This window comes from Oncorhynchus kisutch, linkage group LG6 (genome assembly GCF_002021735.2).
Source record: "Oncorhynchus kisutch isolate 150728-3 linkage group LG6, Okis_V2, whole genome shotgun sequence".
NCBI classification, from domain to species: domain Eukaryota; kingdom Metazoa; phylum Chordata; class Actinopteri; order Salmoniformes; family Salmonidae; genus Oncorhynchus; species Oncorhynchus kisutch.
In genome coordinates, this window is record NC_034179.2 from 67,433,895 (window position 1) to 67,505,410 (window position 71,516).

At 43.3% G+C, this 71,516-nt stretch overlaps 4 protein-coding genes across 6 annotated transcripts in view; 3 read left to right on the forward strand and 1 right to left on the reverse strand.

Annotated features, from left to right (window-relative positions):
- LOC109893254 (uncharacterized) overlaps window positions 1-1,756 on the forward strand; it is a 5,114-nt gene extending 3,358 nt beyond the window's left edge. For both annotated transcript variants that reach the window (XM_020486383.2, XM_020486385.2), the window contains exon 9: window positions 173-1,756. In XM_020486383.2, coding sequence (XP_020341972.1) covers window positions 173-238 — 66 coding nt within the window. In that variant the 3' untranslated portion in view covers window positions 239-1,756. The remainder of the gene's footprint in view (window positions 1-172) is intronic.
- A 3,197-nt stretch (window positions 1,757-4,953) lies between these two features.
- LOC109893255 (nuclear receptor subfamily 1 group D member 1-like) lies at window positions 4,954-13,016 on the reverse strand. The gene is made up of 7 exons (XM_020486386.2): window positions 12,531-13,016; window positions 8,712-8,990; window positions 8,367-8,600; window positions 7,589-8,244; window positions 7,282-7,467; window positions 6,932-7,142; window positions 4,954-5,935 (listed from the first exon to the last, which is right to left on the reverse strand). The coding sequence occupies exons 1-7, from the start codon at window positions 12,589-12,591 to the stop codon at window positions 5,739-5,741; spliced, it is 1,824 nt and encodes a 607-aa protein (XP_020341975.1). The 5' UTR covers window positions 12,592-13,016; the 3' UTR covers window positions 4,954-5,738.
- An 18,246-nt stretch (window positions 13,017-31,262) lies between these two features.
- LOC109893257 (male-specific lethal 1-like 1) lies at window positions 31,263-42,361 on the forward strand. Of its 2 annotated transcripts, none has more exons than XM_020486388.2 (9): window positions 31,263-31,366; window positions 32,133-32,958; window positions 33,338-33,543; window positions 40,230-40,495; window positions 40,723-40,793; window positions 40,893-40,960; window positions 41,115-41,239; window positions 41,490-41,562; window positions 41,680-42,361. In XM_020486388.2, the coding sequence occupies exons 2-9, from the start codon at window positions 32,281-32,283 to the stop codon at window positions 41,768-41,770; spliced, it is 1,578 nt and encodes a 525-aa protein (XP_020341977.1). In that variant the 5' UTR covers window positions 31,263-31,366; window positions 32,133-32,280; the 3' UTR covers window positions 41,771-42,361. The 2 variants fall into 2 exon arrangements, with proteins under 2 accessions (XP_020341977.1, XP_020341976.1); XM_020486387.2 differs by having other exon boundaries at window positions 31,303-31,400.
- Window positions 42,362-42,736: 375 nt separating this feature from the next.
- On the forward strand, window positions 42,737-60,430 carry LOC109893258 (protein CASC3). The gene is made up of 13 exons (XM_020486389.2): window positions 42,737-42,941; window positions 48,602-48,626; window positions 48,766-48,821; window positions 49,754-49,960; window positions 50,128-50,273; window positions 50,450-50,623; window positions 51,074-51,948; window positions 52,556-52,617; window positions 52,761-52,869; window positions 54,267-54,383; window positions 55,737-55,939; window positions 56,137-56,327; window positions 57,838-60,430. Exons 1-12 carry the CDS (start codon window positions 42,744-42,746, stop codon window positions 56,296-56,298), a joined length of 2,334 nt encoding a protein of 777 aa, XP_020341978.2. The 5' UTR covers window positions 42,737-42,743; the 3' UTR covers window positions 56,299-56,327; window positions 57,838-60,430.
- Window positions 60,431-71,516: the final 11,086 nt, after the last annotated feature.

The following is a 71,516-nucleotide window of genomic DNA, read 5'->3' on the forward strand; positions in this document are numbered from 1 at the left end:
TCTTAAACATTAATTATTTTGTTCTTGAAGTTATTATTTACCCTCTGGGGTCAGTATTTTTTTGGAGATCCCCTTAAAATTGGAAATCCACAGCTACAAACAACCACATAAGTGATATTGATTTTTACATTCCATTCCGTTACAATGTGAGACATGTTGTTTGAATTTGCAGCCTCCCCAGAAGACCCTCTCTCTGACAGAGTGGCTGGAGTTCCTCTCCTCCAGTCCGAACGTCTGACCATCCTCTCTCTAGTCTACACAGAGGAAGTGGCTGTTTCTCTCCAGGATCACTAAATGGCGCTCTTGCCTCTGTAATATGTAAATATTAGGAATGTAACAATTTACTGATGCATCGGTCCTGGTTCAAATGTTTTAAGATACTAGTGCATGGGTCTGCAGGAGCCCAAACCAATCCAAATTAAGTGTGCGTCGGTCAGAACTGATTCAGATGTTACAATCGTCAGTTCACTGATGTTTTTCACTCATTGTTTTATTCCAAAAATACCTCTTATGTGTTATGACTGAGTTAATGCGTCCTCCTTTAGTTCAGTAGGCTATTGAACTTTTATGTATTTAACTGCGTATGACTGTCAGATAATTGTGAGCACAGTGCAGGTAGCGACAGCTGCATGCGCCAACTAGAGGTAGGCCTATCCCTGTTCTAATAGGCTGTTCGTACATCAGCGCGGCACCTTCAGCATTCAGATGCTTTGAAAATGGCTTTCACAATATCATCATAGGGTTTATTAGTTGAGTGACAACCAATGTAATTTGCTGGGACATTGTTACCAAATGCTATGTATAATAGTTTTTTTTTACTGGAGTTGTGTAGTCTACCGGATTGGACACACCTCGCATCGAACTGCTGATTGGAGTTTTCAATCATTCTGATTTTTAGATTGTTCAGGTCACCATAATAAATAGTTTGTGTAGTTTTTTTTTTTTTAAACAGTGTATTTGGTCATTTCTACATGAATGGGGTAATTTCATAAAGGACCTCAATCATTTTTGAGAGCTGCGCATGGTCACATACATTGGTCAGAGCAGGATAAGCTCCATAAAATTCCAAACGGTCTAAACCATTTGCTTTTGAAACTGTTAAAATCCAATGCTACATTATAGTAAATGCCATGCTAATTTGTGAAGATAAATATTGACATAGTACAAGCTCAACACGTTTTATCTGCAAAAATGACAAGTTAATGAGTGGGTGATGGTAATTGCAGATTTGTTTTTAAAAACTGGGGGGACAAAAAGCATAAATTGCCCTAATCTGATGATAGTGGGGTGGTAGATGCTCAGTCTGCCCTATGGCTCAGCTCATGTGCCTATATCATTGATATTGACACACAGAGGAGCTCTCAGCTTATAGAAGTAATCTCAGACAGATCCAGCTCAGATAGGCCCAGCTCCTGAGCTCTATAATCATTAGCAGATATTATTTAAAAATTAATGTGTTCATACAACGACAAAAAATACTAAATAGAAACGAATCGCATCTATTCATTCCCCTAATCAAACCTAATCATTTAAGACTTAAACATATCGTTCCTGTATCATATCATAGCCCATGTAGCTATCTAGATGCGTATCGAATCATTCATGAAGGGAGAGCTGCACATCCCTAGTAAATATCTCATGACTCTATCTAATGTTGCTCTGTTTTGTCTTCTAGCTGTATCTGTTGTCTTGTCTATGTATTGTTGTAACAATATTACGACTCATGTAAATAAATAACATACCATTTTGGTGAAAATGTTTTTGGTTTTCTTCATATTTAGACTTAAAGAAAAGGTGAAAAATAAATAAATCACATTGTGACGAATGAGGAGTGCAACTTTTTTTTCTTTATCAAAGTTTATGCTCTTCTAGTCATCAGCACCCCTATAACTACTAGAGTAGTAACTATGTACACTGTGTACATTATTTTGCTCCCCGTAGGCTGACAGCATGTGGTTAGATAATCTATGGGTTGACAGACAGAGCCTATGGCTCTGGATAAAGTCAACCCTGAAAGCTGTCAAAAGCCTGAAGAGAAATGGCCTGAGATCTGAGATGGGTCTTCAATGGCTTCCACAAGTAATGTTATATTTCTTTCCACCTGACTTTGTAACTTAACGTACAAGCTGTTGACAACCTGCTCTCGTATTCTTGAAAAGACATGCCCTTTGGTGGTTTGTCTGAGCTACTTGGCACTTCAACTTGAGAGCCTGCTCTCCCTCGTTTTTCACACTGTCACAGTTAACCTCCCTGCTTCATGCTTCGCTCCTCATTCCTCACCTGCTGACTATCAATTGGCTCCCTGGGATGCAGCAGGCGGGGCCAATGTCGGAGCTGTGAAAAGTTGGTTATGTGAATGGTTTGACCCACTTCTGATCCAAGTGTGCAGCAGCTTCTGCAGTTATTAGGTTACATTCTCCTCACTTTGGGGTTGGGCGGTTTGATAATCCTCTTCATAGATCAGATTCCACTCCACTGTGGACACAAGTGAAAGGGATCTTGTTTTTCTGTCTTCAATATGATACAGTAGTCTCACCAATCAGCATCAGTCGTACTTTGTTTTTGTCCCCAGTAATACCCGTGTCTAGTCACTGGGAGCTCCCTAGCTTTCCATAGGGCAGTCTTAAACAGACAATTACTTGTTTATGTTATAGAGGTTTTTAACAGTTATAGTGCATTCGGATATTATTCAGACCTCTTGACTTTTTCCAAATTGTTACGTTACAGCCTTATTCTAAAATGGATAAACAAACATGTTCTTAATAAATCTACACAATACCCCTTAATGACAAAGCAAAAACAGGTCTTTAAGCCATTTTTGCAAATATATAAAATTTAAAAAAGATACCTTACTTACATTAGTGTTCAGACCCTTTGCTATAAGACTCAAAATTGAGCTCAGGTGCATCCTGTTTCCATTGATCATCCTTGATGTTTCTACAACTTGATTGGAGTCCACCATTGGTATATTCAGTTGATTTGACATGATTTGGAAAGGAACATGCTTGTCTATATAAGGTCCCACAGTTGACAGTGCATGTCAGAGCATTTAAGGTCCCAAAGAACACAGTGGCCTACATCATTCTTAAATGGAAGAAATTTGGAACTCTTCCTAGAGCTGGCAGCCCGGCCAAACTGAGCAATCGGGGGAGAAGGGGCTTGGTCAGGGAGGTGTCCAAGAACCCGATGGTCACTCTGACAGAGCTCCGGAGTTCCTCTGTGGAGATGGGAGAACCTTCCAGAAGGACAACCATTTCTGCAGCACTCCACCAATGAGGCCTTTATGGTAGAGTGGCCAGACGGAAGCCAATCCTCAGTACAAGGCACACGACAGCCCACTTGGAGTTTGCCTAAAGGCACCCAAAGGACTCTGACCATGGAAAAAAGATTCTCTGGTCTGATGAAACCAATATTGAACTCTTTGGCCTGAATGCCAAGCGTCATGTCTGGAGGAAACGTGCCACCATCCCTATGGTGAAGCATGGTGGTGGCAGCATCATGCTGTGGGGATATTTTTCAGCTGCAGGGTCTGGGACACTTGTCAGGATCGAGGTAAAGATGAACAGAGCAAAGTACAGAGATCCTTGAATGAAAACCTGCTCTAGAGCGCTCAGGACCTCAGACTAGGGTGAATGTTCACTTCCCAACAGGACAATGCAGGAGTGGCTTCGGAACAAGTCCCAATGTCCTTGAGACCCAGTCAAAGCCCGCACTTGAACCTGATCTAACATCTCTGGAGAGACTTGAAAATAGCTGTGCAGCGATGCTCCCCATCCAACACGACAGAGCTTGATAGGATCTTCAGAGAAGAATGGGAGAATCTCCCCAAATACAGGTGTGCTTAGCTTGTAGCAACATACCAAAGAGACTGTAATTGCTGCCAAAGGTGCTTCAAGAAAGTACTGCGTAAAGTGTCTGAATTCTTATGTAAATGTGATATTTCCAGGTTTACAAATACATTTTAAAAATTGCAAAAAATCTCAACCTGTTTTTGCTTTGTCATTGTGGTATTGTATGTAGATTTCGATTAAGGCTGTAACAAAAATGTGTAAAAAGTCAAGGGATCTGAATACTTTCCAAATGCGCTGTATGTACAGTATATTACAAATTGCTCTCATTAATGAGAACCTTGTGTCCATGGAAATATTCTTACCCATACATAATTATTACATAATCCAGCTTCTAACCTACGATTTGTCTGCAGGACTGTAGCTCATTGACTTTTGCTAACCAAATTATTGTCTTTACATTCAGTATGTTTTTCATCCGAGCACTAGTGTCATACTCTTACTTGGTAACAATTACCGGGCAGATAGTGCTCAACAATTCTGCATTTTGGTTAGCTACAGTATATTTGAATATTGGCTACAATGCAGAACACTACTTTGTGGTTGTGGTCATGATGGGATGCGGAAACAAAACAGGAACATGAGAAATGTTTTGAGTGGAAAATGTACACCTGCTTTTAGTGTGTTTTGTGAAATAATTATAGACAAGACCTTGAGGTACAGCAATAATCTGTTACTATTGATGGGGTTACTGCTTTATCTTGGCCAGGTCACAGTTGTAAATGAGAACTTGTTCTCAACTGGCCTACCTGGTTATATAAAGGTGAAATAAAAAAATGACTGTCAGTATGTCCTTTCAAATAAATTCATCACAAGGTCAAAGTGCACTGGGTTACTCAAATTTGAAATGTATTCTATAATTAAGACTTAATCCAAGCAAATGTACAGCCTTGGTCATTGGTCAGTACGAACTGTTATTCCCACTTTAGTGTTGTGTCAGCATCCTCAGTGAGTGTTGTGACGTGGGTGACCTGTGGCTTACTGATTACATAGCACAGCCCACTAATAGCTAGGTGAGCTAGGTCTCTCCAACCCAGTCACAGACAGATGTAGAATAACAAAATCGGTACTACAGAAAAAGATCACACAAAGGAATTCAAATAAGTATTTTTTTTGTATAATGCCTTTATTACATAAAACATTTTTGAAATACAGTTCTGGATATTATTTTTCGTATGCATACACTCAATTTGTATTTTACACATTTGTACCCACACATGTATAACTATGAGCATTAGAGGATTTCATCTTAACAAAAAAATATATATATTATACACATTTTTCAAACATTTCAAGTAAGCATATTGACGTTTGTAGCTAGATATATACAGATTTGTACAAACTCAGTTTGGAATATGATTAAGTTTACAACACTGCACATATTTAACTAATCATTTACAGTCATGATAAAACAGAGCAGATGGCTTTAAAATGCATCTAACAGACTCTTGGAAGGAACCAGGCCTAGTTGGACATAGTAGTAAAGCCCAATTGCTGATTTTGGTTCAGCTCAACCGACAAATGGTCTCTGGCCCCCTCAGACCGGCTGGTGTAGAGGGGGCACTTGTTCTGGGAAGTTTTGAGCTGTGACCACCCCAACCCCCAAAAATAATTTATGTAGAGGGCTTTGTCTCCCTAATCTCCATAAGTCTATTGGCCTTACCCCTATCAGTTGTCAATCACTGTCTTTCGGTCATGTCATTGGCTGATGCGCACATCAGTCAACTCGGAGGCGGGTGTCCCTGAAGGGAGCAAGCGAGCAGACGGAATCAGATCCCCTGTCACCTCCCCCAACTTGCCCCGCCCCTTAGCCGCCCAACCACCACTGTTCGTGAGGTGGAGATGGGCGACGAGTCCAGACGGATTTTCTTGTCATCAGTGGTGACAGTCTTATACGTCGATGCGGAAGGACAGCAGCTTCTCTGAGTGCATGTTGTTGAGTGTGCGCAGGTCGGGCATCTTGAGCAGCAGCTTGGTGAAGCGAGAGGCGTCGCAGGGGTTGCTCTTGCTGACCAGGGCACGCAGCACTCTGATCAGAGACTCCTGAAGCAGCTCCACGGAGTTGAGGTTCTCGATGCCTGAGCGATCTGAAAGAGGACAGTGAAGAAAGAGAGCACCGTTAGACTACTTTACACTTTAGTATAGACCATTACTATGCCATAACAGTGAGTGATTTTTGAAGATTCAATGTTCCCCATCATTTTTTTCGGCGCTGAGCAAATTTCAGGTCTGTTGAGCGCAAACTTCAACATTGTGAAAATTCTGTGCAACTTCCAGCTCGCATTTACTGGGAACACTGAGGCTGTATCCGCTTTAAGTAACAGTGTCAGACAGTGGTCAAGTAGGCTACTGTGGCTTTTTGATCATAATGTAGGCCTACGAGAATGGACTCCCATCAAAAACAATGGAAAAAATACATTCCATAACATTTTAACATGGAAATGGCTGTTCTATCATTCAGCCTAAAGTAGCAGCCTATGTGTGGTGTTCAATGTAGGCCAACATGCATTGCTTGACTGAAAATGTTGTGGTGTTGTTTGATGAAACCACTTTCCAAAATATTACAGAGAATCAGACAAATGATGCTACTGCCTATAGGCTACTTAGCTTATTTAAGACTCTCTCAAAATACAACACTGCTCCTTTAAGACAAAAACAAGTTTTTTATCCAACTCCCTCTTTAAAGATGTCTAGAAATGTACATGGTTTGTGCTCTTGTAGGAAGCATTCCCTCCCCCATTGCTGAATACATATGATATATAACTGGGCTAATAACTCCTTAACTATCAAAGGATATGAACAAATGTACACACGTGGCTGCATGCAGCTCTTGCTTTGTCCTCAAAACAAGCGCATCTACTCTTGACCGCTCATGCTGTTAACACAGTCCAGTTCAAAGTGAATGGCACAGATCCATATATGGCAATCTCACGCTTCTCTGCGCGGGCTGTTATTTCTTCTGCGCGGCAGTCCCGTGGGAACATTGGTCATGGTGATTTACTGGCAGGACAAGTATAGTACTTGAGCTCTAACTGCTTAAATAGGTTGTTAAACTAAATAATAAGGCTTCTCGTTGTTCTTACCTGCAGACACTAGCACTACAGCGGTGAAGAGACCCAGCTCCTCGGCCGTGAGCTCTAGGGAGTTGAGCTTCTCGCTGAATTCAAACATGGTGTCTAGCAGGCCTCCCATGCCCATTCCCTTCAGTGCCTCCAGGCTGTAGGTGGTACCTGAGATGAAGGTGACAGTCTGCTCCTTCACGTTGAAGAGGGAGGCAAAGCGCACCATCAAGACCTGTAACAGAAGCAAGGGAAAAGTGAGTGGGTGTTGAGTCATTGTATCTTCTCAATACAGTACAGCTGTGAGTATTTTTGTTTATCACTGTATGAAGTTTCTTTGCATATCTGTTTGCACACATTTCACGGATGCCTACCTCAAAGGTGCCGGCCTTGAGCAGGGTGACTTGGTCGTTCTCGGAGAGTGCACTGAACCCTGGAATGTGCTTTGCGAACTCCACCACCTCACGCACAGCCGGCGTGAAGCTGAGCGAGAAGTCCTCCCAGATCTCCTGGGGGGTCTTGTTGGGTTCGGTTTGGGGGAACATGTTCATTGGACATGCCTGGAGGACCGAGGAGAACCGTAATCAGCATTTTCCTATATGCTATGACTACTTGCCACTATTATTGACAATCTTTGACATCAAGATCTTTTCTATGTTGCTGTTCTGTTCAGTGACTCACCAGCACAATGTCCTTGTGGTTTTTCCATGGGAAGTTCTGGCCCTGGGGGATGCTGCTAGTCTCAATGCTTTGGTGGCTCCCGAACAGGTTGCTGTTGTGGAACTGCTTGCCGTTGTTCTGGTGATGTCTGTCAGACATGGCCATGAAGCCATGGTTCTGGAGGGCCACATTGTTGTTTTGGTGGTAGATTGTGTTGATGCTGTTCTGGTGGTAGCCAGCAGAACAGTAGTTTGAGCCCCAGTTGTCCACCTCTCCGTTATGCAATCTCGCAGAATCGCCCAGCTTGTCGTGGGCGTAAACAAAGGTCTCACGGTGCGCCCGGGCAATGGCCGTTATGGTGCAGTCCACCCCAGGGCTGGGGCACAGGGGTGGAGAGCTGGCCAACAGTGGCGGGCTTTGGTTGGATGGTGGGGGCAGAGGGGAAGCAGGGGCTTGTACTGGAGGAGAGGAGGAAGGGGCAAAAGGCAGGGCCTGGGGCTGGAGTGCCACAGTCAGACCCGGGCAGGGAGAAGAGGAAGTGGGAGAAGGGGGAGAGTTGTGAGTCAGGCTGGCCAGCTGGAACTCGTTTTGCATGTTGTTCATGCTGTTCATGGTGCTCTGCATCTCTGCCAGCATGCGCTGCTTCTCACGCTTGGGTATTCTGCCAAAGCGAACAGCTGGGGAGAGAGAAAGAGACATGTTGAGTCAACAGCCCTAACAGGGATGAGAGTGTAGTAGAACTATTAAACCTTTTTTGTGGCTGCATGTGTCATGTTTTAGCATATGAAGCTGTACTTACCATCGCGGGACATGCCCACGGACAGACACTTTTTGAAGCGGCACTGCTGGCAGCGGTTGCGGTTAATCCTCATGATGGTGCAGGTCTCGTTCTTCAGGCACTTTTTGTACTGGATGTTCTGCTGGATACTGCGTCGGAAGAATCCCTTGCAGCCCTCACAGGCATGGACCCCATAGTGGAAGCCTGAGGCGACGTCTCCACACACTTTACACAGCAGCACCATCCCATTCAGTTCTGTTACAAACATAAAGAGGATTTAAAGTTGTAGTTCCAGGAATGACAGATAGGGGTGCACAATCTGGATTCATATAAAGTATTGGGGTTCTGGTATGGGGGTCTACTCACTGGTAAGGCTTGCCACGGACTTGCTGGGGGAGCAGCGAGAAATGCTGCTGTCATTACGACCCCTAAGCCTTGGGGACCCTCCGGAGCCGGAAGAGGAGTTGCCATCATCACCATTGGAGGAGCTGGAGCTGCCACTGCTGGAGTAGGCATTGGAGAAGCCCTGGGAGCCGTTGGGGGAGGGAGGGAAGGAGGCTCCGAAGGAGTTCTCGCTGTACATAGACACTGGGCTGGTGCGGTTCGGTGAGCAGCCACTGGAGCCGATGTAGGAGATTACGCCCCCTGGCGACAAAAGAAAGAGCGAGAGGACTGCTTGTTAGAATGGATGCGTGGTTTAAAAACAGTGAGATAATTTAATTGGTCACATTTAGTGCTCTGTTCTTTGACACTCTAACCATTGGACATCAGTCAACTGCCAGTGAGGACAGATGGAAACTAAAACAGAGGAGGTAAAGAGGAAGAGGGTTGGAGAGAGGACGCCCACTGGTTAGGATTGATATTGCGCCCATTCATGTTCATTGACAAAAAACGTGGGAGCGGCTGCAACTTTGTATAATTCTATACATTCCAAATGTTCCCGTAGCTACCCAGGACAATTATGGAAGGAAACCGTGGCAATGCTATGATAACCATAGCAACAGAGTGACTGCGGAGAGTCCAAGAAGACAAGTGGCTGGGAAAAAAACACTGCTTTCCAGGAAATGTTGGCAGGAAAGGCTGCTGGCTTTCCGTTTATTTTTCTAGTTCAGAGGTGGTCACCACACTTTCCAAAACAGAGGCCTTGACCACAGAGTACATTTTTATAGGAAGCCATAAGGGCAAGATTGTCCTGTGTGGGTTGTACCACGTGAGCAAGCATCACCTACAGAACATTCTTGACATTACGGAAGAAGCCATTGCAGCATGGAGAATGATCACGTTCTTTTTGGATCCTGCCCAATGGCACAGACAGTGCTATTGCTGTTGTGCAGTCTCATTTACCAGACATAGCCACCCACACGAGTGGATTTAGATACTCTTGCGCTCTCTCTCTCTCTCTCTCTCTCTCTCTCTCTCTCTTTGTTGGAACTCTCCTGACAACTTTTACTTGCCCTACTTCCCTTTCTCTCCAACTCTCCCTTTACACTCTCCTTGAAACTCTGTTATTCTCTCTCCACACCCCCTGCCCTCTGTACTCTTTTTTTGCTCATACTCTGTTTCTCTTCTCCCTCTCCCTCTCTCACTTTCATTCTCTTTCTCCCTCCTGCTTGTTCTAATCCAGCTGTCTCGGTTTCTCCCGCTGTGAAGGCTAATTCTCACAAGTTCCGTTCAAGGATCACGTTTCACCACAGCTGGCCACCCACACACCAACTCGTGCCCAGTCGCCGGGGGGTGCCATGCACATGGCTACCAGGAATGGCTAATCGCTTTTTAAATGCCAAATGGTGTGCCCCGCCCTTTTCCACACACAGCGTCCCTGCCGAAACCCCAACCTACAAAGCATGTGCCCAACACTTTCTGCACTTCCTGTTGACTCCAATTAACCTGTGCTCTAATACCAGATCAACTGTATTGTGTTGTTGTTAGGGGATAATGTGTTGTTGTTAGATTATGTGTTTTTTTGTGAGGAGATAATGTGTTGTTTTAAGGAGTCATTTGCAGGACATTTTATTGTGTTGTTGAGGCTTTAATTGATGATGCCCTTAAACTGTCTTTGTGATTTAATTTCCCTGCATTGATGGCAAGCTGCCCACCTACTGTATGTTTGGGTGGGGCCTATTGAAGGATGGGATCATTGTTTTGTGCTTAACAAAACCAAACTCTATACTTCTGTTCTGCGAGCCTGACATTTCAAACTGGATGAATTCCAATTTCCTGATTGAACAAACAGTGAGAGAATGTTTTGTCTGTTCTGTTCCTTTTGAGACATTCCAATCTCAGAATCCAGCCAGCCAGGCACCCCTGGAGGAGAAACATAATTCACTGTGGAATGGAACATAAGGTCTTATAGGGTCACTGGGTCAGGTGTCACCACAACACGTGCACTTCCTTGTCCTGCCTGGTGCTATAGTATTAATGCTCCTCCCTCTCTCTCTCCACTGCATGCTTTCACTCCCTTTGCTCTGTCTTCCACCTCCTGACTTTCTATCCCCAAATAATCTATTATCCACAATAACCAATCAGTGAGTGGAAGATAAGATTGCTTTTGTATAAAAATCAATAACTTGCCATGTTAAACCAACACTTGTAAAGTCAACGTGAAATGAAGAAAACACATCAATAGATATAGCTCTGAATATTGAACTAGTCTTAGTGAGTAAACATACATTCAGAGTGAGGTATTTGAAAGAAATGTAATAGTTCATCGAAAGCTATGCATGGGAGAGCCATGGAATGAAAACGGGTTGGACTGCAGACTTGCGTTGCTTGAGGAGCAGCACTAGTGTAGGCTGGCTGGAATACATTCTAGTCACGCCCTTACTCAACGTGCGCTCCTCCAACAGCAGGTTATTCAACGAGGCTGGCAAACTGACTGACTGTGCAATACACCCCCCATGGAACACGCCAACTGTTTCTAGTACAGCCTCACGTTCCCTCCCGCCTGGCGCTATCCACGTTCCCTCCCGCCTGGCGCTATCCATGGTACCTAATAGACAGTCAATTCCCACAATATACTCCTTAGATAATCTAATGTAATTTACAACATACTTGCTGAATATATCTGAAAAGCTTGGCATCTATCTATGTTTTCACTTTGCTATGTTGTAGCTGTACAATATAATTGTATGTATTGAAAATGTATTTTCTCTGAACCTATATTCAAATGAATGAACCTATAAATGCTTTATTAGACCTACTATCGCCTTGCCCTAATAATAATATAATAAAGGTCAACTCATTATTTTGGACATCTTAGATATCGAAAGGGAATGTCCCAATCGCCCTGCAAGTATTTGGTTATGCCTGTGTAATTATGTCAGCAACAATAAGTTATGATGCCTTACATAAATGTTCGTGTCCCACGTTTCAATCTAACACGTGACTGAATGATGTCCTGATCGAATCGCAATAATTACCCCCGCCAGCTATCCAATAGCAGTGCACACATGGCATCCAAGACCGCTTCACCCATGGGACTCTGACGAGAAATTATGCAATGAGCTTGCTCTCTATACCGATGGAGATTGGTGGAGAACGGTGAATGAAAACAAAACGCACATGGCTAGCTTGGCGGGCCATGTGAATTGGGAAAAAAACATGCGCGGATGTCTGCATCAAAGGGATGTCCGTCCACCTTACATGACCTACTTCCCCCCGAACTATTTTAGAGCACTGTGTCTCAAACCATGATGTTCTACCTACCACACGTACACCATCAAACAATGTATAGTACTTTAAATGTGTATTTAATTAAATGTACAGATAACTTATAGGCTATTACAAACTCCACGATACAACATTTCTTAATTTTGCTTTTACTGTGGCCAGTAATTCGACCTTGACAATGACAATTATGAAGAACGGTTGGGGTAAAATAGGCTACAGTAATGATAACACACAATCATCAGTGAATTCAAAATAAACACTATGAGGAATAGGCCTACTTCAAGCCTCATCAGCCATGGACTGAGGTTTGGCATGAGGAGAACTGTACAGAGACCCATTGAACTTTCCCCCATCTAGTGTTGCATCACAAGGATGATTCCATCAGCCACGTAAGTTCCATATACACAAAATGTAAAGTGCTTCAACAGACTGCCAACAAGCCAGGTAGCCAAAACAATATACGTAAAACACATAACCCCATTACACACGCACAACATGATAATCCTGAAGATGTACCTGTATTGTTGTTATTTGTGTCCATTGCTGTTGTTGCCATCCTGAGCTCCAAAACATTCATATAGATATCGGTGAAAATAGAAAACAGTTTAGGAAAGGATCAATTCCCTTCTGGCTAGGTTCTTGGCAAAAAGAAGGTCCTCTTCTCTGTTATAACGATGTCATTATGTTCCTCTTTATAATAAAAGCTCTATTTGAGTTCGAATACTCATTACAATACTTAAGAACCAAGGTTAATAAACTACCAAAGGATGCAGCTGCTATCGAGCAAGTTCCCGCGTAATGTGAAACACTTCTCTGTGAGCACTGCCAGCGAAAACAATTACGAAAAGCGTCTATGCTGTCTATGCTCTATCCGTGTAGGTCTGACCGCAGTTCCCAAGCTGGTCTGGTTTTTCTCAGTTTCCCTCGTCCTTAGGAAAGGAACGAGGACGCACTGCATGCCTGCTCTCACGGGGCTGAAAACGGGACCATGTGACCCCCGGGGAGTGCCTCGTGTCCCAGTGACACACTTTTTCTCCGAACACATCAAGCTTTTCTTTTAAACCCCCTGAGCACATGGAGATGGTAACTCCTACTAAAATGGCTACGAAAAATGTGCGGAAATAATATTTTAACGCTACCATTTTTAACTATAGGGGATAGGACAGACATATGCACAATATTTAATATAACCAAATGCGCAAAGCATTGGCACAAGTTCCATCTATCATTCAAATAGCGTCTAATTTGGATCTAATTGGACGTGTCTTTATATACTGGCTCACAAAGGGCGCCCCTTTTCATGTCTGGTGGGAATGTAGACGTGACCACAGACATTCACTTGATTACAATGAAAAGAATAATGAAACCTTTTGTGAAGCGAGGAACATTGCATTTCAAACATCGTAATATGATCAATAACAACGATTAGCTTTTATTCAGCTTTTCTGGCAGCATTGCACGCGATGGGAATGGGGTGATGGTGGTATAGAATACAAAAATAAAACTGTCCAAAAATAATTGCAGACAGTATCATAACACCTTACTTATTACCATTTTATAACCAGTGTTTTTGTAATAGGAAAACTCTGCAGGATCAAAAGGAACATGATATGCCTGCATATAATGTGCACCATTTCTGCCAGACTGTTTACAGCGCCCCACTCTATTATACTCTGTGTACATTGTCCTCATGCCCCCACATTGTGCTGCTGTGGGTACATGTAAAGATCACCTAGCCCAATTCTGCGACTTCCCCTGAAGATCTAATTTATTTCCCATTATACGCAGCTACAGTAGCACATTTGGTTCATTGGAAGTTGTGAGAACGTATGTTTGTGGTTTCCAATTGGTTCTGTGAACGAACCCATACGTTTCCTGCCTGGTAAAATTGAATGTTCAGTACATATTCTGTGAACTTATTTTTAGGTTGCAGGGAGGTTCTGAGAACGTTTTGCTCTGGCTTCTTGAAAGTTTGTCTGGGAGGTTTTATTAACGTCTGAGAAGGGAAATGATTGGTTATTTAGAGTTTTTTTAATAACTTCCTTAAAACTCTTTAGAACCCATAGCAGCCGTCAACTGCCTTTTTAAAAATTACTATTACAGACGCCAATGCCCTTGTTTTTCTAACAATAATACACTATATATACAAAAGTATGCGAACAACCCTTCAAATTGGTAGTTTCGGCTATTTCAGCCACACCTTTTGCTGACAGGTGTATAAAATCGAGCACACAGCCATGCAATCTTCATAGACAAACATTGGCAGTAGAATGCCCTTACTGAAGAGCTCAGTGACTCATAGGATGCCACCTTTCCAACAAGTAAATTTGTATAATTTCTGCACTGCTAGAGCTGCCCCGGTCAACCGTAAGTGCTGTTATTGTGAAGTGGAAACGTCTAGGAGCAACAACGGCTCAGCCAAAAAATGGTAGGCCACACAAGCTTACAGAATGGAACCGCCGAGTGCTGAAGCACGTAGCACGTAAAAATCGCCTGTCCTCGGGTGCAACACTCATTACCGAGTTGCAAGCTGCTTCTGGAAGCAACATCAGCACCGTTCCTTTTTTTAAATCAGGCACTTCATGAAATGGGTTTCCATGGCTGAGCAGCCGCGCACACAAGCCTAAGATCCCCATGCGTAATGCCAAGCCTCGGCTGGTGTGGTGTAAAGCTCGCCACCATTGGACTCCGTAGCAGTGGAAACTCGTTCTCTGGCCATCACACTTCACCATCTGGAAGTCTGATAGACGAATCTGAGTTTGGCGGATGCCAGGAGAACGCTACTTGCCCAAATGCATAGTGCCAACTGTAAGGTTTGGTGGAGGAGGAATAATGGTCTGGGGCTGTTTTTCATGGTTCAGGCTAGGCCCCTTCGTTCCAGTGGACATTTTAACTCTACAACATACAATGACATTCTAGACTATTCTGTGCTTCCAACTTTGTGGCAACAGTTTGGGGAAAGCCCTGCCCTGTTATGGCATTCCAATTTCTTATTTATTTAACTAGGGAAGTCAGTTAAGAACACATTTTTATTTATAATGATGGCCTACCCCGGCCAAACCCCAACCAAGATGATGCTGGGCCAATTGTGCACCGCCCTATGGGACTCCCAAGCACGGCCGGTTGTGATACAACCTGGAATCAAACCAGGGTCTGTAGTAACGCCTCTAGCATTGAGATGCAGTGCCTTAGACCGCTGCGCCAATCAGGAGCCCCCTACACTGCGCCAATGCCCCGTGCACTAAGTGAGGTCCATATAGAAATGGTTTGCTGAGATTGGTGTGGAAGAACTTGATTGGCCTGTACAAAGCCCTGACCTCAACCCCATTGGACACCTTTGGGTTGAATTAGAACGCAGACTGCGAGCCAGGCCTAATCGCCCAACATCAGCCCCCAACCTCACTAATGCTCTTGTGGCTGAATGGAAGCAAGTCCCCGGAGCAATGTTCCAACATCTAGGCTGAAATCAAGGATAGGCATTTGTTTTTATCTGTTGGGCTTAGGTTATATGTTTGCTAGGTGCAGATAAAGTGACCTTTTCCACATTTTGTTGCATTACGGACTTTTTCTAAAATGGATTAAATAGTGTTTTCCCTCATCAATCTCCACACAATACCCCATGTTCCTCTAGGTCAGTGAAAGTGAGGGAAGTGATGTGGAGAGTCAGGGCTCAGTGGCAAAAGGCAGGGAGGAAGAGTAGTTTGAGATGATTGGAGGGATAGAGATGTGGAGCAAGGAGGGAGAGTAGAGTGGAGGGAGAGGAGGAGGGAGAGGACGAAGTAGAGGGAGAGTACAAAGCAGAGGTAGAGGAGGGAAGGGAAGAGGGAGAGCACACCTGAGTGTGGAGCCTACGTTTCCATGCATTGTGTCAACCCCAAGTCCCACCATTCACCCTTGTACCACACAGCCTGGCCCTAAATTGACAGTGGCAGGTGTTTTGGAGTTGTTTTTAAAAGTAGTAGGAATTTATATATTTTCCAGAGCTTGTAATGGATTACAACAAGAAAATGGGCGGGGTTGACCATCTTGACTGAGGACTTATTGCAATGTTGGACAAACAGGCAGAAAATGGTGTAAGTATGTGCTTTGGGGGATGCTCAACATTGCCATCATAATCATGTGGGGGACCCTGCAAAGGCCCCTTCCCAGAAACCACAGGTGCTGGTCCCTGAAGGCATTCAAAAAGCAGCTTGTGCATTCACTTTGTGATATGGCTACAGTGGCAGGAGGAGGGGAGACAAGAGGGCGTGTGGACCGAGTTGTAACTCATTTGAAAGCAGGGGAAGTCTGAAGGGCGCAAGAGAGGGTGCGCATCCGGGGAGGATGCAGGACAAAGAGTGAGAGATATGTAGAGACCTCCTTTGGGTGCTCTACATATTCTGTGCCACTTTGCAGGATGGGGCCATGCTTCCAGAAGTTCCATGATATGTTGTAGGCTAAATGCAAACATTAAACTGACAGTGTGGAAAATGAATTTCTCCTACAAATATTTGATTGTCTCTGAACAGTTATGTTTTGTATATTCTCTCTTTATCTCTATCTAATACTTGTTGCATTCACCGAATTGTTGTCGAAGTAGGCTACTATTTCTACGTTTTGTGTCAAGCCTGGTCTGTACTAAATCTTATTGAGACAGGTTACCTACATTTTGAAATAGTCCCTGAATGGTTGTTTGCATTTTTACATTGTTGCAGAAGTAATAATCATTGTCAATCAAATAGCCTACTTTGTGTGGGTTTTGAAATACTTTCTGAATTTTGTCCTCTGGTCACATTTAGGATAGTTTTGTATTTGAATGTAAATAATATTTAAGTATATACTGAACAAAAATATAAACAAAGCATGCAACAATTTCAAAGATTTGACTTAGTTACAGTTCATAGAAGGAAATCAGTCAACTGAAATAAATACATCAGGACCTAATCTATGGATTTAATATGACTGGGCAGGGGCGCACTGGGTAGCCAGGTCCAGCCAATCGGAATGCGTTTTTCCCCACAAAACGGCTTGATTATAGAAAGAAATACTAATCAGTACCCCCTCCTCAGACAATCCCACAGGTAAAGAAGCAGGGTGTAGAGGTCCTGGGCTGGCGTGGTTACTATACATCCTGTCGGGCTATATCACCACCTGGTACGGCAACTGCTCCGCCCACAACCGTAAGGCTCTCCAGAGGGTAGTGAGGTCTGCACAACGCATCACCGGGGGCAAACTACCTGCCCTCCAGGACACCTACACCACCCGATGTCACAGGAAGGCCATAAAGATCATCAAGGACAACAACCACCCGAGCCACTGCCTGTTCACCCCACTATCATCTAGAAGGCGAGGTCAGTACAGGTGCATCAAAGCAGGGACCGAGAGAGACTGAAAAACAGCTTCTATCTCAAGGCCATCAGACTGTTAAACAGCCACCACTAACATTGAGTGGCTGCTGCCATACATGTAAAAAAATTATCACTAGCCACTAGTCACTAGCCTTTAAACAATGGCACTTAATATAATGTTTACATACCCTACATTACTCATCTCATATGTATATACTGTACTCGATACCATCTACTGCATCTTGCCTATGCTGTTCTGTACCATCACTCATTCACATATCTTTATGTACATATTCTTCATCCCTTTACACTTGTGTGTATAAGGTAGCTGTTGTGAAATTGTTAGGTTAGATTACTCGTTGGTTATTACTGCATTGTCGGAACTAGAAGCACAAGCATTTCGCTACACTCGCATTAACATCTGCTAACCATGTGTATGTCACAAATAAAATTTGATTTGATTTGATTTACATGTGGTCTGCGGTTGTGAGGCAGGTTGGATGTACTGCCAAATTCTCTAAAACAACTCTGGAGGTGGCTTATGGTAGAGAAATGTACATAAAATTATCTGGAACCAGCTCTGGTGGACATTCCTGCATGCCAATAGCACGCTCCCTCAAAATTTGAGACATCTGTGGCATTGTGTTGCCTGACAAAACCGCATTTATTGTCCCCAGCACAAGGAGCACCTGTGTAATGATCATGCAGTTTAATCAGCTTCTTGATATGCCACACCTGTCAGGTGGATGGATTATCTTGGCAAAGGAGAAATGCTCACTAACTGGAATGCAAACCATTTTGAGAGAAATAAGCTTTATGTGCAAATGGAAAATGTATTGGATCTTTTATTTCAGCTCATGAAACATGAGACCAACACTTTACATGTTGCGTCTACATTTTGAGTGAGTAATTAGGTCAAATGTATTACAATTTGAATACTCTAGTTCTTTGTTGTGTTGAGTGTTAATAGTTTTTTTGATAGAGACTGTCTTTACACAATGGAAGACAAAATTTGTGTTATTCCTATCGACATGAATGTGGTGTCATATTAAGGAAGCGGTTGTGCTCTTTAAAAGTAAGTTAAGTTGTAGTTGTCATTTGTTCTTGGTTTTTGAGCTATCTGTTTGTTTGAAATGTGTGAGAAATGTTGATTTATCTTGAAAGTTCTCAGTAATCTACAGCAGAGTTCTAGAATTCTATTGGGGTTTAAAGGGTTAAATGTTTCATGCAATATTTCATGAAGCTATTTATAACACATCTAGCTTATTTGGGGTCAAAAAATGTTATACTCCAAGCACAGATAGGACACATGGAAATATATTTGACTTTAAATAGAACCATAAGGATACCTGTAGAAAACGTTATGCTGAAGTACTGAAATTTCCACAGAAGAATGTTGTTTCTTAATGTTGTCTGAACTATTTGAGAGCATTTCCAAAGTCAAGCCATGCTCTGTTAATGTTATGAAATACAAATAAAAAAAATCTGGATCCTTAAATGGGCTGAGAATGTGCTAAAGCTAAGTAACTGTCTTGCACCATTCCCCAAAAGTTGTGGGAAGGTAGTATGCAAAATAACCATAGGACAACCAGCTCTCACCAAGCTCTAAAAAAACACATGGTTCTCAGAACGTTATGTACTAGCTGGGGACTGTTCTGGAATCTTGATCAAGGGCACTGCTCAGGCTGTTGCCACCTGCAGTTAGGCTACCTTCACGCATCTAGTAAATGCACTCCCCGTGATAAAAGTGTTTAAAACCCAAAAAGAGGAGGCCTAGGCTACCCGCTGTGCTGATGCTGCATATAGCGCAGGAGAGAAAATAAGCCGAAAGCAGTTATTCAAGTTCAGTAGACTATCATTACTTTTCAAAGCAAGAATCCTTAATTGAAACAATAACCATGTGTTTTGGTAGAAAGCTTAGCCGTGGGCCTGAACAAATGTAACCACTCTCAAATTCATAGACAGAGCTATGGATGCAAGGACATACCAAAATCAAGCCTATAGATTTAACCATATGTTGTTTATTTAACCTGTATTTAACCATGTTTTGTTGACATTTAAAACAAGCTTGTATTTTGGGTACGATAGTTGAACTAAGCTCATGATGCATTTATAAGTTCAATTCTTCAAGAAATAATGGGTATATATAATTCATTTATAAGTCCAAAAATGTATGTAGCAACTATATAAGGATTCCAGCTTTAACTTCGCTGTACACGTGTCCGAGAGAAATGTGATTTGAAATAGGCATTACCAAGCAAGGGGAGGAATAACTTGATTATGTATGCGTGCAAACCTGTCGAGCGCACTTCTAACTGTAAATTGTTAAGGCGTAGGCGCACTTACAAAGGAGTCACTCATTGTCAAATGTGAATGTCTGTTCATTTAGCATCTGTGGAGGCATCAATTTAACCAAGTGAGTCATTCGACTTCATGTATCATATGAGTGATTATTGTGGAAGTTCATTAATCACACAAATGTGAGTTTATTATCCGTTTGCATCTGGTCTGTATATACTGCATATGGCCAATGATGCATACCAAGCGCACGTGGCTCCACCGGTGACTATTGCTGTTTTACTTGTTATATGGAAAGACTATATGGGTGTTGGTTTGGAATTCTTAGGAACTGTTTTACTGTATGCAGAAAAACAGATCCAGTAGGCTATTTATTGCCTTGGCTCTTTAGACCCATGAGTACATTAGGGAGGTTTCTCTACAGTGATGCGTATGCTGTGACAAGTTAATGAGCGGATGTAATTAATTCTGCAACTCTGGTAGACAGGGGTAGATCAAGGCTAACGGATAGACGGGGGATTAGAGAATTGTGTTAAGTTTTCGTCACGTTTACTCATCACGTTACTTGTCTGGCCAGCCACCACGAGACAGCAGCGAGCGCGCACGAGTCAATTAGGCCTACAGGCTTGACAGTTTACCATGGATGTATAAATTAAAAAAAAAATACATATATTATATATATATATATATATATTATTATTTTTTTTACATCCGTGGTAAGCTGTCAAGCCTGTATATATATATATATATATATATATATATATATATATATATATATATATATATATATATATATATATATATATATATATAAATATATATATATGTTGTATTTATGTAACCATTATTTAATTAGGCAAGTGAGCTAAGAACAAATTCTTTTTTTACAATGATGTCCTACCAAATGGCAAAAGGCCTCCTGCGGAGACGGGGGCTGGGATAAAACAATATATATATATATATATATATAGGACAAAACACACATCATGACAGGAGAGACAACTTTACATAAAGAGAGACCTAAGACAACAACACAGCATGACAGCAACACATGACAACACAGCATGGTAGCAACACAACATGACAACAACATGGTAGCAACACAACATGGTAGAATCCCCAACATGGTAGCAGCACAAAACATGGTGCAAACATTATTGGGCACAGACAACAGCACAAAGGGCAAGAAGGTAGAGACAACAATACATCACGCAAAACAGCAATAACTGTCAGTAAAGAGTGTCCATGATTAAGTCTTTGAAGGAAGATATGGAGATAAAATGTGCAGTTAGAAGACACAGATCACTGCGAACTTCTGTTAGAGAGGAAAGAGCTGTTGAATAAATAAACAAAACCTTTTCTATCCTGTTATTTGCTGTATGTGTTTACAATATACCGCTGACCATTTCAGACTGTTCCATAAGATACAATAGCTGTATCCAATAGTGTGCGTGGGACCATCATTAGGCTATTAGTAATTGGCCAGGCTTATTGAAGCATTCAAAACGGAAATGTGGAACAATATTGTTGGAACTTTCTTTGCTCACTGTGTACGGTGCAGACAATTAGAACCATCACTCGATATACGCTATATTAGTGTCTTTACGCGTAACTGTGTTTAATGGTCGGCCAGCCTATTATTTGAGTCACAAAAGCAAGTCTCGAGTCACAAGGTCTTAGTCTCAGTCGAGTCCCAAGTAAAACGGGTCGAGTCTCGAATCAAATCGAAGTCGTGCATTCTAACTAAGTCTCAAGTCAAATATTTTTTTGGTATGTATTTATGCAACGACTTGTCTGTTTTTTTAGGCTACCAGGCAGCCCTTTTCATTATTTTGGCTACAACACATTTCGATGATGTAATTGTAAAATATGGACTTTGTAGCAGTCCTGAGAGAATTACATCAGCAGAAGACAATGCAGGTTGAAGTGCTAAGAGTGTAGATTTATTTACAGGTCTTGGTGATCCCATGTTGAAAGTACCATATCGTACAAAATATACACTGGCAATAGCCCAAAATAAATAACCTCTGTTCCAGGCAAAACAGGGACACAGGTAGACACAGGTAGAGGGCAAGACTGCACAGCACAGATTCAGACCATTTGCCATGAGACTCAAAAATTGAGCTCAGGTCCATCCTGTTTCCATTGGTCATCCTTGAGATGTTTCTACAACTTGATTGGATTCCACCTGTGGTAAATTCAATTGATTGGACATGATTTGGAAAGGCACACACACCTGTCTATATAAAAGTTACACAGTTGGCAGTGCATGTCAGAGCAAAAACCAAGCCATGAGGTCGGAGGAATTGTCCGTAGAGCTCTGAGACAGGATTGTATCGAAGCACATATCTGGGGAAGGGTACCAAAACATTTCTGCAGCATTGAAGGTCCCCAAGAACACAGTGGAGTCCATCATTCTTAAATGGAATACGTTTCAAACCACCAAGACTCTTCCTAGAGCCTAGGGGCGAAGGTTCACCTTCCAACAGGACAATGACCCTAAGCACACAACTAAGACAATGCAGGAGTGGCTTCGGGACAAGTCTCTGAATGTTCTTGAGTGGCACAGCCAGAGCCTGGCCTTGAACCTGTTCAAACATCTCTGGAGAGACCTGAAAATAGCTGTGCCTCGACGCCCCCCATCTAACTTGAAAGAGCTTGAGAGGATATGCGGTGAAGAATGGGAGAAATTCCCCAAATACTGGTGTGCCAAGCTTGTAGTGTCAAGAAAACCCGAGGCTGTAATTGCTGCCAAAGGAGCTTCAACAAAGTACTGAGTAAAGGTTCTGAATAACTATGTAAATTTGATATTTCAGTAGATTTTTTATACATTTGCAATAACGTCTAATAGCCTGTTTTTACTTTGTCATTATGAGGTATTGTGTGTAGATTGATGAGGGGATTTTTTAAAAAGAAGTCTGTAACGTAACAAAATGTGGAAAATGTCAAGGGGTCTGAATACTTTCCGAATACACTGAATAGGGACTTGGCCCCTCCCAGGACCACACAATTACCCAATTGGCAATTACAACCAATAAACTAGTTCTACAATGTAAAATGCATATTCCACATCCATTGTTACATTATAATTATGATTACTAATGATATGTCATCACCATTCATGCATGGAACAATCATTTTATCTTATTCAACGTACTGACTCCAAAGCATGGCGTGCAGCCCACGTAGCCTATTTCTATGCCCACATACTCCTATTACGCACAACCAGAATGACAGAAGTAGAACACAGACACACGGAATTCTGACATAGCCCGTGAAATATGAACAAATGAAACCATACATTGAATTGAAATTAACTGAACTTCTACCTCGTGGGTCTTGCTAATGTTCACGTGAACAATAAACATCGCGCCCACTCAGAGGGTAAGTAACGGTAGGCTAAATGAACATGCATGGAATCAAACATGAAACGTGTTGAAATAAAAGTTACCGGGATGGAATGATGAAACGCTAACAATTATTGTAGGATTAGATGGAATATAGATGTACCACATATGCATTTATTTTACTTGTGAAAGCAACCACAAACTTTTAAACAAGCAAAACGCTCTCTCTCCACTGGCAGGAGTTTGGAGAGACGCGCCTATGGTGAGTTATTATGGCAATCCTCTCTCCCTACAATTTGACGTTTGTGCTGCACCGGATCCTATGGCTTTACAAATCAGCAATCTGTTCGCAAGCTCACCTGTCCTGTGTTGATGGACAAGGATGATGCTGCGTGGAGAGAATCCATGGAGACTTTGTGCAACAAAATTAGTGACAAAATGTTACAAAACCTGGCAAAATAATTTCAAGCCATCAGTTTGAAGTCAATGTCGATTCCCGAATCTTGAGTCTCCAAGTCAAGTCTCAAGTTATTTAATTTTCTATCAAGTCCACTCTCAAGTCATCAAATTTGTGACTGTTGTCATGTAACTCGAGTCCACAACTCTGTAAATTAGGGTAGTCCTAAATAATTTGCCTTAAATTCATTATTTTCTATAGATTGATGATGATCCCTTTGGAGACTGTATATCAGACCCACGATTAATCCCTACAGAAGTCTTGACAGTGCATTATGATTCATCATTATACAACAGGGTGGGTCTAATCCGGAATGCTGATTTGTTAAAACCGCATTCCAGCTGGTGTCTATTTCACAAATTACCACCGGCTAAATCTATGAAGTTAAAATTTTATTTACTTACTCTGTTTCATCTGACTGTGCAATCCACTGTCTCATCAGCCCAGCCAGGCATTTTATAAACTTGATCTCCACTATAAAAAGCATCAAGACATTAGCTCACATTACTTTTAGACTAACATTTAGTTTTCAACAGCAGATATTTATCTTTCTGACATTTGCAACATTGTTTCAATGTTCAAATTCGACCTCCAGCTGTCCCATAGTAATGAACGAGTTGGGAAGAGACAGAGAGGCAGGCAGCTTTTCTCAGCCAGTCTAAATCATGAATCAGGTGGCACAATTTTTATGGATATATTACAAAGAAATGTCAATTGAAAAATTGTAAAACGAAACGAATCGCAGCCACTGTAGTTTTTCCAGCTTCAGTTTGAAGTGATTGTGTTAGCTGTGTTGTTGGCTAGCTCCTCTGAACAACAGTGTCCTGATGAGTGACCACATTTTCTATGCCAGGCGAAATCGCGATTCACTAGCTAATTGTTATGGACCTATCCAAATAAGTGTCACTAGAAAACAGCTTAAACAAATGCAAATGCGACTACTTTGCTGTTATTCTTGCTGCACTTTGTGACGTGACTGTAAATTAGCCACATCTGGTTAGCTAGCAAGCAAGGGATAAGAATGTTGCCAGCAAGTATGGCAATTGGAACATTTAGAACGAACGACTGGGTCGCGTCCATAGACACAAATAAAAAAGACTGAACGACTCGTGACCAGCCGGTTTGCTTAGTAACCCCAGATTTGTGTCAAGATTATATATTGTGGAAGGATGAAATAGTATGAATAAATTCATCAAAATAATCATCATTTGAATATGTTGGTAACCCGTTGTATAATGTGATAATGCCCTCGAAGCAGCAATATATCCTCCAAACACCGGTTTCTTGGGCATTATCACTTAAATAAATGTATAACATTTGAAGTGTAACAACTGGAAATCAAATAAAAAAGGTTTGCTTAAAAAACACAATCCACCTTAAATAACCCCAAACCAACATTAGTTATGTATTGACTAAATTGATTAACATAAGAGAACACACATTATCAAAAATACACCTAAACAGGAATGTCGGGCATGTCTTTTACGTGTGCATAATGAGCACTTGTGTGACCATAAGTAAGCACAGGGAGATAGGTGGCCTATATTCGTAATGCTATATGTCTCTTTAATTGTGACCTCCTTATCATCTAAGCCATCTCTTACTACCTGTCACTGTCTGCCTATTTGGGCAGGGGTGACCTTGGCCTAGAGAGCCAATGTCCCCATCAGCTAGTTTCCCAGACAGTATGATCTGAAAAGCCTATTGGGGTAGGAAAGTTTGGCGTTCAGTAAAGGTCTGTACTATAGCCAGCAGCTCCACAAGATCTGTCCCAGAGATGAGATGAAGAAACCCAGTGCATGTTGCCAAACTCCATATTTGGGGATGATCTGGAGATGCACGTTTTGTGCTCCAAGTTCTATTGCTATAAGTGAAATAATTTGAAGAATCATAAGCTACTAATAGGTTATTATTCCCTTTATAAGGCACACGAGTATCACACAGATTGGTTTATAGGCTTTAACTGGCTACTTGTTCTATTTGTTCAGCATACTGCTGTTTTCAACTCTCTAGAGACAGCAGGAGGGGTAGAGATACTCTGAATGATCGGCTATGAAAAGCCAACTGACATTTACTCTTGAGGTGCTGACCTGTTGTAGCCTCGACAACCACTGTGATTATTATTATTTGACCCTGCTGGTCATCTATGAACATTTGAACATCTTGGCCATGTTCTGTTATAATCTCCACCCGGCACAGCCAGAAGAGGACTGGCTACCCCTCATAGCCTGGTTCCTCTCTAGGTTTCGTCCTAGGTTCTGGCCTTTCTAGGGAGTTTTTCATAGCCACCATGCTTCTACACCTGAATTGCTTGCCGTTTGGGGTTTTAGGCTGGGTTTCTATACAGCACTTTGTGACATCAGCTGATGTAAGAAGGGCTTTATAAATACATTTGATTGATGATTGATGTTGCCATATCTGTTTTGAGTCTAGGGCAGAGCATCACCTTAAGGGTCAAACGAATAAAGAGTGTATCATATCTCGTGCCTTTAGTAATCAAGAGTTGTTTGTGTCGACCCATCCCCGAGCCGTGCTCTGGTTATCAGATGTGCCACCAGCGGTGCCAGTGTCCGTCCTTGTGAAGAAATTCTTGTGTGCCATGCACGCGCATGCATGCTGCAGCAGTTCAGTGTTTCCGTCTCTGTTGATCACCGGCTCACCTTGAATTAATGACGTTTGGAGAAAAAAAAACACTGTCAGCACACCATGGCGACTTTTGAGACCATAAATGAAAAAGGTTTCTTCACAATTTGATTCCTTTGAGAACCTTGCCATACAGGCTTTTATGAGGCACTTCAAATGATGACTTTTGGACAGCCTTAATTTAGACACTGGGAATTGCACCTTCAAAATGTCCATATTTTGCTTGATGAGGTTGAGAATTCAGCCTACCTTAATTTTTTAAAATGTTATTTTAATTTTAATAATTCAGGCTATACTTTTCAACATGCTACCAATTTACCTTTTCAATTCTCAGGTCACACACCTAACCACTGTTTCGGTAGCCCATTCAATTGCTGTTGTTTTTGTAGTGTAGTGTTATGTTGCTGTGTTGCAGAACTACAAAATGTAACAGTGACCTAACATCGACCTCCCATGCTAAATATGTCAGTGGTCAAGTTAAACACATTTTTTTGTTATAGCTTATGCATGGTCAGGTGCATGGACTATTTCTTAATTTGATGTATCAACTGTGTCTGCCTGTTTCTGTCTTGTCTATCTGTCTGTTTATGTATGTATAGAATGGTTCCAACACTCTTCCTGGAGAGCTACCTTCCAGTAGGTTTTTAGAGAGAGAGACTTGGCATACAGCCTACACCTTGTGAATGAGGAGGGCCAATATGCCCATATCTTGTAACTAACCACACCTACTTATGAGAGATTAATGTTTGCGCATGAGTAGCTATATACAGTACCAGTCAAAAGTTTGGACACACCTACTCATTCAAGGGTTTTTCTTTATTTTGACTATTTATTTTGACTAGAATAATAGTGAAGACATCAAAATTATTAAATTAGACATGTGGAATCATGTAGTAACCAAAAAAGTGTTAAATAAATCAAAATATATTTGAGATTTGAAATTCTTCAAAGTAGCCACCCTTTGCCTTAATGACAGGTTGCATGCTCTTGGCATTCTCTCAACCAGCTTCATGAGGTAGTCACCTGGAATGCATTTCAATTAACATGTGTGCCTTGTTAAAAGTACATTTGTGGAATTTCTTTCCTTCTTAATGCGTTTGAGCCAATCAGTTGTGTTGTGACAAGGTATGGGTGGTCACAGAAGATAGTTCTATTTGGTAAAAGACCAAGTCCATATTATGGCAAGAACAGCTCAAGTAAGCAAAGAGAAACAACAGCCATCATTACTATAAGACATGAAGGTAAGTCAAGCCAGAAAATGTCATTAACTTTTAAAGTTTCTTCAAGTGCAGTCGCAAAAACCATCAAGCGCTGTGATGAAACTGGCTCTCATGAGGACCGCCACAGGAAACGAAGACCCAGAGTTACCTCTTTTGCTGAGGATAAGTTCCTTAGAGTTACCAGCCTCAGAAATTGCAGCCCAAATAAATGCTTCACAGAGGTCAAGTAACAGACAGATCTCAACATCAACTGTTCAGAGGAGACTGCGTGAATCAGGCCTACATGGTCGAAATCCTGCAAAGAAACCACTAGTAAAGGACACTAATAATAAGAAGAGACTTGCTTGGGCCAAGAAACACAAGCAAAATACATTAGACCGGTGGAAATCTGTCCTTTGGCCTGATGAGTCCGTGCCTTTGTGAGACGCAGAGTAGGTGAACGAATGATCTCCGCATGTGTGGTTCCCACCATGAAGCATGGAGGAGGAGGTGAGATGGTGTGAGGGTGCTTTGCTGGGGACTCTGTCAGGATTTAGGTAGAATTCAAAGCACACTTAACCAGCATGGCTACCACAGCATTCTGCAGCGATAGGCCATCCCATCTCATTTGTGCTTAGTGGGACTAAAATTTGTTTTCCAACAGGACAATGACACAGCACACCTCAAGGCTGTGTAAGGACTATTTGACCAAGAAGTAGAGTGATGGAGTGCCGCATCAGATGACCTGGCCTCCACAATCACCCGACTTCAACCCAATTGAGATGGTTTGGGATGAGTTGGACCGCAGAGTGAAGGAAAAGCAGCCAATAAGTTCTCAGCATATGTGAGAACTCCTTCAAGACTTCTGGAAAAACATTCCTCATGAAGCTGGTTGAGAGAATGCCAAGAGTGTGCAAAACTGTCATCAGGGCAAATGGTGTCTACTTTAAAGAAGCTCAACTATAAAATATTTTAGTTTAACACTTTTTTGGTTACTACATGATTCCATATGTATTATTTCATCGTTCTTCACTATTATTTTACAATGTAGAAAATAGTACAAATAAAGAAAAACCCTTGAATGAGTAGGTGTGTCCAAACTTTTGACTGGTACTATATATATATGTTTGCGGTCACTTAGAAATGTCCTTGTTTTTTAAAGAAAAGCACATTTTTTTGTCCATTAAAATAACATCAAATTGATCAGAAATACAGTGTAGACATTGTTAATGTTATAAATGATTATTGTAGCTGGAAATGGCTGATTTTTAATGGAATCATCACAGCAACCATCACTCCTGTGTTCCAATGGCATGTTGTGTTAGCTAATTCAAGTTTATCATCTTAAAAGGCTAATTGACCATTAGATATTCTTGTCAAGAATGGTGATGAGGTTTTAATGTTTTCTTCTGCATGTCATATGGATGCTGATCCAATTGATGATAGTGTGAGAGGTTTCCTCTATTTATGTTATTTAACCAGGCACATCAGTTACAAGACATCTTATTTACAATGACAGGCTACCAAAAGACAATTTAAAACTGGGTGGTTCGAGCCCTGAATGCTGATTGGCTGACAGCCTTGGTATATCAGACAGTATACCAGGGGTATGACAAAACATGTATTTTTACAGCTCATCACTCCTGTGTTCCAATGGCACGATGTGTTAACTAATCCAAGTTTATCATTTTAAAAGGCTAATTGATCAGTAGAAAACCCTGTTGCAATTATGTTATCACCGCTGAAAACTGTTGTCCTGAATAAAGAAGCAATAAAACTGGCCTTCTTTAGACTAGTTGAGTATCTGGAGCATCTCAGTGAAGACGTGACTGAAGTAAAAGTAGGTCACATAGCGAGGCTTGCCGCCTCCCAACCTACTGTTCGCGTGACTCATCGGCAGCAAATGGGTGGGCTCAACCATACTGCAGACGTTGGACAACAGAGAAGAGAGGTACCATTTTTGACTATAGTCAAATGGTGCAAATGTTATACCTCTCTTCTCTGGTATGTAATTAAGCAATAAAGCACAAGGGGTTGTGGTACATGGCCAATATACCACGGCTATGGGCAGTTCTTATACCAGGGCTGTCAGCCAATCAGCATTCAGGGCTCGAAATACCCAGTTTATAATCAAGCATGTCTCATACTCAAAATACTAAGTAATTAGTCCAGCTAGTAGTGTTTTATGATCGTATCCAATGTGTCCTTATTTTTTTCAAAAAATAATAGGGTCATGTTGTATAGGCACAGTGCGTTTGGACATCAAGTTTATTTTAAAATTCACTATATCCTTAAGAAAATAATATAATTAATTAATTCCAATAAAATAACAACATTGTAAGCTATGCCATAATGCACAGTCCATAGCAAAGCACACACATCCCCGGGTCCCTAGTCTTTTCAGTTCTCTGCAGCTAGTGACTGGAATGAACTGCAACAAACACTCAAACTGGACATTTTATCTCAATCTCTTCATTCAAAGACTCAATCATGGACAATCTTACGGACAGTTGTAGCTGCTTTGCGTGATATATTGTTGTCTCTACCTTCTTGCTCTTTGTGCTGTTGCCTGTGCCCAATAATGTTTGTGCATGTTTTGTGCTGCTATCATGTTGTGTTGCTACCATGCTGTGTTGTCATATGTTGCTCCCTTGCTATGTTGTTGTCTTAGGTCTGTCTTTATGTAGTGTTGTGTTGTCTCTCTTGTTGTGATGTGTGTTTTGTTCTATATTTATATATATTTATTTTTAATCACATAATCCATAAATAAAATAACGTAAAAACTATTTAACTACCCCGTGGTTTTATTATAGCATTATGTAAAACATATATATAATCCTTAGGTGCATATTTTGTCGCAGGGTCCCCGGTGCTTCATATGTGAGCGCTATGGCACAGTGGACGGTGTTATGGGTGTAAGATGGCACAGACATTCAAACAGACGGGTCTGCCAGCCCGAGAGCGTGAGAGGAGTGTCAACACTAATAAACACTGCAGCGGATATGCATGGTCACCGGGCTTGTCCACGTGACAGGGGCGCTGTTACGATCAGGCATACTTGAGTGGGAGCCGATCCTCTGCTATTTTCGTGGAGATAATAGCACTTTAGATCACCCACTTTAGCATCACCCAGTCATAGGCTACATCAATGTAAACACTTATCAGAGGAGAGGTAGAGAGACATGTGAGGGAAGAAGCGCCACATAATCTTGGATTTGTATATCTCCATATTATATGCCTAGGCTATAGTCTATTCGGGAAAAACGACCTAGGACGAGGCATACCGTTTTCTTTTTGAATGTTTCTTTGTATTAATAGGTTATTGTTAAAATATTATAGCAGGCTATTACTTTTTGGCTGTTGATGTTGGCCTATCCATGCATGCTTATGAAAAACAGTTTACTAAAAACAGGTGTTGCACCTGAATGCTACTTTACAGTGATGGGTGGGACTGACACCCGTTTCAGTATGCCCTCTTGTGGTTAAAGAGCAGCATTGATCCACAGTGACTAACACCAATGTAACAGCCTGTGGTCTCTACTGTAGAATATGTTGAGATATTAACTAATTTACAAGAAAAGTGGTAACATGTAATGGTTTATCTCCAACTACTCTTCAATAAACATAACTCCCTTACAAGATAGGGAATTAGGGAGCCCAGAATTGTCCTCTCCCCAAATAGAGAAGAGCCCAAACTAATATCAAGTAAGCAGATGAAATGCCATAGCTGTACTCGTTCCACAATATAAAAAATATATAAAAAATAATTGGTGGTGACTGAGCCAGTTGCCAATTGGTTGCACCTAATCCCAGTGTGAATAGAGAAAATATGAACTCTCTCGACCATAACAATTTTATCATGGTTGCATGATTGTACAAGATATATTAACTACAACAAATTGTAACAATCATAAAAATGGGGTAGGAATATGCATTTGTCTTGGCATTTTTATTATTGGGAAATCTTTTGAGCTCAGCGCAACCGCTCGCTAATTGACCAATCAGAGGCGAGCAGACAAGGAACGCATGCGCATTATCATTATTTTAAAACGACCTGAGAAGAGGGGCATCAAGGCGATAGGTGAGTTCGAATGAGTACGGAGAATATCAAATAGGTAGGTGGCCTTTAGTGAGAAGTGTAAAGCACAATGTGTTATAACGTTCAAGAGAAAAACTTAACTTTGTAAAGCGTTTAAAGTTAAAATGGCGTCAAATGAGACCGGGTTGGTTGAAGGCAAAGTGGCTGTCATTGTTTTGCTCTTTGCTGCGGACCTAAAATGGAGGACTTGGCTAACCAGTCAGCTGGCCAACTAAGCGACTGCAGCTCTGCTGTAACGTTTGTTATTCTAGAACTGTTCCCCTTGTAACCAAGCAATTGCCAGTCCCTGCATAATGTTTTCTTCAAACACCAGCTAGGTCAATTATACACAGCATTGGGTAGCCGACGAAACTCAACTCTTTAATGATTGTATAAGCTTGCTAACGTTAACTACCTCGTCTGCTAGGCATGCCTGTATTGTTGCGATGCAAGTCAGTTTATCTCCGGGTTGCTCGATTGTTGTTATTGTGTCAGTTTGTTGGTTTATGTGTCAATATCGTACAGATTATTCATGGGCGTATAGAAATGCGCGAGGAGGGAAATTGTAGTTAGTAGCAACCAGAGATTAAGAACGCTAACGTTATTAGCAAAGTGGCTTCCTTAGTTGGGCTATATCTGATGTAAGAGAGGGCATTGTGGCTGATTCCTGTCTGTTTCAACATTTGATTTTAGTTAGTTTATGCCTGATAACCTTGTCTATGTTGAATTTAACTGTGTGCCCATCTGACATCCCTCCCTTGTATTTCAGGCTTGCATGGACATCTAGACAGCCCACTGTTGAGGAGAAACGGCATCCACGGTGTGAGATCAAGCTCTTTGTGCCACCAACGCCCCTGTCAGGAGGACATTGGTGGGCGTTGGTTGGCAAGGGTTCTGGGGGTGGGGTTGCCACGACAATGACATCCACTGTGTTCACAAGTGGAGGATATAAGCTAGACACAGTAGGGAAGATTGATTTGGTCAAAGCTCCAGCAGGAGGAACACCAGATTCCTTCATTGGCCTGAGGAGGGAGCCAAGTGAATACGTCATCGGAGTCCCAAACGTGCTGGGCAGTATCCACAACAGCAGCGGCCAGCAGCTCCACGGGAAAGCCAAGGTGGTGCCAGGACAGGCACCGATTACCTGCAGGCCTGGATCTGGACAGAACCCTGGGCTTGGGTCTGGGCAAGAGGAGAACTGGGTGATCTTTGGAGCCCAAACTCCCCAGGGCAAACCAATGGGGGGCGATGGCACCACACCAGTCAAGAGCAAGACACTACTAGGACAGACAAACAGCAATATGGGCAAGACAGACCTTGCAGTACTCAACACTATCAAACAGCCCTGGGACGATGCAGTGTGTGGCAGGGAGGTCAGAGGGGCTACTACTGCATCAATCATGGGGGCACAGTCATCAGAACACAGCCCAGATGGCAAAAGAGGGAATATTAGGAAAGGACCTGGTCACTCCCCTACACAGACCAGCTGCATACGCCAGATCCTCCTCCTCCAACTGGAACTCATTGAACAACAGCAACAGCAGCTCCAGTCCAAGAGCAAGGAGATAGATGACCTCAAAGCTGAGAAGGAAATGGTATGCTAGCAAACACAATGCATAACATTTCAATTGTCGATCCTGGTCAGCATATTTTGTGAAAAATTGAATTTTCCAGAATAACCAGCAGTAGGTATTTCACCTCCAACCTAGGCCAGCTCCACAATGCCACCAGTGGTATTGTGATGTAATAGCAGTGCGGCACTATTATGACATCATTGTTTCTATGAAGTGTAAGGTTATTGAAGTCAACTAAATTGGCCTCAATATATTTTTGATGTACTCTTATGGACTGTAAATCTCAAGTGTTGAAGAGAATAGGCTACCCTTCAAGACAAACTATTTAAATGCCAAATCATAAGGGGGTATAAACCTCACTTTAGCCCCACTGATGTGACACGTTTTTTCACTACTGCAGCTCATGGCGCGGATCGAGCGCATGGCTCGCCGTCTGCAGCTAGGTAAGAAGGATGGGTGTGACCAGTGCCCCAACCACATCCCTAGCCTGCAGGAAGACCAGGCGGCAATGCCAGGGACACCAGAGGGGCAGGGGCTGTCTGAGTGCCACAGCAGCCATACACCCCGAACGCTGAATTTTGGCAGAGGAGGCAAGGGCCACAAACGGTAGGGCTCCACATTCAGTTTTTTAAATATTTTTATTTTTTTAACTTCATGATATGACATACTTCCTAGATCAGGCCTGGGCAATTATTTTCCATGGATGGCCACATTAGAATATATTTTTGCCATTGCGGGCCAGAATCCTATTACAAGCTCCTTCCACAAACTTGGCCATCTCACGTTTGTGTGGTAGGAGAGATTTGCATGACCTGACTCTGTCTTCCAACAGTGAGGCAAACTGCCTGTGGTTTAAAGATTTTGCGCTTATGAAGTTTACCACTTTAATGACTGTATCCACAACATTGCTCATTTTCAGAATACATTTACAGAGCACCTCCTGATGGATAATGCAATGCAGGAAAAAACATTCTGATCTGGGTTCAACTCAGCTACTTGATCTTGTATCCTTTTGAAAAGGCCAACATTTGTTCCTGTCAAGTTTGAGCAAGCATCAGTGGTCACACTGGATAACTTTTAAAAACTCCGTCCCAGCTTTGCCACACACTTATTAACCTCCTCCAATAAATCTTTGTGGTGGTGGTGCTCTTCATTGACTGCACTGAAGCTCCTCTGTCTGGGTTTATGACTTGTTAGAATATCAACAACTGCGCTGTGTCACGTGAATCACTGCTCTCATCCAGGGCCAAGGAGAAATAGGTGAAATCCTTGTCTTTCAACTGTTGTTCCATATTCTCTGCGATGTCCTCAACACGCTGTGTCACTGTCCGTATTGACAGGGAAACATTTTCAAACAGCTCTTTCTTGTCAAAAAAACATTCTTTAATGAATATGCCCTTGGTGAATGGCTTGGTATGTTTAGCAATTTTGTGGGACAGTACATAGCTAGCTCTCACAATTCCAGCGTTTGCTGAATGCAGTTTTGTGAAAAGTCCTTGCTGCTTTTGCAACTGAGAAAGCAACTCTTTTGATGCATATTTCTCTGCATGCTTTGTCTGGAAGTGTTGGGACAAATTGTAGTCTTTCAAGACAGCGATGCTCTCTTTGCACACTAAGCACACAGCTTTCCCTTTACCTCAAAGAAGTACAGTCGTGGCCAAAAGTTGAGAATGACACATTAATTTCCACAAAGTTTGCTGCTTCAGTGTCTTTAGATATTTTTGTCAAATGTTACTATGGAATACTGAAGGATAATTACAAGCATTTCACAAGTGTCGGGTTTTTGACAATTACATGAAGTTGATGCAAAGAGTCAATATTTGCAGTGTTGACCCTTCTTTTTCAAGACTTCTGCAATCTGCCCTGGCATGCTGTCAATTAACTTCTAAATCAAATCAAATCAAATTTATTTGTCACATACACATGGTTAGCAGATGTTAATGTGAGTGTAGCGAAATGCTTGTGCTTCTAGTTCCGACAATGCAGTAATAACGAACAAGTAATCTAACTAACAATTCCAAAAAAAACTACTGTCTTATACACAGTGTAAGGGGATAAAGAATATGTACATAAGGATATATGAATGAGTGATGGTACAGAGCAGCATAGGCAAGATACAGTAGATGATATCGAGTACAGTATATACATATGAGATGAGTATGTAAACCAAGTGGCATAGTTAAAGTGGCTAGTGATACATGTATTACATAAGGATGCAGTCGATGATATAGAGTACAGTATCTACGTATGCATATGAGATGAATAATGTAGGGTATGTAACATTATATAAGGTAGCATTGTTTAAAGTGGCTAGTGATATATTTACATCATTTCCCATCAATTCCCATGATTAAAGTGGCTGGAGTAGAGTCAGTGGCATTGACAGTGTGTTGGCAGTAGCCACTCAATGTTAGTGGTGGCTGTTTAACAGTCTGATGGCCTTGAGATAGAAGCTGTTTTTCAGTCTCTCGGTCCCAGCTTTGATGCACCTGTACTGACCTCGCCTTCTGGATGACAGCGGGGTGAACAGGCAGTGGCTCGGGTGGTTGATGTCCTTGATGATCTTTATGGCCTTCCTGTAGCATCGGGTGGTGTAGGTGTCCTGGAGGGCAGGTAGTTTGCCCCCGGTGATGCGTTGTGCAGACCTCACTACCCTCTGGAGAGCCTTACGGTTGAGGGCGGTGCAGTTGCCATACCAGGCGGTGATACAGCCCGCCAGGGTGCTCTCGATTGTGCATCTGTAGAAGTTTGTGAGTGCTTTTGGTGACAAGCCGAATTTCTTCAGCCTCCTGAGGTTGAAGAGGCGCTGCTGCGCCTTCTTCACGATGCTGTCTGTGTGAGTGGACCAATTCAGTTTGTCTGTGATGTGTATGCCGAGGAACTTAAAACTTGCTACCCTCTCCACTACTGTTCCATCGATGTGGATGGGGGGGTGTTCCCTCTGCTGTTTCCTGAAGTCCACAATCATCTCCTTAGTTTTGTTGACGTTGAGTGTGAGGTTATTTTCCTGACACCACACTCCGAGGGCCCTCACCTCCTCCCTGTAGGCCGTCTCGTCGTTGTTGGTAATCAAGCCTACCACTGTTGTGTCGTCCGCAAACTTGATGATTGAGTTGGAGGCGTGCGTGGCCACGCAGTCGTGGGTGAACAGGGAGTACAGGAGAGGGCTCAGAACGCACCCTTGTGGGGCCCCAGTGTTGAGGATCAGCGGGGAGGAGATGTTGTTGCCTACCCTCACCACCTGGGGGCGGCCCGTCAGGAAGTCCAGTACCCAGTTGCACAGGGCGGGGTCGAGACCCAGGGTCTCGAGCTTGATGACGAGCTTGGAGGGTACTATGGTGTTGAATGCCGAGCTGTAGTCGATGAACAGCATTCTCACATAGGTATTCCTCTTGTCCAGATGGGTTAGGGCAGTGTGCAGTGTGGTTGAGATTGCATCGTCTGTGGACCTATTTGGGCGGTAAGCAAATTGGAGTGGGTCAAGGGTGTCAGGTAGGGTGGAGGTGATATGGTCCTTGACTAGTCTCTCAAAGCACTTCATGATGACGGATGTGAGTGCTACGGGGCGGTAGTCGTTTAGCTCAGTTACCTTAGCTTTCTTGGGAACAGGAACAATGGTGGCCCTCTTGAAGCATGTGGGAACAGCAGACTGGTATAGGGATTGGTTGAATATGTCCGTAAACACACCGGCCAGCTGGTCTGCGCATGCTCTGAGGGCGCGGCTGGGGATGCCGTCTGGGCCTGCAGCCTTGCGAGGGTTAACACGTTTAAATGTCTTACTCACTTCGGCTGCAGTGAAGGAGAGACCGCATGTTTTCGTTGCAGGCCGTGTCAGTGGCACTGTATTGTCCTCAAAGCGGGCAAAAAAGTTGTTTAGTCTGCCTGGGAGCAAGACATCCTGGTCCGTGACTGGGCTGGGTTTCTTCCTGTAGTCCGTGATTGACTGTAGACCCTGCCACATGCCTCTTGTGTCTGAGCCGTTGAATTGAGATTCTACTTTGTCTCTGTACTGGCGCTTAGCTTGTTTGATAGCCTTGCGGAGGGAATAGCTGCACTGTTTGTATTCAGTCATGTTACCAGACACCTTGCCCTGATTAAAAGCAGTGGTTCGCGCCTTCAGTTCCACACGAATGCTGCCATCAATCCACGGTTTCTGGTTGGGGAATGTTTTAATCGTTGCTATGGGAACGACATCTTCAACGCACGTTCTAATGAACTCGCACACCGAATCAGCGTATTTGTCAATGTTGTTGGCTGACGCAATACGAAACATCTCCCAGTCCACGTGATGGAAGCAGTCTTGGAGTGTGGAGTCAGCTTGGTCGGACCAGCGTTGGACAGACCTCAGCGTGGGAGCTTCTTGTTTTAGTTTCTGTCTGTAGGCAGGGATCAACAAAATGGAGTCGTGGTCAGCTTTTCCGAAAGGGGGGCGGGGCAGGGCCTTATATGCGTCGCGGAAGTTAGAGTAACAATGATCCAGGGTCTTTCCACCCCTGGTTGCGCAATCGATATGCTGATAAAATTTAGGGAGTCTTGTTTTCAGATTAGCCTTGTTAAAATCCCCAGCTACAATGAATGCAGCCTCCGGATAAATCGTTTCCAGTTTGCAGAGAGTTAAATAAAGTTCGTTCAGAGCCATCGATGTGTCTGCTTGGGGGGGGATATATACGGCTGTGATTATAATCGAAGAGAATTCTCTTGGTAGATAATGCGGTCTACATTTGATTGTGAGGAATTCTAAATCAGGTGAACAGAAGGATTTGAGTTCCTGTATGTTTCTTTCATCACACCATGTCACGTTGGCCATAAGGCATACGCCCCCGCCCCTCTTCTTACCAGAAAGATGTTTGTTTCTGTCCGCGCGATGCGTGGAGAAACCCGCTGGCTGCACCGCTTCGGATTGCGTCTCACCAGTGAGCCACGTTTCCGTGAAACAGAGAACGTTACAGTCTCTGATGTCCCTCTGGAATGCTACCCTTGCTCGGATTTCATCAACCTTGTTGTCAAGAGACTGGACATTGGCAAGAAGAATGCTAGGGAGTGGTGCACGATGTGCCCGTCTCCGGAGTCTGACCAGAAGACCGCTTCGTTTCCCTCTTTTTCTGAGTCGTTTTTTGGGTCGCTGCATGGGAACCATCCCGTGGCGCTGGTTGTAAGGCAGAACACAGGATCTGCATCGCGAAAAACATATTCTTGGTCGTACTGGTGGTGAGTTGACGCTGATCTTATATTCAGTAGTTCTTCTCGGCTGTATGTGATGAAACCTAAGATGACCTGGGGTACTAGTGTAAGAAATAACACGTAAAAAAACAAAAAACTGCATAGTTTCCTAGGAACGCGAAGCGAGGCGGCCATCTCTGTCGGCGCCGGAAGTACTAGGCCACATCTTGACAGATGGCAGCCCATTCTTGCATAATCAATGCTTGGAGTTTGTCAGAATTTGTGGGGTTTTGTTTGTCCACCCGCCTCCTGAGGATTGACCACAAGTTCTCAATGGGATTAAGGTCTGGGGAGTTTCCTGGCCATGGACCCAAAATATCAATGTTTTGTTCCCCGAGCCACTTAGTTATCACTTTTTTTTTTTTACCTTTATTTTACTAGGCAAGTCAGTTAAGAACAGTTTCTTATTTTCAATGACGGCCTAGGAACAGTGGGTTAACTGCCTGTTCAAGAGCAGAACGACAGATTTTGTACCTTGTCAGCTCGGGGATTTGAACTTGCAACCTTTCGGTTACTAGTCCAATGCTCTAACCACTAGGCTACACTGCCGCCCCATGGCAAGGTGCTCCATCATGCTGGAAAAGGCATTGTTCATCACCAAACTGTTCCTGGATGGTTGGGAGAAGTTGCTCTTGGAGGATGTGTTGGTACCATTCTTTATTCATGGCTGTGTTCTTAAGCATAATTATGAGTGAGCCCACTCCCTTGGCTGAGAAGCAACCCCACACATGAATTGTCTCAGGATGCTTTACTGTTGGCATGACACAGGACTGATGGTAGCGCTCACCTTCTCCGAACAAGATTTTTTCTGGATGCCCCAAACAATCGGAAAGGGGATTCATCAGAGAAAATGACTTTACCCCAGTCCTCTGCAGTCCCATCCCTGTACCTTTTGCAGAATATCAGTCTGTCCCTGATGTTTTTCCTGGAGAGAAGTGTCTTCTTTGCTGCCCTTCTTGACACCAGGCCATCCTACAAAAGTCTTCGCCTCACTGTGTGTGTAGATGCACTCACACCTGCCTGCTGCCATTCCAGAGCAAGCTCTGTACTGGTGATCCCGCAGCTGAATTAACTTTAGGAGACGGTCCTTGCTTGACTTTCTTGGGTGCCCTGAAGCCTTCTTCACGACAATTGAACCGCTCTCCTTGAAGTTCTTGATGATCCGATAATTGGTTGATTTAGGTGCAATCTTACTGGCAGCAATATCCTTGCCTGTGAAGCCCTTTTTGTGCAAATCAATGATGACTGCATGTGTTTCCTTGCCGGTAACCATGCTTGACAGAGGAAGAACAATGATTTCAAGCACCACCCTCCTTTTGAAGCTTCCAGTCTGTTATTCGAACTCATTCAGAATGACAGAGTGATCTCCAGCCTTGTCCTCGTCAATACTCACACCTGTGTTAACGAGAGAATCACTGACATGTCAGCTGGTCCTTTTGTGGCAGGGCTGAAATGCAGTGGAATTTTTGATGGGGAGATTCAGTTCATTTGCATGGCCAAGAGGGACTTTGCAATTAATTGCAGTTCATCTGATCACTCTTCATAACATTCTGGAGTATATGCAAATTGCCATCATACAAACTGAGGCAGCAGACTTTGTGAAAATGTATATTTGGCCATGACTGTATTTTGTTGTCCACTCTTGCTAGAACATCCTACATTCATTGTCTACCTTTCTTTTAAATCTTACAAATTTTTGCGCAATTTCTAGCTAGCTAATATTTGTGACTGTGGCGTGTGTGTCAGCCTGTCAGTCAATGTATGTCCTTGTGCAGTTATTTATACGTGCCTTCAAAATAAATGTCCAACAAGTGGTGGGAGTTAAATCATTACACAAAGGCAAGTATTCATTGGGCTTTTAATTTGAATAACAAATACGTTTTTCAAAACTTTACTAAAGCAAATTCTTTGATCTGAGCATGATTCCGCAGGCCGTGTTGAATCAGGTCGCGGGCCCAGGCCTGTCCTAGATCCATACATGGATAGATATATCTATGTACTGTAGATTCATGCAAAGCCCCTTATTGTCCCTCACACAATTCCTCTAAAGTTTGTTTTGTTCTTGCCAATAGGCGTTTCCTCTTCCAGGACCCCAGGGCAGCCAAACGACGTGCCCAAGCCAAGGCCTCCCAGTCCCCACACAACGAGGCACTTCTCCCCAAAGAGGAGCCTCTGGACGGGGAAGAGTTTTCGGATGGGTCTCCTGGGACCTGCTCGGCCGCCACTGAGGAACTAGACTACCTGTCCACCACAGACATGTACCTGTGTCGCTGGCATGTGCCTCCCCTGTCACCAACTTTGCGGGAGCCCTCACCCAAGAAGGAGGAGCCTGTGGCCAGTGAGTGTTACAAACTGTCATGAAGTGGTTGTATTGAATCCCCCAAAAATAGGGAAACGGGCAAAATAAGTATGAACAACACATAAGAAGGCTGAGACTTGGGCCTAAGTATTTTGGAATAGGCCACATTATTGCTTTTTGTTGCTTTATCTTTTGTAAAATGTGTGCAAAACAGCATTTGTAAAATTGCATATGTGGTGGAATGACCTTCTCCCTCTTGTACACAGTTCCCTCGTGGAAGGAAAACCTTATGGAGCCCCTGGGAGAGGAGGAGGAGGCGGCATCTGATATCCCTGAGGTGGGTACTTGTCTTGCTCTGTTTGAAGCCCTATGCTGGTGGAAGTCCAGATTAGACCCCTGGTCAGGAGGTCTAAAGTCCAAATGTTTTCTCTTACAGAATCTGGATGACAATGTCTTCCTGAAACGCCACTCGAAGCATGAACTGGATGAGAAGAGAAGGAAGAGGTAAGGGAGGGCTAGAGTTTACTTGTCTGACCAACTCTTGTTCTGAGTCTGTGTTTCTCTGGCATACCTCTTCTACCTTTCTTCTTATTTTTGTGTCCCTTATTTTGAACTTCTGTTGCCGTGTTCTTCACTCTCCTTCATTCACCTCCCGTAGATGGGACATCCAGCGGATCCGTGAGCAGCGGATGTTCCAGCGACTGCAGCAGCGCATGAACAAGAGGAAGGGTATCCAAGAGAGTGAGCCAGAAGTGTTCTCTTTCTACCCAGAAGCCGAGGATGGTAAGCCCACCTATACACTGAATTTTTAGATACAACTGCACTGTTGGAGCTAGGAACACAAGCATTTTGTTACACCCGCAATAACATCTGCTAAATATGTGTATGTGACCAATAACATTGTATTTTTTAGATCTGGCCAACAAGCAACTATCCCATTAGTAATGTCTGTTGAGATTAAATGTTGTCATTTGAAATACTGAGCAGGGTCTTGGACTCATCACTTATGAAGGTGTTCTTTCTCTCTCCTCAGTGGAGTCCCTCATGATCACCCCCCACCTTCCAGTGGTGGTGTTTGGCCGACCTCTGCCAAAGCTGTCAAGACGGTGAGTTGAGTCATACGCACTGGTTCTTAAATAACACTGAGCCAAACATCACTTGAATATAATCTGAGTGCTTGCTTCCTAAACTAAACCCCAGTGTTTCTCTATTCACCCTTGAAGGATCTTTGACCTGCCCTGGCTGGACGAGCGAAGCCGCTGTCGAGTAGAGGTGCCCAAAAAGCAGACCCCCCACCGGACCTGCCGAAAATAAATAAATCTGTCCTTTCCAGCTGAGTTCAAGAGAGGAGACACCGGCTGGATTGGTGCCAGGCAGCACCCCTCTGTGTGAACGTCTGCCTTGTTATTTGGGAGAGTACTACAGACAATCCCCTAAAATCAAAAGATGCACTGTGCCACAGTTTGGTCATGGTTGCTGGACCGCAGAGCGGATCCTATTGTTTGTTCATAGTAGGGCTGGTTTGGAAGAAGACTGAGGCTGGTGTGAACTATCCAGGAAGAGCAGAGATGTTTGTCTCCTCTAGAGTCCCACTGGGTTCATTTGAGGACAGTTTTCATCTGCAACTTCACCCACAAAATTTCCCAAGCAAAGAAGCTAAAGTTCTACAAACTGTTGACGTTGTCATTCACATTGACATGCCTCATATTTGAACAGAGCAGAATGACTCTGTCTCCCATCTGTATGTGATTGCTGTTGCATCCTATAGGAAGGAGACCTGTTGGAGATAAAAGGAAAAAAACAGTGGTCATAAGGAGTGAGATGTGTTGAAAGCGCCTCAGCAGCACTTATGGTTTGTGTTTCAAACAAGATGTTGTAATTAAAAAAATGTTTTATGCCCATGAACATGACTTTGTTTCTTTTGGATGGAATCTGTGCCTGATTTTATAAATGTAGGAGATACAATTCATTTAAAAGCACTGGACCATAATGGGAATTAGGTATGAGTGAACGTGAATATCAATATGTCTCTGGATAATAATTCATATTCATTCAACTCTGAGCAGATTTTAGGGGATTTATAATTTTGTTCATATGTGTCATCATACTGACTTAATAGTTCAAAAATGCTTCAACAACCAATTAACGACACTTTCTAATTGAAACGATAACTTGCCAGAGAGATTGAAATGCTTTGATTTAAAAAAAAAAAGCTCGAGGAGGCTAAGGCGGAATTGCGTAACTAACATTCACCCATAATTCCTGTCATTCTTCCGGTTTCCTTTATATGATTTCTAAGATGGCGGACCGGCGACGGCGAAGGAGGCGCGCGTCCCAGGATAGCGAGGAGGACGATGAATCTGGTTCGGGATCGGAAAGTGGAAAGTCCCTTTCGCCAACGACAAAGCCCCGAGTACGGGATCCTGAGCCAGTTGAGGCACCAGCTGTTCGTGTGGTGCCGAAAAACGATGCTGAATCCGAGTGTGTGAGTGTCTTGTTCTCGAGACGCAAAGCCGATCGATTTAATAGTACTTGATTAGTTGACTAGCTAAGGTTAGCCTGCTCACTACTATAATTAATGGCTGGGTCAACAAGTCAGCCGGCTATGGTAATGGAACAGTACCGCGCGGATAGTTCTCCAGTGGTTAGGCCAAACCGCAACCCCATGTTCTGCGTTTGCTGCGTTCAGCTAATGTTGCTCATAAATCAACCAACTCGCTCATGTTTGGCCGGGGAACGTGTGAAGGGCCAAACCGTGAACTAACTAGACAAGCCAGCTCGTTTGCGCTAGCTTACTTTGTTTGGTAACGCTAGCTAGCACGTTTACCGCGATGGTAACGCGTTGGCTAATGGTTAGCAAGAGGAAAATATTTTAATTTAGCTAGTTACTGTACTATAAGTGTTTTAGTTAAGCTTATAAGCTAGCTAACGTTGGTGCACGTTATGTCAGTAACTTGCTAACTACTGTAGTAGCTAGATGCTAATGTTAACTAAAGCCACAGGGAGCTTTGATGTTGTTGGGTTATTTCATCTGACTGTTAAAATGTGCAAATTAACGTCGTTAGCTACATAACGTTACAATATTTGCCTCCAGTCACGCCTCATCTAGTACTTTTTCTTGACCAGTAATAATCTTGACTTCACCCTCTGGTTTTGAATGGCCACTACCACAAAGCTTGTTGATATTTATCTAAATCCCTAGTGATGTGAGGAATCCATGTTTGGCACAATAAATTGTGGTTTTAGTTCATTTGTTACAGGGACAGTGTACATTAATAAACTTTTAGGTAACCGTGCCGGTTTTAGCCAGACGGCTGATTTTCAACAGCAGGTCCTGGGCAGGTTATTAAGAACAATTACAACAACAATACAATCAATGAGCAGTGAGCACATGCAGAGCAACATAGGAAAGGCAACACATAGCATGCAGACAGAGCAATAGCACAAAAAGCAACAGAACAAAATGCATTAAAGCAACAGTGTTTCCACACCTCACAAGCAACAGACAACATGGAAAGTGGCAATACACAGTTTGGGATTATGTTCACAAGTCTGATTGGCCTTTAGCCATGTCTTCATGTTTTTTTGTTTGTTAAAGTTGTGATAGATGAGGCAGTTGTGTGTGTTTTGATAGCAGTGTGTTCCAGACATGGGATGCTCTCATGGAGAAAGCCAATTGACTAAAGCTGCTTTTCCTTAAGGGAACCATATAGTCACCTCATGTTAGACCTTGTGGATCTGCTGCCATGGGTTTGGGTTTTCTGTCTAACAAAAGTACTAAGTGGGGTGGGGGGGGCAAGGCCATTTAGGATCTCTAATACAAGACATATGTCGGTGTATTACACAATATTTTTTCCAACTCAGGAGCTCATGCTTTCTGAGGATGTAACAGTGATCATGGCTATTGGGCTTTCTATCAAGCACTTTGAGAGCCTGTTTGTAGACAGTCTGAATTGGTTTTAATACAGCAAGCTTGGGCCCAACTAGTCAAGCAGTATATTAAGTGTGTGAGTATCAGAGATTTGAAGGTACAGTTTTGCTACCTCTGCAGTCAAACAATTTTGTATGAATGGAAATTAGCTAGGTTGAGTTTGGTTATTTGAGTTACCTTTTCACCTGCTTTTTAAGAGGTCAGAATCAAGTATGAAGCCCAAGGTACTTAAAATCGGATACCACCTGGAGCTTCTACCCTGACACAGTAACATCTGTTGCCCTCATTGTGAAGAACATGCAGACTTTTTCTTCTTCTTAGAATTGAGATGCAAACGTGAGTCGCTGAGACGCTTTGTAACCTGGACCATTACACTAGTGAGTTCTTGTGCAGCTTGTTTGCTCGTTGCATGCACATATATCACTGTATCATCTGCATACATTAGATCTTAAGACCCAGTACGGGCAGATCATTAATGAACAGGAGGGGCCCCAGTATTGACCCTTGGGGCACCCCCACATGATAGCTGAGAGTGGGCGACAGCCCATTGTTCACTCTGACATGCTGAGTTCTGCCTTCACGGTATGATTTCATCCATCTCGAGTCATCGGGGGGGGAAGTTGAACTTGGACAGTTTTGTGGTGAGAACCTCATGGTTAACCGTATCAAAAGCTTTCCTTAGGTCAAGAAATACAGCCCCCAACAACACCCCTTTGTCCATCTTGGACTTCACATTTTCCAGAAGAAAGCAGTTGGCTGTTTTTGTGGAGTGTTTTGCTCTGAAGCCAAACTGCATGGAGTGTAATGTGATGGGACTGTTGTTGTGGGCAATCAGTTTCTCTGCTACACACTTTTCATCAACCATCAACACCACAGGTAGTATACTAATAGGCCTGTAGTTACTCATGTCAACATGGTCACCTGATTTAGATGGCTGTTATCATAGCCAACTTTCAGGCCCTTGGAAACACCCCCTGACCAATAGATGTTGGTGACCTTAGTAATGGGACTAATGAGTGACTGTGTAGTTTAAGAAAGGTAGAGTCCAGCCCAAACACATATTTTGCTTTAGTTCTTTAGTGAGCTAATCACCTTGTTCACCTCTGACTCAGAAACATCCCTTGTGATGAAGACTGGTTCAGTGTCATTCATTAGCGCTGACCCCTTAAGAAACCGGTGGAGGGGCTCTGTGTCAGTACCTTGACATAGTCAACAAAGTAGGAATTGAAGGCTGTTGCTATTTCTACTCCATCCTGTGTTAGACTCATTCACATTGATTTCTAGTCTTTTTGCAGCGTTACTATGGGTTTTCCCAGCTATTTTTTTTTATAGATTCGCCCAGTTATTTTTATAAAAAAAAGTTTGCCTTGGCCTGTGATTTCTTTCATCACCTTATTTCTCAACGGGGTTAACCTAAACTCAGCTAAATGAGAAACGTCCCTTTTTCAGGACCATGTCTTTCAAAGATCATTTGTAAAAATCCAAATAACTTAACAAATCTTCATTGTAAAGGATATTAACACTGTTTCCCATGCTTGTTCAATGACTCATAAACTATTAGTGAACATGAACCGGTGGAATGGTCGTTAAGACACTAACAGCTTAGACTGTAGGCAATTAGGGTCAAAGTTATGAAAACTTAAGCCATTAAAAGGCCTTTCTACTGACTCTGAAAAACACCAAAATAAAGATGCCCAGGGTCCCTGCTCATCTGCGTGAACGTGCCTTAGGCATGCTGCAAGGAGGCATGAGGACTGCAGATGTGGTCAGGGCAATAAATTGCAATGTCCGTACTGTGAGACGCATAAGACAGCGCTACAGGTAGACAGGATGGACAGCTGATCATCCTCGCAGTGGCAGACCACGTGTAACGACACCTGCACAGGATCGGTACATCCGAACATCACACCTGCGGGAGAGGTACAGGATGGCAACAACTGCCCAAGTTACACCAGGAACGCAACAATCCCACCATCGGTGCTCAGACTGTCTGCAATAGGCGTAGAGAGGCTGGACTGAGGGCTTGTAGGCCTGTTGAAAGGCAAGTTCTCACCAGACATCACCGGCAACGTTGCCTATGGGCACAAACCCACCGTCGCTGGACCAGACAGGATTGGCAAAAAGTGCTCTTCACTGACGAGTCGCGGTTTTGTCTCACCAGGGGCAATGGTCGGATTCGCATTTATCGTCGAAGGAATGACCATTACACCGAGGCCTGTACTCTAGAGCAGGATCGATTTGGAGGAGGAGGGTCCGTCATGGTCTGGGGCAGAGTGTCACAGCATCATCGGACTGAGCTTGTTGTCATTGCAGGCAATCTCAACGCTGTGTGTTACTGGGAAGACATCCTCCCTCATGTGGTACCCTTCCTGCAGGCTCATCCTTACATGACTCTCCAGCATGACAATGCCACCAGCTATACTGCTCTTTCTGTGTGTGATTTCCTGCAAGACAGGAATGTCAGTGTTCTGCCATGGCCAGTGATGAGCCCGGATCTCAATCCCATTGAGCACTTTCTGGACCCCCCCAGAAATGTCAGAGTGGGGTAACATCTCACAGCAAGAACGGGCAAATCTGGTGCAGTCCATGAGGAGGAGATGCACTGCAGTACTTAATGCAGCTGGTGACCACAACAGCTACTGACTGTTACTTTTGATTTTGACCCCGCCCCATTGTTCAGGGACGCATTATTCAATTTCTGTTTGTCAACTGTCTATGGAACTTGTTCAGTTTCTGTCAGTTGTTGAATCTTATGTTAATACAAATATTTACACGTTGAGTTTGCCGAAAATAAACGCAGTTCACAGTGAGAGGACGTTTCTTTTTTTTTGCCTCGTTTACGTCTTTCATGCTCTAATTTGGACTTCAGGGCTATTTTTAGAGCATGATCTCGTTCTTTCATCAGTTTCTAGATTTCTCCATTTAGCTAAGGAAGAGAGCTCTTTTTCCCAGGTTTGGATTTGATTTTTTGTTTAGGAAGTCATTTATTGTAGTCTGGATTGTGAATAGAAAAACTTGACTGTCAGCTTTCACATCTGTATAGGACAAGATAATTCCAGTTAATTCCCTCAATCATTTAATTCACTCTGAATGGCTTGGTCATTTAACGTCTTTTGGCGCGTGAACCTCTAGCGGGACACCTACGACAACATCTGGTGAAATTGCAGAGCGTGAAATTCAAAATACAAAAATTGTAATATTAAACATGTATGACACTTGTGTTTTCATTCATAATTCAAAAGCTTAATTTATTGTTAATCCAACCGCATTGTCAGATTTCAAAAAGGCTTTACGGCGAAAGCATACCATGTGATTATCTGAGGACAGGGCCACACACAAATTATTTTTCAACCAGCACAGGCGTCACAATCTCACATATCGATTAAATAAATCGCTTATCTTTTTGAAGATTTTCCTCTGTTTGCAATCCCAAGGGTCCTAGCTACACAATGAATGGTAGTTTTGTTCGATAAAGTCCTTTTTATATCCAAAAAAGTCAGTTTAGTTGGAGCCAATGATCTCAGTAATCCACTCTTTCAACAGGCATACAAACGAATCCTAAATGTTACCGCTAAAGTCCGTCCAAACAAGTCAAACAATGTTTCTAATTAATCCTCAGGGACTCTAATATCTAAATAAACTATATTTAATTCACGCGTCAACAACTTTTCTAACGAGACACCTTGTAGTTCTTCCAACTACTTATTCATTTTTCAAAAAACAAGCCTGAAACCCTTTCTAAAGACTGACATCTAGTGGAAGCCATAGGAACTGCAATCTGGGTCCTATGTATTTGTATTTCCCATAGGCAAGCACTGAAATGGCCTGTGCTGTAAAAAATAAAATAACATTCAGGATGGATTTTTCCTTGGGGTTTTGCCTGCCATATCAGTTCTGTTATACTCACTGACATTTGAACAGTTTTAGGAACTTAAGAGTGTTTTATATCTAATGCTACCAAGTATATGCATATCCTAGCTTCTGGGCCTGAGTAACAGGCAGTTTACTCTGGGCATGTCAGTCATCCGAATACCAGTATGCTAATGAATTGAGGATACATTCCTAGTGACACAGACCCCCCCCCCCCGCTACTAAATAATTGACGTACGGGTTGGTATCGTGTTTGCTTGACGGTGTGTAGGCTACATGCTGTTGCTATTTGTTGTCAATTCATTCACATTGTTTGACTGACTAGTGTTATCCTTTCTTAACAGGAAAGTGAAGATGGCGTAGGAGAAGGTGAGTCAGTGTTTGGTGACGCAATCCAATGGCCTATCTAGAATGATGCACACATCTGAAACATTTCCCATTTGGATCACACCACTGTTAAACAGTTGATGTACTTGTTTCAGACATATTTGAATGTTTGTTTTTGTAGCTGTCCTTTCTGACTATGAAAGTGCAGATCCTGAGGAGAATGCCTCACATTCAGAGGTGAGTTGCCACTGCTGAACAGAGTTATGCTGTAGGGTAAAATGTTAATGTCATTTTATGTGTTTTATTTGCATGGACACTTGGGCAATATAGTATTTGATGAACCAGATTTTTTTTTTTGAATTTCAGTAATGCAAGCTTCATGAGGCTACCCCAAGGTTCCTCCTCCTCCCAACAGAATAGCCCAACTAGTGGATTGGAAAGATCATGATGTATCTAACTTCCAAAGTATTTGAGACAAAAAAATTAAATCAGCCATGAAACAAGAGTCCCTCCAGGATGTAGCTGTTCTGCAACCCATATTGTTTTTGTTGCTAAATCAACAATTCCCAGTATATTATGTGAGGTCTTGCAAATTTGACCAATCCTGCACTATTACCTCATAAAACAGTCAAATTATCGCATACTTATCACCACACAAAAAAAAGAGCTTACAATTTCAACCAATCACTGCAAATGTACTGCATAATATGGTCCAGTTAAGCACACATCAACAGACCTTTCCCTCGTCAGTGAATTTTTGTAACAAATTGGACAAAATCCTCACATGTTGCCATGTGAAATGTCAGAATTGCTGCAGCGAAATCCTGGATGGACTGAAGAGATGAGCAGGTTTCAACCATTGATACAGGTACCGGTATTTCAGAACACAGACCTTCTGCACTGTAGCAACCCCTAGATGCAAGATACAGACAAAAAAATTTTTTTCAATTGATGTACTCATGCATTGCAATGTCCATGATGGTACTGGAATCCTCTTAATGAGGTCTCAACTGTGGTTCTGATGAGAAGTTTAATTTGTCCGCTATGCATGGCCGCTTTTGACTGGAATAAGTAGGACTCTAAGGATATTTGCATTGATCTCTCTGACAGCATCTTGATAATGATACACACGAAGCAAACTAACTCAAGTCTTGTATTTTCTCTCTCAGGGAGGTGAGGAGGAAGAGGAGGAGGAGGAGGTCCCTCCACCGGCTGCTGGGCCCAAACCCAGTCCTACTGCCGACACCCCTGCTGCAGAGGGGGAGCTGCAGGAAGGAGGGGGGAAGGTAGAGGAGGGTGAGAAAGGTTTGAGTAAAGAAGTGAAGTGTGAAGATAAAGGCAACCTGGCAGGGGAGAGGCAAAGCGGGGATGGACAGGTAAAATGGTTAATTGAAAAGAAAATGCATACATGCATACATACATACATACATACATACATACATACATACATGCATATATACATACATACATGCATATATAGAAGTGCATACAAATATGGGCCTCTTGGTCAATCATTTTGAGTAATTCTACTCCGTGTAACCAGGAAAGCACAGACGACTCTGAGAATAAAGGTGCTAAACCAGGCCAGAAGCTGGATGATGACCAGGATCGTAATAACCCAGCCTATATCCCCCGTAAAGGAATGTTCTTTGAGCACGACGTCAGAGGAAACGCACAGGAGGAGGAACGGTAAGGGGGAACGTAAAGTTTATCCTTTTTATTCATTAAATGTTTGTCGTTCAACTGAAACTATCTAAACGTGACCAACAACCACACAGGATGGATGACTCCTAGTAATAGACGGATGTCGTTTCATTGGTAAACCTGTTTATTGGTATATTTGCTGCTTCTTTCCTGTCCTCCAGGCCGAAGGGTCGTAACAGGAAGCTGTGGAAGGATGAGGGTCGCTGGGAACACGATAGGTTCAGGGAGGAGGAGCAGGCGCCCAAGTCACGTGAGGAACTGGTTGCAATCTACGGCTATGACATCCGCAACGGAGGTGTCTCCAATGAGCGGTCCTATAGACAGCGCAAGCCCAGGTACTACTGTCCCTCAACTCTACTGTCCCTCAACTCTACTGACCCTCAAATCTACTGACCCAGTGTTGAATTTACCATGTCTCTGAAAGCCTGTTTATCCCCTTACAATGTCATCTCACAAATAATAATAATAGTCGACTACAGGAGTGGGGAATCATTTTTGGCTTGATGGTCACTTTGAGATAAATAAATAAGAGTCGTGCAGGTTTTCCTGGGCCGATTTGTTAGTCAAAACCTATTTGCGTGTCTGAAAAGGATAAATAATTTGAAAATATATAGGTCCATTATTGTTTCTGTATACTTTCTACCTCGTTTTAGATGTTCAAGTCGCCTGGAGTGTTTATAAAGCTAAAAGAATCAAAACATAATCTGGCCCGTGTACCATCATTTACCAACCGCTGGTCTACTAGCAGCTTGTCCTCACACTAGCCTCCTCTCCTCCCCCTGCAGACACAGCACCTCTCCAGTCCGGGACAAGCGCTGGCGGGACGGAGACTGGGAGAGGCCTATCCATACCTCCTGGCAGCAGGGAGGGAACCCCAACAGCCGTAGCACTCCCCTAGCCGTGGCCCTGCAGCAGTCTGGTCCTCCCCCCTCAGCAGCCCCCAACACCCAGCGCAACAACAACCCCCCCAGGCCCTCCTCCCACCCCCCACCCCGGGGCTTCCAGGGCAACCGCCCCCCCCAGGCCCAGTACAGGAATGACAGAAACCAGGAGTCTCAACGGCCAGGCCCCAAGGCCGAGCCCCTCCAGACCCGGAGCCTACCGCCCATGGACGGGGAACGAGGCCCCAGGGGCCGGGGGAACAGAGGGGCCCATACGGAGCGCAGCTCTTCGGTAGTGGTGGAAGAGATCCGCAGCGAGGAGGATGACGAGCGCAACACGACAGTGACAACGTCTCAGTCCGTCTACCACAATCGCCACTACAGTGGCAAGGGAGATCGAGAAAGGGACTCTGCGCCACGGCGACAGGAGCAGCAGCGAGGGGGATCTGCTCCTCCGGCAGACAACCCGGTTACCCGCGATGCCTCCCCGGCTCCGGAGCGGCCCGTGGAGAAGAAGTCGTACTCCCTAGCCAGGAGGACTCGCACTCGGGCCACTGAGCTGGACAAGCAGGCCTCTCTTGAGGAGCCTGCCTCCACCGTGTCTTCCTCGGCACTGACAAGTGAGCCGTGGCAGGGCCCCAGTCAGAGCCAGGGGGATGCTGGAGACAGTAGCCAGGCGACGGTACTCACAGGGCTGGACCAGGACCTGGCCAGACTAAGCCTGGCTGGACAGAACTGGGCCCAGAACCCAACTTCCTTTCTACGCGCTGAGATGAGGGGTGAGCCTTCTCTCTTTTGCCCTCGCTCTACCCCGTTCTACCTCTCTCTCGCTCTACCCCTCTTTTTTAAAAATTATTATTATTATTTGAGTAATATGGAGTGACACACATCCTCTCATAGTTCCAGCAGCACTGTTACAAGCAGCTCAGTCACCACTGCACCAGCAGCCCTGGTGAAGCTAAGCAGCAGCTCCCTGGTGCAGCACTGAGTCAGTCAGTAGGTCAGTGACCATTCAGTGAGGCTGATTGACATAATGAGGCCATTAGTCAGTGTGGAGCAATGGGGGGGCCGGCTGTGTGCGAATGCAAGTAGCTCTTTTAAGCCAGCTAATCCACTCAGTGCAGGTGGTGGTGCGTCCTTGCATGCTGTCTGGAGCCTGGGAGGTTTTCATCATGCAATACATTGGAAATAAAATGTCCTTTTTGCACCCAAGGTTTATAGTGCCTCATGTACACATTTTGTCAGGACAGAAACCTGAGTCAGAAATACACGTTGGTAGCTGGTTTGACATGAAGCTTATAAGATGTATCTAAACCGCAGCAGTGGATCAGGTAGTTGGATATGTTTTGCTTGGGTGTTGTCAATACTTTTTTCGTCTCGTTGCAGGCATCCCTAACTCTATGCACATGGGTGGAGCACCTCCACAATACAGTAACATAGAAGAGCTGGTGAGTAGGCCAATTTGTGGTGACTTATGTACAGAGATGGGTTTCTGTCGTTTTATATGTTGCCTTCAAGGAGAAGTGTGGTGTTTTTTGCCTGACATTTTGAGTGGTTCGGTCAGCTCTCACCCTCTTTCTCTCCATCTCAGGGAGCTGGTAACCGGGCAAAGCGGTACTCGTCCCAGCGCCAGAGGCCAAGCCCGGAGCCCGCTCCTCCTATGCACATAGGGGTCATGGAAAGCCACTACTACGAGCCCAGTGAGTCAGTGCCACACACTATCACCAGAAGGCAGGGCACAACTGAAAACACAACACTAGCCGGTATCTTTTTGTCCATAGGCTCAGAGCCAGGCTCTGGTAGAATCAGTACTAAACTACAACATGTTGTAGCTGCGTTAGAATGCTGTCTTAAAAATGTTAGGGTACACAGGTATCTGTGATAAAACCATGTAGCTTATTTTGTTATAGTTTAACACATGGTTGCCACATCAGATACGTTTGTATATATAGTGTATGTGGACACCCCTTCAAATTGGTGGATTTGGCTTTTTCAGCCACTCCCGTTGCTGACAGGTGTATGAAATTGAGCACACAGCCATGCGATCTCCATAGATAAACATTGGCAGTAGACTGGCCTGTACTGAGGAGCTCAGGAACTTTCAACGTGGCACCGTCATATGATGCCACCTTTCCAACAAGTCAGTTCGTCAAATTCCTGCCCTGCTAGAGCTACCCCGGTCAACTGTAAGTGTTGTTATTGTGACGTGAAAGCGTCTAGGAGCAACAATGGCTCAGCCGTGAGTGGTAGGCCACACAAGAACGGGACCGCCGAGTGCTGAAGTGTGTAATAAATCGTCGGTCCTCGGTTGCATCACTCACTACTGAGTTCCAAACTGCCTCTGGATGCAACGTCAGCACAATAACTGTCGCCGGGAGCTTCATAAAAGATCTAACATAACCATGCGTCATGACAAGCGTCACCTGGAGTGGCGTAAAGCTCGCCGCCATTGGACTCTGGAGCAGTGGAATCGTATTGCCTGAAGTGCTGTCTGATGGACAAATCTTGGTTTGGCGGATGCCAGGACAACGTTAGCTTCCCCAATGCATAGCGCTGACTGTGAAGTTTGTTGGAGGAGGAATAATGGTCTGGGGCTGTTCTTCATGGTTCGGGTGAAGGGGTATCTTAACGCTATCTAGACGATTCTGTGTTTCCAACTTTGCGGCAACAGTTAGGGGAAGGCCCTTTCCTGTTTCAGCATGACAGTGCCCCTGTGCACAAAGCGAGGTCTGTACAGAAATGGTTTGTCGAGATCATGGTGGAAGAACTTGACTTGCCTGCACAAAGCCCTGACCTCAACCCCATCGAACACCTTTGGGATGAATTAGAATGCCGACTGCGAGCCACGCCTAATCGCCCAACATCTGTGCCTGACCTCACTAATGCTCTTGTGGATGAATGGAACCAAGTCCCCGGTGTTCCAACATCTAGTGGAAAGCCTACCCAGGAGAGTGGAGGCATAGCAGCAAGGGGGGGCGGCAACTTTAGAAATGTTTGACGAGCAAACCATGTAGTGTGTTTGGTTTGTTTGTAGAATTATATATCTAACTGTAGAGCGCTTACTTGAGTCTAAATGCTATATTGTCTCCTCCTGCAGTGTCTTACCAAGGACCAATCTATGCCCATGGCGACAGCCCCGCCCCCCTCCCACCCCAGGGTATGCTGGTCCAGCCTGAGATGCACCTCCCCCACCCAGGCCATCCAGGACACCCAGGTTAGTGTCTGTCACCTTGCTGCCAGGGGACCCAGGGAAAACGTGGTGAGGGCAGCAGTTACCCTCAACTAAGATAATAGATATGAACTCGGCCTGTGTCTTCTCTGGCAACAAAAAGGAAAGTCAATGACCAGCTTTCTTGAACCTCACTTACCTCTGTATAATCACCATGCATGTGAAGACATGTTCAATCAACTCAGGAATAGTATTGCTTAAATGCTCTCTTATCGAACTCAAATGAATTGTTATTCTTACTCGTTTAGTTAATAACTTTGTGCTTTTCAATAAGTGTTTCACGTCATTAAACGTTTCCTCAAGTTCCTCCAAACTAGGGATGTGACAAATGTGCAATTTGTCTTTTTTTAAATGACAAGAAAAAAAAAATAAAATGACATGCAAAATCACAATGCAGATATGGTTATTCGTGACTGCTAGGGTGCAGTGGCACTCAATCGACCCCAGTCATGGCTGCCAGCAATGATGGTAGGCTCTCTGTGTGCCTCTCCTCCATGCTCTGGTCAGTACAGGGGGCTTAATGTCCCACTTGTCATCAATGTGATGGCTCGTGACAGTGATGTATGACAGCATGTTCAGACGTCCAACAATCTGTGGCGTTTGAGAGCTCACGCTTTGTACTTGCAGAGCAGTCATTGTATAATTTCTCCTTCCGGGCCATCATGGTTCTTTTTTCTTGTAGTTTGGTTCTAGATGTAGCATCAGGCCATTGAAGACGATATCCTCTACCATTGCAATGGCTGCATATTAACTGCAGTTTCTGTAATCGGGGCTGTTATTTTATCCATCCCTTATCGCACTTCTTTCTTGTGAAGAGCCCGTGTCTCTTGTTTAGGGTCCTGAGCTGCTGCCAGCAATGTTTCGGGTCTCACGGTGCTTCCCTTTTAGCATTGCACCTGTACTGCCACTGTAGCTCAATTCCACTTTGCAAAGTTTGCATTTCACTACCTAATTTAACCTCTCTAAGTATTGCCATACAGGACTGTCGCTTCCCTGTCTCTCACTCTGCCCTTTTTTCAACTGTTTACAAGGAAGACGTGCAAACTGCTTTATATTCTTTGAAAATAATGTCTCCTAACGTTACAGCATTGTTACGTTAGGTATGTTTATTTTTCCGTTTGATGATGATCGGGACCTTCATTTTGTGATAACTAACTGCACTGTGATTTTAATTTTGTGTGTGTGTGTGGTAACACAAGTTTTTCGGTTTAGGGTTGTTGTTTTTTCTCCATTTTAAACGGCCCCACTCCTGACCAGAAATGCTGGTATGGTGTTGGCTACTTTATGGGCCTCAGTCTGTCTGGTCACACCCACGAACCCCTCCCGTCTCCCCCTCAGGTCTACACCCCCACCAGTCGAGTGGCCCCATGCCCAACCCGGCTCTCTACGCTGCTCCCCCCGTCTCCATGTCCCCTGGGCAGCCTCCTCCACAGCAGCTACTGGCCCCGCCCTTCTACCCTCCGCCAGGTGTCATGACCTTTGGGAACACCAACTACCCCTACCCGGCAGGAGCCACCCTGCCCCCCATGTACAACCCGCCGGTGAGACCTCTGCCCTCAAGACACCATAGCTACCACATCAGCATGTCAAATGTTGCTATATGCAACACATTACTGTTGCAATATGCTGACAGCTCTGCAATTCAATACATATTTACAAGTTATTCGACTCCACCCTTAACATTTAGGAATGTGTATTTACACACATGCATAAACCGTGTAACCTCCTCTCCCCTCAGGCCCAGTCACAGGTGTACGGCCAGTCGCAGGTGTACGGTGGGGTGACGTACTACGATCCAATGCAGCAGCAAGCCCAGCCCAAACCCTCGCCTCCCCGGCGCTCCTCCCAGCCCGTCACCGTCAAACCTCCCCCACCAGAGGTAGGGTACGGCCCGGAGTGAGCCCCAAACCCCCAGCGACCCAACAACCGGTAAGTCTTCCCTCTCTCACCCACTCACCCAATCAAAACGCCAAGACGTCGGCCTGCCTCAGTCCTGACTGAATGAGTCGATGTGAGAGTAGGACGAAAGGGAAGGCTATGTTTTTAAAATATTTTGATCATGTTGAAAATGTGTTTTGGAGAGTTGGGTGGGGGAGGATGACAGAATAGGCCTATCCCAGAGACTGTTGCTGTAGGTCAAGTCATAACGTTGCCATAAAGGTGCTTGCTTCCCTCATTTTGTTTTTTGCGCTCTCGTTCAAAAGTAGGCACCGTGTCTAAATCAAATGGTGTTGTTTTGCCTTGGACACGTGAAGTAAGGCCAGTGGCTCTGAGTCGGAGTCAAGTAGCTGAATGTGTTTCAGATCTCTGCTCTCCAGTTCGTTCTGACAGACGAGCTCCTCTTATCCCCTAGAGCTCCTCCTAAAAGCCCCCAGGCAATAATACTGTCTTCAAACTGATGTCTCTTTTTGAGATGTGAGTGGGCACACACACACACACACATACACACACACACACACACACACACACACACACACACACACACACACACACACACACTCTACAAAGACGCGATTCAAAATCCCACCAGAGAAATGCTTTGGTGCAGAGGTAACCTTCAAACAAATGAATGCCTAACACCTAGCTGCATGACTGTCTCAAGACTTTTCAAATCAAATTTATTGGTCACATACGTGTTTAGCAGATGTTACTAAAGGTGAAAGGCTTGTGCTTCTAGCTCCGACAGTGCAGTGACATTTAACAAGTAATATTTAAGTTTCACAACATATACACGTACATCTAAGTAAGTAATGGAAACATATGTCAGAGCGGCATTGGACTAAGATAGTGGTACAGAATACATTATATACGTATGAGATGGGTGATGAGTAATGCTAGGTATGGAAACATTATTAAAGTGGCTAGTGATTACTAATCTATGTCTGTAGGCAGCCGCCTCTGATGGCCTAGTGATAGAAGCTGTTTTTCAGTCTCTCGGTCCCAGCGTTGATGCACCTGTACTGACCTCGCCTTCTGGATGATAGCGGGGTGAACAGGCAGTGGCTCGGGTGGTTGATGTCCTTGATGATCTTTTTGGCCTTCCTGTGGCATCGGGTGCTGTAGATGTCTAGGAGGGTGGGAAGTTTGCCCCCCGGTAATGAGTTGGGCAGACTGCACCACCCTCTGGAGCGCTTTGCGGTAATGGGCAGTGCAGTTGCCGTACCAGGCGGTGATACAGCCCGACAGATGCTCAATTGTGCATCTGTAAAAGTTTTAGGTGTAAAGCCAAATTTATTTCGCCTCCTTGATGAACTTGAAGCTTTCCACCTTCTCCTCTGCGGTCCCATCGATGTGGATCTGGGGGCTGCTCCCTGAAGTGAGCTCAATTGTATTGCTGAACCGTGCATTCTTTTCTCCTCCTTCCAGCCTAAGCCAAAGCTCGCGCGACAGAACAGTTGTGCTGATTTGTCCCATTTCTGCTATTTTCCCTTTTCTCCAGGACCGGAGTGGGAAGGCCAGTCAGGAGGTCAGATCCTAGCACGGCGTTCCGAATGGCTACGCCAGTTGGAAGAGAGCGATAGACATGGAGACGGAGTCTGCAATCGAGGACCAGCACCACATGTGGAGCGGATTAGTTTATTTTTATTTTTATGTTATCTGGGATGTTATCCGCCGTGTGTTCAGGTTCCACATTGGTTGGTTGCCCACAATACTGAAGGGTTGTTGTTTTGGTTCACCTACCAGTGTTTTGCCTCCTGAGGGGAGTGCGGTCTTAAAAACCCTATAAAACGTAACCATATAAAACCGTTAACGAAAGCCCTCAATAACAACTCCTCTGTAAACATTACGTGACACCTGACACCAATGACATTCGTAGATATTTGTTCCTTCTAACAATCTGTCGTTCAACTGTAGGTATATTCATGCAAAAAGTGTGTTTTTCAGCTCGAAACAAATGTTTAGGACTGGCTTAAATGTGTCATGTGAGTATTATGGAGAGAATCTAACTGGGATAGTTGGTCATTTATATGGGTTAGCTAGAGCTGTTTGTCCCACCCACCACAATCCTGCTCATTTTCTAGCTAACATTTACACTCCCCTACGTATTTATTTGAACAGTGGAGCAAAACTTTGAATGTCCCTCTACTCCAGCATTTTGGATTTGAGATCAAATGTTTCATACGAGGCGACAGTCTCGAATGTCTTTAAAAAAATATATACATATTTGAGCTTTTTTTTATTTTTAGAAATGAATGCCAAACATTTTGAAGATGTTATAAATATTTGGATAAATTCACTTGTGTGTTAAAGTAGTCAAGTTTCTGAACACCTCTACATTAATGTGGATACTATCTTGATTGCAGATACTCATGAATGAATCTTGAATAATGATGAGTGAGAGTTTGAGCCACAAAGATCTCGCTAACCTCTCACCATTGCCGATAAGTGGTTAGTATTTTTTGGGGGTGGTTATGATATGTATGCCTCTTAACTTTCTTACTCGTAATTATTTACGATTTATTTGTGATTATCCGTAGTCATGGAGACATCCTTATTAATGTTCTAAAACATTCTACTTTTATTTACAATATGTGACTCCCAAAATGACTATACATTATTTACCATTCATTTCTATTGGGCACAACATAATCTGAAACACAACCAAAACAAACTGCGAATGCATCCAAGTTTGTAGTTTAACAAGCTTGATGTCATTGCGTGCAATGACTATGGGACCAAGTACTACACTTGACTACTTTAATACAATGTGAATTTCTCCAAATACTTAGGACACCTTTAAATGGGGGTAGTAGATGCATAAAGTGCTTTAATTTCGAAACAACAGATTTGTATGGAAGTACTTTCCAATTAATGGTGACATTCTTTAGTCACCGTATAAAACATTTAAATCTCAAATAAAAAATGCTGCAGTATAGAGCCGAATGGGGGGGGGGGGGGGGGGGGGGAATGTTGCTTCACTGTCCAAATAAATACGTAGTGTCCCATTTTCATCTCGCAACAGCATTGTAGGTCTTAGTTTTTATTTTATGGTTTCGAGTCTTGTGAACGCACACTTTTTAGATAAAGATTCAAACCTATATACAGATGGTGCTTACTTATAGCAAGTACCCTTCCACATTGCCCAGTTTCTTTCAGTTATTTACGTAATACTGTATTACCAGAGAACCATTTAACCTGGCCTGAAACTGATGTACTTGACAGTGCTACTGCTTTCTAATGTAAGTGTATATAGATAAATGTATATTAAAGCCTGTGGTTTAAATAAGCAGAAATACTACCACCTTGTTATCAAATAGATGGTTATGAATGGATAAAATGTTTTTAAAAAACGAGGCTAACTCTTGCTTTTGAAATGAAATGGTTGTTTGGAAGTTTGCCGTTTCCATTTTTTTCCCCCTCTGAGTCCTTTTGTGAAAGTGGAGAGACTGGTGAGGCCACTCTACCACTAAAATGGATATGATTTGTCTGTTTGCAGAACGTACTGCTGATCCCAAATGATTTTCCCTCAAGAAAATTCTGTTCGCCAGGCAGCCAAATTCTGAATGTTTTCCACAATCAGATATTTTTCAGATCTGATTGGTCAAAAGACCAGTTAGTGTGTGGGGGGGGGGGGGGTCAGGTCAGGTCAGAATGGGCTGTCTGTCTAAAAGCAGCCAAATAAACCTAACATACATGCATGTTATACATACATAGATATGATTGTGAAAGTAATTCAGTTGGTGCTGGTGGCTGCACACTGTTATAGTGAGTCTGCCCAAAAAGGGCAAGTTATTGATGCAACTTTAAATTGGCCTTTTTTTTTTTTTTTTCCCTCCTGTATCAGTATAGACTGAATTGAGTTGTAATTCGAAAGTTTTTTTGTTTAGAAATGGCTGGTAAGAATGTTTTAAATGTTTTATTTTCTTTGCCTTAAGGATAAATTGGTTTGACATGTTTAATTTGACTAGACCTGCCAACACTGTGAGGGCTTGTTTGTTTCATAGATGTTTGAATATATATACACGTTTTCTTGATTGTGGAGCAAGTTTTGTTTAGACTGAGGAACATTAAACAGAATCTAGGAAAAAGATGATTGTCATGTGGTTGATTGGAAGTTATTGAACAGCTACCACTGGATGGCAACATTGTGCCAAGCCTTCTAACTAACTGCATCTCTCACATAGGCCTATTATGTGAGACATTGCTTGCTGTTTGGGGTTTTAGACTGGGTTTCTGTACAGCACTTTGAGATATCAGCTGATATAAGAAGGGCTTTATAAATAAATTTGATTAAACATTTGAATCATTCACAAATGATTTTAGTAATTTAGCAGACACTGATCCAGAGCAACTTACAATATTGAGTGCCTACGTTGTCATACTTGTCCCCCATGGGGATCAATCCCACGACCTTGGCGTTGCAAGCATCATGCTCTACCAACTGAGCCACACGGGACTACCCATCTACAAACTAATACTCAATGACACCATTTTTCCTTTTCAGTTGACTAAGTTAAAATGACTTGTGTCCAGCCATCACATGACAATTTAATTAGTTGCATTTCACTGTTGAATTATAATGGGGTCATTAATGGATGTTAAAAATGGCCCATTTATAATGGCTGGGGCCAGCACTGAGACTGAAAGACTTCTTGCTGTAGAGCTACAGAGATAAGTGACAGCTTGAGGGCAAGAGACATTAACAGTAGTCGATTTTGATTCTTCCGAGTGGAAAATATGGTTTGTGTTTCAAGGAAGAGGTGAACACAATTGATTCACACCTGAATAAGAGGACAAGGCATGCTGTGTTTGTATAGTTAACTCTAGCCCTGGTTTGGTTAGCTACGTTGTATAGGACAGGCTACAAAGGAAATGCACTTGCCTGCCATCTCTTTACCAGGGCTCCTCTGTCCGTCTCTATGCCAATCTTTTGCAGACATTTCCAATAGAGAATCTCACTTTCTGCCATGTCGTAGCAATTTGCAACGTTTCTGTCATGACATCTATGGAATTTAGGCATGCAGAATACACATTGGAAATAGCCACAGTGGCATTATCATCTACTCTCTTACCAATGCGGTATGACTCTCTTCATACAATCATGGATGAGAATAATGTATCCATTTAAATGTATTTGTAGCGCCTTCCACGGTCATTTGACAGCAATCTATTACAAAAACCAGGCGTAAACATACTGAAGGTGACATTTGGCATTGAAATGAAACACGTGTGGAAGAAACATTGAGAGGAACCAGACCCTATGAAGGATTTTCAAATGAAAGCTGAGAGAGTTGGGAGGCATACTGATCTGGGGAGAGAGGAGCTGAGGGAAGCCTAGGGGTACTCAAGTTTGTACATCAATAATTGTGTTTGAATGAGGTAAAAAAAAAACGGAATATTGCACAGCCAAGGGGCTAAAAGCTTAACTAATTCAAACTCCCTAGACTGCTGTGGAGGTTTACTTTGATCCTGATCCATGGCATAATATGTATATTTTAGCTGAGAGTTTCAGCGTTAAGCCCACTGTTAAACATTCAACCATTCTTTCTTTGAAGGTTAGTTCGGGTTTGTGGAGAAATGATGACCAAAATCATTTTTATTGGTTAGTTTACCATAACTAATAGGTCTATTTGGGCCACATTCCATCAGATTTCAGGTGTTGGAGGACAAGCAAAGCTAATAGGATGTGTTTTCCTCCAAAAAAGTGGTGGTTTGCTTCTTTTGTTTGCTGAACTTAGCTTTCGACACACTCATCCCTTTGGGCACAAATATACAGGAGGTAAATTAGAGAGAAGAGAAAGGTATTGAAAGTTTATTGTTTCAGACTCTCATCTCATCGTTCCAGACTCTCATTACTCTCCACACTATATTTTCACCATCATCAGTGTTGGGGAGTGGTAAACTACATGTAGCTCAACTAGTAATTTAACTACATTTTCCAGTAGCTTGGTGGTAGTTGTACTAAATTCTAACCTTGTTAGTGTTTTCAGAAATGAATAACTGTTTTTGCCATGTACCAGTGTAGCTAACTACTGGAACTACACACTACTTATTTTACAAACTTATAATAAAATATGTGTGAAGTAGGCAAGAATTTCCTTTCATTTTCGACATCAGACCTGACACATTTTTACTTGAAACAGTTTTTGTTTTTAATAGGCTCCTGATAAATACTAAATACTAAAAGCATATTTTTCTTAATTAAGGGAAGTTTTAGTGTAACTTAACGTCTTCCAGTGTGAAGTCATTAGTAGCTTGGTAAACTATATTTTCAGAGTTGCTTCCCCAACACAGACCACCAATCACCCTCCTTGTGAATATTTATGTGCATACAGTCAGAAATAGAGAAGTCGGCCGCTGGTAGAATCAAAGAGATTCTTTCTCTAACACCCAGCCATATTATGAGTCACACAGAAACTTGTATTGCAGATACTGGACTCTGTTTCGGGTATTCATTCATTAAGGATGTAAGCCTATAGTTTGTACTGCTCATCCCCTGCTTTAATAACCACGTTATAAGTGGCGTAATGTATTCAGTACATTTGGAATGAAGGCGCTCAGCATTTACATTACAATGCTGTCTCTTTCGACACCTATGCTGTCCAATAACAGGCTCTGTCTCATGCGTTTTAATGCAGTTGACGAGCGACTCATTTCATCGCATGTTGTTCATGGAGGCAACTGCCATGTGAGGTTTTGGATTGACAGTTCTAAACTGCTTGCTTGTGTTCTGGCCCAGGGGGTATCTCAGCCATGTTTCTTATGTAATCGGGCTCATTTGAAAAATAAATGAATTATTCTTGCCATTGATGTTTTGTGCATTTGAATTAGCTTTACGAAATGGCTTCACGACACCTCCCACACAATCAACGAAGCTGGCCAACATTTTCTCACAAACCCATTTCCACGTTCTTTTCTCTCTCTTTCATTCAGACCTTCTTCTACTGCTGGTTGTTACGAAGGTATCATGCTGTAATCCTATTCTCTCCCTAACTGTCAATCATGTTTTCTTCCCTAAGACCCATTTTTCACCCCCTCTCTTCCCCATTCCCCTCAAACCTGTTACCCCTCACCCCATACTTTCCCTTATTCCCTCACTATCTACCCCAGCCCCCGTTCTTCCTCTCCTGTGCCTGATGAATGTGTTGCATATGGATTCCCCTCCCTCTTTTGTGTCCGGCCCTGTCTACTTGTGTGGTCAGAGTTGAAGTGAAAGGCTCTGTTTTGGTTGTATTGTTGTCGGCCCGTTTGACTTTCATATGCACCACCAGAGAGTGAGTCTCTTCTGTGTCCCCCTCGATACCTGCCAACTCCACTAACATGCAGTAGCACATACATGTATTATTAATGGCCCATCTTTGACAGTCCTGTATATTCAACGCAGGGTCCCCCCGTCCTTGTTGTTGTTCGGCATCGCGGTGCGCGTCGCGGAGGCGGGGCCCGTCCTCCCGCCCCATTGTAGCAGTTACAGGCCAAACAAAGCACCCTGCCACCAAGGGTGGTGATGTCACCACGACGCATTCCCCTAACCCCCATCCGCGTGTGTGTGTGTGTGTGTGTGTGACACGTCAATAAGCTCAGGCATGATTCACGGCAGCCTCCGCTGCTCTGTATTGCTCATCCATAGACAAATTATGTGTCTGTAAGGCTCCGGCTAATGAGTGATGGTCAGGGCAGCACATCACATGCCCAGATGCTGCGTGAGGGTGCTCCTCTCCTCTCTTTCTATCTTCTTTGTTTACCCCTTTCCCAACACAGAAATATATTTGAAAAAACAAGTCAACTACGTTTTTACGTCTTTTATGAAGCCTTAGGTCTTTGTTTCGGTAGGTAGATCATTTTATGACCCCTCTTGAAAATCTAAGTCCCGTTTGAGCCAATGTAGGAATGATCTGAAGTCTAGTGTTGTGACACTGAATAGGCCTCAAGATGACTCGCCGACTGCCAGTTTTATTATTTATTTCACCTTTATTTAACCAGGTAGGCCAGTTGAGAAGAAGTTCTCATTTACAACTGCGACCTGGCCAAGATAAAGCAAAGCAGTGCGATACAAACAACAACACAGAGTTACACATGGAGTAAACAAGCGTACAGTCAACAACACAATAGAACAAGTCTATATAGAGTGTACACAATATTTAAAGTAGCAGTTGCAGTAACCCTATGGCGTGTGAGTATACAGATGTAGGATATTCATTTGATCACTCTTTTGCTGCTGAGAATTTTCCTGCATAGAAGGAAATGCAGACTTGAAGTGTATTCAAGGATTAAAAAGGCTTCAAATGTTTGCAATTTCCACTTCTTTAAAATGTCAGACTTGGTTTGCAAAGGTTGAAAAATGTATCAACACTTACAAAAATTTGCCATGAATTATAATTCACATAATTCACATTTCCTGTTGTAGAAAACTGGCTCAAATTAAGATCCTACACTTAGAAAAAAGGATCCAAAAGGGTTCTTCAGCTGTCCCCATAGGAGAAGCATTTTTTGGTTCCAGGTAGAACCGTTTTGGTTCCAGGTTGAACTCTTTTGCGTTCCATGTAGAACCCTCTTTCTAAAGGGTTCTACATGGAACTCAAAGGGATCTAACTGGAACCCCCAAAAAAGTTATTCAAAGGGTACTACTATAGGGACAGCCAAAGAACCCTTTTAGATTCTATATAGCACCGGTTAAGAAAGATGAGAGTAATAAAGAGAGATGAGTAACAACTCATTAGGCTACTCGAGCAGTATGTGTGAGTTTATTCACTGTTGAAGGACTCTGAATATGACTAATCTTAGCCGGGCTGAAATCATGAGATGCAATTCAAAACAGCAGAGCCATAACGATGGCACATTCTGTCTGTTCTTGTGACCGAGACAGAACATTTAGCAGCTCTCAACTAAATATGCAGCATCAGATAGACTTCTGGAGTGCATGTGTGGGTGGATGTGAAGGGATGGATGAAGGGGTGCGATGGGTGTTGAGAATGAGAAGTGAAGGCTCCATATATCAGAGTGCTTGAAGGGGGAGTCTGCCTGTTTGAGGAGTTAAGGATCATCTTTTGTGGAACGGCCCCAGCCTCCCTCTTCCCAGATACCCAGAGGAGAGCCAGCTGATCTCCATCCTCAGACATCAGACACACTCAGGTGACCGGCCTCATTTATCTATCGGCGGGGCGTGGCTCCCTCCTGGCTTTGTTTGTGTAGCCCCTGGAGCCCTGAGGGGGGATGGGTGTGTGTGTGTGTGTGTAGCCCTGAGGGTGTGTGTGTGTGTGTGTGTGTATTTCATTGTGTTACTGTATATTCTGTGTGTGTATTTCATTGTGTTACTTAATGCTGGATGCAGTGTTTATCTACGACAGTATGTCCATGTCTGTCAAATTAAATCAAATTGTATTGGTCGCATACACATTCTTTCAAATCAAATGTTATTGTGTGCACTTGTCTATGTATGGGGTGTGTGTGTGTGTGTGTGTGTGTGTGTGTGTGTGTGTGTGTGTGTGTGTGTGTGTGTGTGTGTGTGTGTGTGTGTGTGTGTGTGTGTGTGTGTGTGTGTGTGTGTGTGTGTGTGTGTGTGTGTGTGTGTGTGTGTGTGTGTGTGTGTGTGGAGAAAGGGCTTTGCACATGGCATAAGGACAGCATTGTGCCAGCGGTATGGGGGATAGAGGGATGACGGCCGGCCGGACGGGGGGTGGAAAAGAGGACGGGGGATTGTCCAGATGAGTCATCGCAGATGTGCACCTCCCTCCCTCCAACTATGTCCGCCCATCAGTAGAGCAGAGAGTGGAGTGGAGCGAGTGCGTTAGGCACGCTAGGTCATTTGTTATCTTGGTGGATGACACATTGTAGAGCAAAGGCACAGCACCGCTGAGACTCACATTCAATGCAGTCCCTGACTGATAGGGTCACGCAATCGCCACGGCAACGTCTGTCCCGATGTTGTTCAGCCACAGGGAATATCAATTCAATATCTTTTCATGTCCTGAGGTACAAAGCAAGTGTGCCACTATAACCACATTGGTTGAGACAACAAAGCAATTATGGATTCTAAGGTGATTCCAGTCATTCATAACAAAACAGAATAATATAAATATTGATCCAGTTGAACACAAGTGATAGTTTGCTTTTAAATGTTTTTTTGACCACACCAAACAGACCATCCACAGTAAAGGACATTAGGTAGAACTCAAAACCTATAGTTCTGGCAACTGCGTGTCAATAAAAGTCTATATGTGACCCCCGTGACCTTGCTGACCTCAGCTCCATATAAAACCATTCACCATCGGAAGGGCAGTGCTCCCATAACAGCTAATCTGGTGATCATACTAGAACCTCCATGTGACATTTTCCACCAGTGTGTGGAAAGTGGAAATGACGGTTATGACCAGTAACATCATGGTTGACCCGGCCCCTTTCCGCTCCTCTCCCTCCCAGCCTGTTCATTCACCTTTTAGCTCCTCTGTGCTTCCCTTGAAGACGTTTGATTGGTTTCCTCCATAGTACGGTAATAAAGTGTAAAGCGCTTTGGGAGTGCAGGGGATTCCTTCGTGGAAACACCCAGTGGTCTCACAGACCAGGCAGTTACAGAGAAAGCAGAAGTGGAGAAGGAGGATGGAGAGAAGAAACAGAAAGTCAGGGCTGAGGGGGATGTGAACGTACAGTAACATGATAACCGTATCCTCATTTAGTAGCATGGCAGACCTTGTGACTGAGGGCAATGCTTGCAATCACCACTACGCAACATAGATCTGAGTCATAGCTTTGTGGTCAAACCTGGTTTCCATAGTTACCAAGGGGAGTTATTGTTTGGTGGGATTTTTTTTAAATTCAGGGTATTTCCAGAAATAGAGCAGTAAGAAAATGTATGCGTTAATAAGAAAAGTCTTTAAAAAAAACTTAGAGGAACAAATCCGGATGCGGCCAATCGTTCTCTTTCAAATAAAAGGCTGGAATTTCCCGATAGAATGCAAAACTCCAAGGTCAGTCAAGGTGAAGAGAGTCATTTTAGGTATCTGACAATATTTTACAGTTGACAGTATTGGTGTAACTTGAAGCTACCTTATACATTCCCTGAGTTATCCATTGCAGCCATACCTCTTTCAAGCACTCCTGAGGTATCAGATAACAATTTGAGCTGCACCTGCTAGCTAAATCGGTGGATTTTTGACAGCAGCAAAGTTTCTGGAGGGTCAAGTTAGGAATTAGCCCACTGGGCACAGACGTCAATTCAACATCTATTCCACATTTGTTCCACGTCATTGCATTGAAATTGTCCAGTGGGAGGTTACCTGTCATAGCCAGACAAATGTAAGGCAGCAAAGGGGGAACAGCACTACAGGCGGAATAGGACAAGATGATGTGACATTTTCAGGCTATCTGGTTATTCAAGATCAGCACACCATTCACAGCGGTGGTTGTGAGGCTTTTGGTCAGCGATGATTCACTCTCTCTTTGCATCTTGTGAATAGTATTAAATGTTCGTGTGAATTAGAAACGTCCATGTATTCAGACTGGACCAGTGCATTAGTGACGCATCAATATAACTATTCAATACGACTTCAATACAACTACACAACAGACTAGTATGAAACGTCCCACCTACACGCTCTATCTATAATCAAAAGTATTGTGAAAAATGCACTTATATGTGTATTAAAGTAGTACAAAGTTAAGTATTTGGTCCCGTATTCATAGCACGCACTGAGTACATCAAGCTTGTGACTCTACAAACTTGTTGGATGCATTTGCTGTTTATTTTGGCTGTGTTTCAGATGACTTTGTGCCCAATAGAAATGAATGGTAAATAATGTTTTGTCATTTTGGGAGTCACTTTTATGGTACATAAGAATAGAATATGTTTCTAAACACTTCTACATTAATGTGAATGCTACCATGATTACGTATATTTGTGAATGACTCGTGAATAGTGAGAAAGTTACAGATGCACAAATATCATACCCCACTCCACCTCCTGTGGAGAAGGAGGATGGAGAGAAGAAACAGAAAGCCAGGGCTGAATGGATGTGGAAGTCACAGGAGGTTGGTGGCACCTTAATTGGGGAGGATAGGCTCGTGGTAATGGCTGGAGCGGAACAGGTGGAATGGTATCAAATACATCAAATACAAATACAACACATGGTTTCCATGGTTTCCAGGTGTTTGATACTATTCCATTCGCTCTGTTCCACCCATTATTATGAGCCGTCCTCCTCTCAGCAGCCCCCTGTGGTGGAAGTACAGTACAGTATCATGAAAAAAACGTATCCTCATTAGGTAACATGACCTTGTGACTGAGGGCAATGCTTGTGATCACTACTACGCAACATAGCTCTGCATCATAGTTTTGTGGTCAGACCTAGTCTCCATAGTTACCGACAGGAGTTATTGTTTGGTGTGAATCATTTTTAATTCAGGGCATTTCTGGAAATAGAGCAGTAAGAAAATGTATGTGTTATTGAGAAAAGCCCAAAATAAACTTAGAGGAACAAAGTCTTAAAGAGGACGAGCCCGTCCTTCTCTTTTAAAGAAAAGACATGGAATTTTATGATAGAATGCAAAACTCCAAGGTCAGTCAATTCAGTGTGTATTCCACAATGGTTTCATGTAATTTCATTGAAATGACTTGGAAACTGTTGATTCAAAGAGTATGTGCCCAGTTGAGAGATAGAAGGGAGAGAGAGAGAGAGAGAGAGATAGAAGAGAGAGAGAGAGAGAGAGAGAGAGAGAGAGAGAGAGAGAGAGAGTGTGTGTGAGTGAGTAGGGGACTCCACTCCTGTGTCAGTGATGTGAGGCGGAGGGGTTTCCCTGAGACAAGTCACACAGTACACATGTTCCCCATCCCTTCCCCCATCGACATCCCTACAGCTCTGGGACAGACATCGCTGAGCCTGGCATATTGCCAGCGGTGACGGAAGGCTGTGGCCTCTGTGTGTAAGCGCTCCTGTCACTCGCAGACAGGAGCTAGGGAGCTAGTGCCTTGTGTCAATGGAGACAGCTAGTGGGGTTGCGCTGAAGGAACCAGAGACAAGGATGAGGTCATTCCTCAAGGAGACCAGACAATCAGAACTATTGTCTCAGGGGGCTTGCAAATCCATGCACGATCCCACAGCTAAAAAAACTCAACTGCATTGTGGTTGGTTGTGTGCGAGGTAGGCTTCACTACTACTGCCAGGCACTGTCTTGTTTGACATTTTATAGAGGGACACACTGCTTGCCGTTCGCTGCAAAGAAATTAACTAATAAGTTTGGCAGCTATTAAGATATTTCTGCATTGCCTCAATGTCCAGGCAACAGCCTGAAGGAGTTAGTATGCAGTAGGTTGCGAGAGAAACGATGCCCCAAGTACATGTTATTGAGAAGAGAAGCCATGCTTTTCAATATCCCCAGCCATGAGCTCTCTTACTCTGACATGTGTTGTGTGGCACCTGTGTGCTCGCTGTTTGGAAAGACCTCTTGCATAGGCATGGAGCCGGATCAGTCAGCCGTGGGTGGCTGGAATCGGATCCCGCATTTTTACTCTGAAACAAAGTATTGAGTATGCGGCAGCTCAGAGTGAGTATACAGTTTCCTCCTGCAGTCGGGATGGTGACGAAACCATAAGCGACACCTGATAAGGTTCCATTTCATCATGAGTGCCCTTGGCTGCTGGTTGCTGTTTAAGCCTCACGCTCTGTTGTGCTATCTTCATAGCTCCACTCATTTTCCTATACAAACATGATTTAATAACTTAATGTGTGGCATCGAATTGGCTACCACAATCAATATCACTCAATTGGGAATTCCAAAAATACATCCTGAATGATTTTCAATCACAAGCCACAAGTACTGGAGTGATGAAGTCACACGCAACACCAGTAGTAATCAATGGCACTACTACACAGGCCTACTACCACTGACCTTTATTTTCCAATCTTCTAGCGATCCTATGTTCTAGTAGAATCAATATAGTGCTTTCACTACTACTATTCAAATGGCCGACGTCGGTTTAAACAGAGCAAATTCAATTTGAATGAAACTTAACTAAGAAAAGGCTATCTCTAAAATAAGGTCAAATAAATTGCGCTTAGATTAATAATTAATCCATCCCTGAGTTATTTATTTAATGAACTACTAAATCCAATAAGTGAATGGTGATTTTAATAATTGATTAATTGGCTTCCATCCAACCCCTGACTTCTTCACAAATAGTCTGTTAGGCAATGCTCTCTTTCTTTGACGCCTCAGCCCTTGCAATATGAATTTATTCAATTCTTTAACATAACAGCATGTTTGTTACCATGTCTATCGTACCTCACTGAGCTGAAAAAGAACAACCCAATAATCTGCGGTGCATTATATTAGGTGCCTGCCTTGGAACCAAGTCTTCTTCTGTTATTGTCACTGGTTATGACTGCCACCTGTCCATATAGACAGCACCCATCCACCCACACTTAACAATGGGCCATTTGAGCAAATAGGCATATCCACAACAAAATAGGAGATAGAGCAAGACGACAGCACAACTGACATATAGAACTGTCTTGTTCTACAACTGACTTATAGAACTGTCTTGTTCTACAACTGACTTATAGAACTGTCTTGTTCGACAACTGACTTATAGAACTGTCTTGTTCGACAACTGACTTATAGAACTGTCTTGTTCGACAACTGACTTATAGAACTGTCTTGTTCGACAACTGACTTATATAACTGTCTTGTTCTACAACTGACTTATAGAACTGTCTTGTTCTACAACTGACTTATAGAACTGTCTTGTTCTACAACTGACTTATAGAACTGTCTTGTTCGACAACTGACTTATATAACTGTCTTGTTCTACAACTGACTTATAGAACTGTCTTGTTCTATAACTGACTTATAGAACTGTCTTGTTCTACAACTGATTTATAGAACTGTCTTGTTCTACAACTGACTTATAGAACTGTCTTGTTCTACAACAGACTTATAGAACTGTCTTGTTCTATAACTGACTTATAGAACTGTCTTGTTCTACAACTGACTTATAGAACTGTCTTGTTCTACAACTGACTTATAGAACTGTCTTGTTCTACAACTGACTTATAGAACTGTCTTGTTCTTGACCGGTGTGTATAAAGGGTTAACCTGCCACACACGTGTGTTTTCAGCAGGGCTCTAGCCTTTTGACCCTAGGGACCCTAGGGAAGATTTGATTTGAAGGCCCCCCTCATCTCATGG

Coding starts and splice junctions, on each gene's coding strand:
- LOC109893255 (XM_020486386.2), bottom strand. CDS start 12,591: ATGAATGTTTTGGAGCTCAGGATGGCAACAACAGCAATGGACACAAAT. Junction 8,991..12,530: donor CACAAATAACAACAATACAG/GTACATCTTCAG, acceptor TTTTGTCGCCAG/GGGGCGTAATCTCCTACATC. Junction 5,936..6,931: donor TGTAGTGCTAGTGTCTGCAG/GTAAGAACAACG, acceptor GTCCTCTTTCAG/ATCGCTCAGGCATCGAGAAC.
- LOC109893257 (XM_020486388.2), top strand. CDS start 32,281: ATGACATCCACTGTGTTCACAAGTGGAGGATATAAGCTAGACACAGTA. Junction 40,496..40,722: donor GAAGGAGGAGCCTGTGGCCA/GTGAGTGTTACA, acceptor TCTTGTACACAG/TTCCCTCGTGGAAGGAAAAC. Junction 40,794..40,892: donor CGGCATCTGATATCCCTGAG/GTGGGTACTTGT, acceptor TTTCTCTTACAG/AATCTGGATGACAATGTCTT.
- LOC109893258 (XM_020486389.2), top strand. CDS start 42,744: ATGATTTCTAAGATGGCGGACCGGCGACGGCGAAGGAGGCGCGCGTCC. Junction 49,961..50,127: donor GGCAAAGCGGGGATGGACAG/GTAAAATGGTTA, acceptor CCGTGTAACCAG/GAAAGCACAGACGACTCTGA. Junction 54,384..55,736: donor AGGCCATCCAGGACACCCAG/GTTAGTGTCTGT, acceptor TCTCCCCCTCAG/GTCTACACCCCCACCAGTCG.